We start from the raw sequence: 56,809 nt of genomic DNA, 5'->3' as shown, positions 1-56,809 counted from the left end.
GGCCCAGGGCGTGATCCTGGAAACCGGGGATCAAGTCTCGCGTTGGGCTCCCGGCATGGTGCCTTCTTCTCCCTCTGCCTGTGTGTCTGCCTCTCTCCCTCTCTCTCTGTATCATGAATAATAAATAAAATCTTTAAAAAAAAGGCGAAAAAAAAAGAATAAATGCTTTGGGATGTGTTTTTTATTTTTCTCATTCAATGACAGGTTCCTTTTTTTTTTTTAAAGATTTTATTTATCTATTCATGAGAGACACAGAGAGAGGCAGAGACACAGGCACAGAGAGAAACAGGCTCCCTGAAGGGAGCCTGATGCAGGACTCGATCCTGGGACCCCAGATCACGACCTGAGCCAAAGGCTGACACTCAACCGCTGGGCCAACCAGGCGTCCCAATGAGAGGTTCCCTGCTCCAGGAGGGATCTGCTCAGTCTGCCCTCCTTCCAACCTTGCCCCCCATCCTGCTGCCTGTTAGGGAGGGGACCTGTACACAGATTATGTTTCCCAAGTTCTTGGGTCTGCTAGCTTCTGCCTGGGTTCCAACTGAGCAGAGACTAGTCAGCAAAGAAAAGGAATATATAGTTTATCCCCCTCCTTCCTTCCCTGCCTTAGGAGGCTTCCTCTATCAGTAATATGCTTCTCTGTAGTTTCAGTTTCAGTCGACACACTTTTCTGGAGCTTCAGCTGCATAACTTCTTCCATTTGCCCCCAGTCTAGGGGTGATGGTGGCTAATAATCTCACGGAGCCCTGCTTGGCTTCTCAGTTCTTTGTCACCCCTGGACACGATCCCCTGAAACACATTCCTTTTTGTTTTAATAACTAGCATGGATTCTGTGTTTCTGGCTAGCCTCTTCCTGATATACCTCCACAGTAATTTATAGACTGTTACCTTTTCTTTAGTTCATTCAACAATTCTAGAGCATCTAAATGTAGCAGGTACTGCTGAGTGGCTAAAAGTACAGCAGCAAACAAGGCCAACAGTATGCCTGTTCTTGTGAAGCTCCATAAGTTTCATGAAGACGGACAATAAACAAAAATATAAAATGACAGATAATAATATGTAAAATTCAGAGGAAAGAAGGCTAGGCAATGTGCGGATGAGAGACTGAGCACTACTTTAGTTTGGAGAGTTACAGGAAGCCTCACAGAGGAGGTGCCATTTGAACTGAGCTATGAAGGACAAGAAGGGACCAGCTATGTCACAAAGAAGAGATGGAGGCACTCCAGGTAGAGACAGGGAAACTTGGGCAGGAAGAAGTTTAGAATAGTGGAGGGACAGCGAGGCCAGAAAGGAAAGCTCCTCCTGAGCAGAGGTCGGGATGGAGGGTAGAAGACTGGTCATGGAGATAGGAATTGAACTTTATTTTTCTAAGTGGGATTAGAAGCCATCAGAGAGTTATAAGCAGAGGTAGGGAGCATGATTTAATTTATAATTTTAAAAATTTACTCTAACTGCTTTTGGGAGAGTGGATCGAGGGAGGCAGGAGGGGAAGCTTCCAGGTGAGTCACCTCTATTACCAGGGTACCTATGATGGTGGAGGTTTGGCTAAGGTGGTAGCAGTAGATAGAGGAGGCGATGTAACTGCTGTCAAGGGAGAGTGGATGGGATTGCTGATAAATAAAATGTCAGAGTAAGATCAGGAAAGAATAATGAAGGATAATTGAGATTTTTTTGGTTGACCAACTAGATGGATACGTAAACCAAAAATCATTTTCGATCATATTTCTGTCATCTTACTAGAGTTAACATTCTTCTCTTGAGAAGTATTCATACATAAATGTAAACCTGGTATTTGTTTCATTACCCAGCATTTTATTTTGAAAACTTTCAAGTCTTTGAAAATATTACAAGGACATTACTGTAAACACCCACAGGTTCCTTTTCCTATATTCATCAGTGTCAATATTTTGCTACATCTGCTTATATCATTTTCCCTCTATATATCACCCACACACACACACACACACACACACACAGTTTCACTAAAACACTTAAAAGGAAGTGGCAGACATGACACTTCCCCTCTTGATTATTCAGCACATATCTTCAAAGAACAGGACATTCTCCCATAAAGCTGTTCTATTTTCACTCCCAAGAATTTTTACCTTAATGTGAAATTATTATCTATCATATAAGCCCTCTTCATATTTCTGTTTCCCACAAAATTGTTTCTTACAGCCCTTATAGAACCTCCTTTCCCCTCAAAATCTGCTATCCAATAAAGAATCATTCATTTTTCATATCACTGTTGTCTCCTTAATCTAAAATAGACCAGTCTTTTTTTTTTTTTTTTTTTTTTTTTGAAGAGTCTAAGCCAGCTACGATGTTCCTCAATGGAATTTTTTCTGCTTGTTTCTTCAAGATTGAATTAAAGACAAACTTTATTTGGTGGATTACTACAGAGATGATATTGTGCCCTTCTTAGTGATCAGCCAGGAGGTGCATGCTATTACTTGGATCCAATTATGGGTCAGATAAGTTTGATCACTTGGTTAAGATGGTGGCTTTTTAGTTTTAATCAATAGAATCTTAATAGCCTTCAACCAACTCATGAAATTAGAGAAATATCTCTTTGCTATTTCAAAACATAACAACAGTCACTGCACAGAACGTTCATAAAAATGTCCACTCCCTTGAAGGTGGATAGCTCTCTCTGGAAATATAGGGAAACCGGTAACAACAATAGTGAAAGAAGACTGTATGTGTGTCACCTGTCTTAAACAAGCAGCCATAGGTAGTTTCTATTATAAATAACTCTTTGGAGAAGAGTTAGAACATAGCATGACATGAATGGAAAGTGATGTGCAGATCTAAATTTAAATGATCACAGAGGGACGCCTCGGCAGCTCAGTAGTTGAGCTTCTGCCTTTGGCTCAGAGTGTGATCCCGGAATTTTGGGGTCCCACATCCGTGGGGAGCCCGCTTCTCTCTCTCTCTGCCTGTGTCTCTGTCTCTCTGTGTGTCTCTCATGAATAAATGAATAAAATTTTTAAAAATAAATAAATAAAAATAAATGATCACAGAAAGTGGGTTCCTCCATGCATAATGCCAATCCTTTGCTTGAAATAAGTGCTACGGGCTAATTCCATAAAAGAAAAGTCATATGCAAATATTTATGCAAAACGGTACACTGGATATTCTCGCACCTGTTCTCACAATTAATCCTCAGGTTGTTTCTTCATACATGTAATTAAGATTCAGAAAGGCTCCCTAAATTTCAATAGTTCAAATTCTCAAATTCAAGTCTCAAAATTAATTCTCAATTCTCAACGTTAATATGTTCCAATTTACCATTGGAATCTATAATAAAGTTACTCTAAAATACATGTACTATCCAGAGTGGGGGTGAATGGGTGATGGGCACTGAGGGGGCCACTCGATGGGATGAGCATTGGGTGTTATTCTGTATGTTGGCAAATTGAACACCAATAAAAAAAAATAAATTTATTATTAAAAAAAAGAAAATGAGTAAAGAAAAGTGAAATAAAACAATTTTTGAATTCCTAATTGACCCAACAGACAATGGTTTGCTCAAAAACCAGCAACCAAGTACTCAGCGATCACAGCTTATGCGTAAGTGAGATGAGGGCCCTACGGCATGAGAAGGAGGAATTGAGAATACTCTGTTCTGAGGAATGTGTATTGTGTGTGAAGCCTGTGAGGGCACTCGGATTCTTTATAAATGCATCCTGCAAACTCTTTAAAAAATAAGAAAAGAAGCATAATCTAGATACTAAGGAGGGAGAGAAAATGCAATCACAAAATGTTGAATTAAAACCAAAGGAAGCAGGAAAACACTGGAAGACATAAAAAGAAACAAAGAACAAGGGCAATAACAGACAACAGTAACCAATATGGTAGATATTGATCTAACTATACTCAGGATCATGTTAAATATCAGTGGTGTAAATATGCTAATTAACAGCCATGTTAAGACACTCAACATCACCCAGCATCAAGGAAACGCAAATCAAAACCACAATGAGCTACTTACCTCATACCTGTCAAAATGGCTAAAATGAACAAATCAGGAAATGGCAGATGTTGGTGAGGATGTGGAGAAAGGGGAGTCTTTTTCCACTGTAGGTGGTAACGCAGGCTTGTGCAGCCACTGTGGAAAACAATGCAGAGGGTCCTCAAGAAGTTAAAAATAGAGCTACCCTATGACCCAGAAACTGCACTACTGAGCTTTCGCCCCAAAGATACAGATGCAGTGATCAGAAAGGGCACATGCTCCCCAATGTTTGTTGCAGTATTATCAACAAAAGCCAAACTATGGACAAAGCCCGAATGTCCATCAACGGATTAATGGATAAAGAAGGTGTTGGGTGTGTGTGTGTGTGTGTGTGTATGTGTGCGTGCGCGTGCACACACACACACACACACACACACACACAGAGCGAGAAATATTACTCAGCCATGAAAAAGAATGAAATGTTGCCATCTGTCATGCTATGGACAGAGTTGGAGAATATAATGCTAAGGGAAATAAGTCAGTCTGAGAAAGACAAATACCGTATGATCTCACTTACGTGGAATTTAAGAAACAAAAGAGATGAATATATTTGAAGAGAAAATAAAAAGAGAGAAGTAAGAAAAGAGACTTTTTTTTATAGAATTCATTTATTTATTCATGAGAAACACAGAGGGAGAGAGAGGCAGAGACACAGGCAGAGGTAGAAGCAGGCTCCCCGCAGGGAGCCCGACGTGGGACTTGATCCCAGGTCTCCAGGATCACACCCCAGGCTGCAGGCGGCACCAAACCGCTGCATCACCGGGGCTGCCCAATCACAGTTATTTTAAAGTCTGCATCTGGTAGTCACTGAAGGTTGGAGTAGCTGTGCCAATTTGCTAAAATCAGACAGCAATGAAATTTGCTACATCAATTGGCTCTTCCTTTCATGAACAGTTCTCTGTAGGATATGGTGCTATTTGATAGCATCTTACCCGCTGTACAACCTCTTTCAAAATTGGAGTCAGTCTTCTCAAACCTTGCTGCTGCTTTATCAACTAAGTTTATGTAATATTCTGAATCCCTTATTGCCATTTCAACAGTCTTTACAGATTCTTTCCCAGGAGTAGGAATAGGTTGCGTCTCAAGAAATCATATTCTTTTTTCATCCATAAGAAGCAACTCACTATCGGTTGAGGTTTTTTCCCCCCCACTTTTAAAGCCATCATTTTTGGCATTAGTACTTTTAAAAATTTTTAAGTTTTTGCTTAAATTCTAGTTGGTTAGAATGTGGTGCAATATTGGTTTCAGGAGTAGAGTACAGTGATTCCTTACTAATGTATAACATCATGTGCTCATCACAAATGCACCCCTTAATGCTCATCACCCTGTTCGCCCATCTCCCCTCCAGAAACCCTTAGTTTGTTCTCTGTAGATAAGAGTCTCCTGTGGTTTGCTTCTCTTTTTTGTCTTCCCTTCCCCTATGTTCATCTATTTTATTTCTTAAATTCCACATATAAGTGAAGTGATATGGTATTGATCTTTATCTAACTGACTTATTTCATCCAAGTTCTATTATGAGATTGCAGCAGTTCAGTCACAACTTCAGGTTCTACCTCTAATTCTAGTTCTCCTGCTGTTTCCACCCCATCTGCAGTTATTTCCTCCACTGAAGTCTTGAGCCCCTCAAAGTCATCCCTGGGGTTTAGAGTCAACTTCTTCCAAATTCCTATTTCTGTTGATATTTTGAATGCTTCTTACGAATCACAAATGTTCTTAATAGCATTTAGCGTGGTCAGTCCTTTCCAGAAGGCTTTCAATGGACTTTTCCCACATCCATCAGAGAAATCAGTATCTATGGCATCTATAGCTGTATGAAATGTGTTTCTTAAATATTAAGCCTTGAAAGTTGAAAATGACCACTTGATCCATGGGCTGCAGAATGGATGTTGTATTAGAGGTAGAAAAACAGCATTAATCTCACTGTACCTCTCTGTCAAAGCCCTTGGGTGCCCAGGTGCGTTGTTAGTGAGCAGTCATATTTTGAAACGAATCTTTTTTTTTTCTGAGCAGTCAGTTCAACAGTGGACTTAAAACATTCAAGAAACCATGTCATAAATAGATGTACGGTCATCTAGGCTTTGCAGTTCCATTTATAGAGCACAGATAGAAGGGATTTAGCATAATTCTAAAGGGCCCTAGGAATTTCATAACAGTAAATGAGCATTGGCTTTGGCTTAAAGTCACCAGCTGCATTAGCCCCTAACTTAGAGAGTCAGCCTGTCCTTTGATGCTTTAAAGCCAGACATTGACTTCTCTCTAGCTATGAAAGTCCTAACATCCACTATGAGGCTGTTTAATCTACATTGAAAATCTGCGGTTCAGTGTGGCTGCCTTCATTAATTCTCTTTGCTATAACTTCTGGATACCTTGCTGCAGCTTCTGCATCAGCACTTGCTGCTTCACCTTGCACTTTTATGTCATAGAGATAGTTTCTTTCCTTAGACCTCATGAACTAACCTCTGCTAGCTCAGACTTTTCTTCTGCAGCTCAACTAATTAATTATTAGGACTTTTTTTTTCCAGAGCAGTTTTTGAGTCACAGAAAAGTTGAGGAAAAAGTAGAGATTTCCCACATACCTGTCTCACCCAAAACACACACACACACACACACACACACACACACACACACACACACACACACACACACAGAGAGACAGAGAGACAGAGAGAGAGCCTCTCTTACGTCAAGATTTTCCAGCGGGCAGGGGAGGGGGGCACTTGTCACAACTGATGAATCGACACTGATACATCATAATTACTCAAGGCCCATAGTTTATATTATGATCCACTCTTGGTGTTATACATTCTGTGGGTTTGGAAGAATGTGTGGTAAAATCTATTTGTCAATATAGTATCATACAAAGTATTTTCATGACATTATTCTTGTATCCTGGGGATAAATCCCACTGGGTCATGGTGAATAATCTTTTTAATGTATTGTTGGAGCCTATTGGTTAGTGTCTTGTTGAGAATTTTTGCATCTGTGTTCATCAGGGATATTGATCTATAATTCTCCTTTTTGTGGGGTCTTTGGTTTTGGAATTAAGGTGATGCAGGCCTCATAAAATGAGTTTGGAAGTACTCCATCTCTTTCTATCTTTCCGAACAGCTTTGGTAGGGTAGGTATGGTTTCTTCTTAAAGTTTTGATAGAATTCCCCTGGGAGGCCATCTGGCCCTGGACTTTTGTGTCTTGGGAGGGTTTTGATGACTGCTTCAGTTTCCTCCCTGGTTATTGGCCTGTTCAGGTTGTCTATTTCTTCCAGTTCTAGTTTTGGTAGTTTGTGGTTTTCCAGAAATGCGTCCATTTCTTCTAGATTGCCTAATTTATTGGCGTAAGTTTTTAACATCGTTTGTATTTCCTTGGTATTGATGGTGATCTCTCCTTTCTCATTCATTATTTTATTAATTTGAGTCTTCTCTCTTTTCTTTTTAATAAGGCTGGCTAATGGTTTATCTATCTTATTAATTCTTTCAAAGAACCAACTCCTGGTTTTGTTGATCTGCTCCACAGTTCTTCTGGTCTCTATTTCATTGAGTTCTGCTCAAATCTTTGTTGTCATCTTCTGCTGGGTGAAGGTTTCATTTGCTGTTTCTCTCCAGCTCCTTTAGGTGCAAGGTTAGCTTTTGTATTTGAGTTTTTTCCAGTTTTGAGACGGATGCTTGTATTGTGATGTATTTCCCCCTCATGACTCCTTTTGCTCTATCCCAAAGATTTTGAATGGTTGTATCTTCATTCTCACTAGTTTCCACAAATCTTTTTAATTCTTCTCTAATTTCCTGGTCATATTTATGGTCATATTCCATAAATAATATGACCCTTTCATATTTTAGTAGACGGTCCTTAACCTCCACCTTTTTGAAATCCATCCAAACTACTTCTTGTGATTTCGTTCTAATTTCAAAGTATTATGGTCTGAAAATATGCAGGGGACAATCCCAATGTTTTGGTATCGGTTAAGACTTGATTGGTGACCCAGTATGTGGCCTATTCTGGAGAAAGTTCCATGTGCATTTGGGAAGAATGTGTATTCAGTTGTGTTTGGATGTAGGATTCTATAAATATCTGTGAAATCCATCTGGTCCAGTGTATCATTTAACACTCGTTTCTTTGGAGATGTTGTGCTTCGAAGACCTGTTGATTATAGAAAGCGCTGTGTTCAACTCACCAAGTATAAGTGTATTATTATCTAAGTATGTCTTAACATTGGTTACTACCTGATTGATATACTTGGCAGCACCCACATTAGGTGCATATATATTTATGATTGTTAGGTCCTTTCTAGTATAGATCCTTTAAGTATGATATAGTGTCACTGTTCATCTCTTACTACAGTCTTTGGGATAAACTAATTCATCTCATATAAGGATGGCTATCCCTGCTGTCGTTTGAGGACCATTTGAATGGCAAATTGTTCCACAACCTTTTATTTTCAGGTTGTAGGTGACCTTACGTCTAAAATGAGTCTCTTGTAGACAGCAAGTAGATGGGGCCTGCTTTTTTATCCAGTCAGAAACCCTGCACCTTTTGATGGGGTCATTAAGCCCATTCACGTTCAGAATTACTATTGAAAGATATGAATTTAGTGTCATCATGATACCTATTCAGTTCCTGTTTTTGTGGATTGTTTCCTTGGACTACCTCTTTCTTTTACTGAGTCCCCCTTAATATTTCTTGCAGAGCTGGTTTGGTGCTCATCATATTCTTTCAGTTTCTGCCTATCTTGGAAGCTCTTTATCTCTCCTATTCTGAATGAGCTCCTGCTCGATAGAGTATTCTTGGCTGCAGGTTCTTCTCATTTAGGACCCTGACTATATCCTGCCAGCACTTTCTGGCCTGCCAGGCCTCTGTGGCGAGCTCTGCTGTTATTCTAATACTTCTGCTCATAAGCGTTAGGGATTTCTTGTCTCTTGCTGCTTTAAGGATCTTCTCTTTATCTTTGGAATTTGTAAGTTTTACTATTAAAGGTCGAGGTGTTGAGTGGTTTTTATTCATTTCCCCAGGGCAGGGGTGGGGGTGGGGGAATCTATCTCCTGTATCCGAATGCCTGTTTCCCTTCCCAAGTAAGGGAAGTTCTCAGCTATGATTTGTCCAAATACACCTTCTGGTCCTCTGTCTCTGTCGGTGCCCTCTGGAACCCCAATTAAACGTAGATTTTTTCCTGCTGAGGCTGTCATTTATTTCCCTTAACCTTTCCTCGTGATCTTTTTTTTTTTTTTTCTTTTTTCCTCAGCTTCCTTCCTTGCCATCAACTTGTCTTGTATGTCACTCACTGGTTCTTCTACCTCGTTAACCCTCATTGTTAGGACCTCCAGTTTGGATTGCATCTCATTTAATTGATTTTTAATTTCAGGCTGATGAGATCTCAATTCTGCAGTCATGAAGTATCTTAAATCCCTTATCCTTATTTCTAGAGCCACCAGTAGGTTTAGAATTGTGTTTCTGAATTGGCTTTCTGAATTTGAATTGTATTCCAAACTTTGTAACTCTATGGGAGAGAGGATGTTTCTGATTCTTTCCTTTGTGGTGAATTTTTCCTTCTAGTCATTTTTCTCAGTGCAGAGTGGCCAGAAACAAGTTGTACTGGAAAAAGGAGAAAGATAGAGAGAGAAAAAAAAGGGGGGGGGGGGAGGCGGAAACAGAAAACAAAAAACAAGAGGGAGTATCCTCTGATTCTATATATTGTAAATCCCTCGACTTCCCCTGTTAGTTTCCAGCACTGCTTTGGTCAAGAACTTGCTTTCCCTGTCCTTCCAGCTGGTCTTCTGGGGCATGGGCCTGCTTCTACAAGCAATGCTGATTCTCAGAGGTGTGTGCACCTGGGGGAGCTGCCCAGCCCCCTGCCAGGTGCAGGGCTCAGTGGGAGCTGTTTATCCTATGAGGCCCCTGCTGAGTCCCTGGTAAAAAGTGACAGTAGGAGGAACAACAGTGGCGGCGGCCAGGTCTCCAGCCCTGGAGTCAGCTCCCGCAGTAATTACCACAGCTCCCAGTCCGAAGGGGCCTGGGTGCTCCACAGGCGGGCTGCACCCAGAGCAGGAGCCTCCTTACTGCCGTGTGTTCTCTCGGCTTCCGCCTGTCCCGGGGGGAGTGCCAGATCCTGGGCTGCTTCCCCTGGTGCCCTGGGATCTGGGGCCTGTGCCGCTGGAATCACGCTCCTGGGCCATGCAGCCCCCTCGAAGCGGAGCCGCCGCCTGAGCCGCTCCTGGCCCCTCCGGGCGCATGCTGCAGCCCTTTAGGGAGCTCGGCCCATAGTATGTGGCGCCCTCTCCCTTGGGGCGCAGTTCCTCTGTTAGTGCCCCTGGGAGCCTGAGGGCATCCCTGCCCATCCTGGGATCCTGCCCGAACTCCCTGCAAGTGCCTTTCCTTCCGGGAAGATTGGTAAACCTGCATCTCTGGGACTGGCCTTTCCTGTACTGGGGTCACTTGCCGCCAGGTCTGAGCCAGGCTCTTTGCGGGGCCTCCTCCCCCTTGGATGCTTTTTATTTTTTCCGTCTTCCTACTTTGATAGAAGTGAAAACTCTTCACTGTAGCATTCCAGCTGTTTTCTCTTTAAATCTCAGGCCGAATTCCTTGTGCTCTCTTAAGTAAAATCCTTTTTATTTTAAAAGTGGCTTAAAAAAATCCATGGATGCTACATTTGTGGTGAGCATAGTATAATGCATACAGAAACCGAATGCCTATGCTGTACACCTGAAACTACTGTAACGGGTTAACTATACTCAAGTAGAAAAAACTTTTAACTCCATAAAATAAAATAAAATAAAATAAAATAAAATAAAATAAAATAAAATAAAATAAAATAAAATAAAATAAAATAAAATAATAAAATAAAATAGGAGATAAAAGAACTGATGCCACAGATATACAAGTATCACAAGAGATTATTGTGAACCATATTGCAAGCACCCATATTGTGAAGTCTATATGGCCAAGAACAAGGAACAGCCTTGCTCTACACTGAATATTTCTATACCCACTCCTCCAAACTCAGGTTTTAAGTCTTAGTGTTCAATGTGATGATATTTGGAGGTGATGCCTTTGGTAAGTGATTAAGTCATGAAGGTGTAGTCCTCCTGATTTGAGATTAGTGCCCTTCTAAAGGAGGCTGGAGTGAGCTCCCTTGACCCTGTCCCTTATGAAGACATAGGAGGAAGACAGGCACTCATGAACCAGGAAGCAGACCCTCACTGGACACTAATCTGTCAGTGCCTTGATTTTGGACTTCCTAGACTCCAGAACTATGAGAAATAGTAAGATAGTTTATCAAGATAGCTGATCCTGGGGATCCCTGGGTGGCTCAGCGGTTTGGCACCAGCCTTTGTCCCAGGGCATGATCCTGGAGTCCCAGCATCTTGCAAGCCCAAGTCTTGCATTGGGCTCCCGGCATGGAGCCTGCTTCTCCCTCCTCTTGTGTCTCTGCCTCTCTCTTTCTCTCTCTCTCTACATCTATCATAAATAAATAAATCTTAAAAAAAGATAGCTGAGCTGATAGAAGCTCAATATGCAAAGTATTTTTATTTCTATAAGCTATAAACAGGAAATGAAGTTGATTTTTAAAAATAATTTAAAATAGGATCAAAAGTATCAAATAACTGAAAATAAATCTAAAATATATCTTGCAGGATCTTTATAAGAAATTTTTTTAAACACTGAGAGTAGAGCAATTAAAATATTGTTTGGAAAACTCAGTATTATAAATGTCTCTTCCCTTCAAAATATTTATAGATTCAATGCAATCCCAATCCAAATCTTTGCATTGTAAAGCTTCATAAGTTGATTATAAAAGACCTATGGAGCCCTTTCCCCCTTTATCCTTTCCGTTCCCAAAGATTTCAGTCCAAAAGCACAGGAACAGAAACAAGGAGCGGTGGTGTCCCAGAGGGAGGTATTGGAGCCTGGCACAGAATTGGGAAGGCATAAATGTAGGAGTGCCACCTGAACAGTCTTAGAGCTCAAGACATAGCATCTCTGAAAGGTGAGTAACTTAGGATGAGGTATCACAGACTTCAAAGGTTCAGGAGGCATCCACACAGGGAAAGAACAGCCCAGCATGGGTTTTCAGAGCCTGTAAGTGAGGCACATCATCTGCAGAAGTGGCCTGGTACAGGGTATTTCAGAAAGGAGGTTTTTATATATCTCAAAGTACTTCTCCATAAAATACTAATTGTAAAGTGCAAAGTTAACATTCTGGGGAAGAAAACTGAAGATACTACTCCAGCGATCAACGTCACCAACCATGGGACAAATCAAAACTGTAGGTCACGTGATATGATGCAATGAGAAGAGTAGAGGACCAGTTCAGTTGTGCTCTTGCTAAAATACATATATGTATATGTATATAAATATAATCTTAATTTTATCATAAGGAAACATAAGATACGTAAGAAAAACCCACACTGAAAAGACATTCTACGTTACTGGAATGAACTCTTCAAAGGATTAAAAGTCACAAAAATCAATGGAAAGACTAAGGAACTGTTCTAAACTGAAAGAGACTAAGAAACACAACATCTTAGTTCAGTACATGGTTTTGAATAGGACCTTCCTTGCTATAAAGGATACTACAGACAAATGTCAGAGCTTTAAAAGAATATGAGGTTTATTTTATTTTTTTAGAAGATTTTATTTATTCATGAGACACACACACACAGAGAGAGAGAGAGAGAGAGAGAGAGAGATGCAGAGACACAGACAGAGGGAGAAGCAGGCTCCATGCTATGAAAGGAGCCTGATGTGGGACTCGATCCCCGGTCTCCAGGATCACACCTTGAGCTGCAGGCGGTGCTAAACCACTGCGCCACCGGGGCTGCCCAGAATATGAGGTTTAGATGATAGAGGGGATAGTTGACGTAGCAATTGCACAACTGGGTATTTACCCCATAGATACAAATGTAGTGAAATGAAGGGGCACCTGCACCTCAATGTTTATGGTAGCAATATCCACAATACCCAAACTGTGGAAGGAGCCAAGATGTCCTTCAACAGAGGAATGGATAAAGAAGATGTGGTATGGGACCCCTGGGTGGCTCAGCGGTTGAGTGTCTGCCTTTGGCTCAGGGCATGATCCTGGGATCCGGGAAGAGTCCCATGTCCGGCTCCCTGCATGGAGTTTGCTTCTCCCCCTGCCTGTGTCTCTGCCTCTCTCTCTCTCTCATGAGTAAATAGATGAATTCTTTTAAAAAAAAAGATGTGATATACATACAAAATGGAATATTACTCAGACGTCAGAAAGGATGAAAACCTACCACTTACATCAATGGGCATGGAACTAGAGGGTATCAGGCTGAGTGAAACAAGTCAACTGGAGAAAGACAATGATCATATGGTCTCCCTCATAGGTGGAATATAAGAAATAGTGCAAGGAGGGGAAACTGAATGGGGAAAAATCAGAGAGGAAGACAAACCATGAGAGACTCAACTCCAGAAAACATACTGAAGGTTGCTGAAAGGGAAGTGAATGGGGGGATGGGGTAAATCAGTGATGGTCATGAAGGAGGGCATGTGACGTGATGAGCACTTGGTGTTACATGCAACTGATGAATTATCGAAAACTTTATCTGAAAACGATGACCCTTCTAAATGTTGGGAAATTGAATTTAAATTTAAAAACATAATGTATACCTAACATAGTTTGAATGGGTGTACTTATATGCCAATTTTTAAAAAACACAGTACTGTAAATGTATTTTCTCTTCCTTCTGATCTTTTTTTAAAAGATTTTATTTATTCATAAGAGGCAGAGAGAGAGAGAGAGAGAGAGAGAGAGAGGCAGAGACACAGGCAGAGGGAGAAGCAGGCTCCATGCAGGGAGCCTGATGTGGGACTTGATCCCGGGTCTCCAGGATCACACCCGGGCTGAAGGCGGCGCTAAACCGCTGAGCCACCCGGGCTACCCTCTTCTGATTTTTCTTAATAACATTTTTCTCTAGCTTACTTTATAAGGAGAATATAGAATGGAATACATATAACACGCAAAAAATAGGTTAATTGACTGTTTTGGTACAATATTCTGGTCAACAGTAGATTAGTAGTAGTTAAGTGCCTGGGGAGTCAAAAGTTCACAGATTTTTACACAGAGGATCAGTGCCCCCCTAAGCTCCATATTATTCAAGGGACAATTGTATTAGTGTTGATTTTCTGATTGGCAGGGTTGTACGGTAGCTATGTGGAATGTACTGACTTGCAGGATATAGGGGCCACAGGAATTGGGCATAAATTAACAATTTACTTTCAAACCATTCTGGAGGGAAAAGGTCGTTTTCTCTATTTTTTCTTTTCTCTAATTTTAAGACTCTTCTCAAAAAGTAAATTAAAAAAAAAAAGAAAAGATAAAAAGCCTTAGGCAAATCTTTTTCACCATGAGGAAAGAACTATGAATAATAAGTATTTAAAATTGAAATTATACACAGGGTTTATGGCACTATAAAAATTGAAATACATACAAACATTGGTGATAGCTTTAGCAGCAGTATATCAAAATGATGTGTGTCTAAATCCATATGTCTAGTAATAAAACATAGAAAATACAAAAAAAAAAAAAAAAAAAACAACTACCAATTACCAGCCCCAAAACATTATCAACAACTTGGTCCGATCTACTTGGGCAGATTGGAGCCTGTAAAACTCAATAATGCTGGTTTCCATGTAGAAAATATGCTTAAATTTAATCAGATGCCAAGAAACATAGCTTAAAATAATATATAAACTTTCATTACACACGATATAACAACATTTCCTTTAATAAAGATTTTTTGTACATCAGATATTTACTGGGAAACAATTAAAATGTTATATTAAACATCTAGGTAATAAACTTTTACTATATAGCTTTCAGATCATATACTTTCTATTCAAAATCTCTACATATTCTCGTGATGCTTGCAGTACTAGATCTTGATTTACATTTGATTCGTCAGTAGGTCCTAAAGGAGAAGATCTACAGAATCCTGATTCTCAATCATGAGCAACTGAAAAAGAGAAAGAATAATATTCTTTATCTGAAATACTTTGTAGTTAACTAGAAGTTAGTAAAAAAAAAAGTTGGAATCTTCTGAGTGTTAAAAGGATGAAAAATATCTACATATAACTACAATATAAAATACAAGATTACTATTAAATCAAGTTTGCTCACGATTGCCCATTGAATTAATTACTACTGTGGATAAACACTAGAGCTTCTGGTTTTCTCATTACAAGATGAGATTGCAAGCTGATGGCACAGTCCACCCCTGAACAATCATATACTATCAACTGAAAAATCAAACAGGCAATATCTAGAGTCAAATATATCATGGCAGGTTTAAAACAAGACATTATAAGAACACACAGAAGGGACATCCTGGTTTTCTATCAATATTGTCTGCTTTTCTGTGGAGGGAATAGGAAGGCTGATACCTGAAAGATTACTCTCTGCAAAGCAGCAGAGTAGGGTAATGGCGACAGAGAAGGCTCACCAATGTGGCAAGAACCAAATTGATTTGGGTGCTTATATTCCATGCTAAGAAACCTGGAATTTTACCCAATGGCAAAACCAGTGGCTGGAGATTGAAATGTCACCTGTCAAGGGACAGCTATATGAACTATATAATTGCTTAACTAAGTATTACTGAGACAAGTCTGGTCTGTTTGGTCTTCTACCACTAGCAGAAACAAGAATTTGAGAACGCCCACATTTTCAGATTGACAGTTCCATAGCGATGGCACAAGTGAAGGAAGATTACAGCCAAAAGTGCTAACAGGCATACAGGCTGCAGGTTTTTTAAAAAGGTATGAGGGATCCCTGGGTGGCACAGCGGTTTGGCGCCTGTCTTTGGCCCAGGGCACGATCCTGGAGACCCGGGATCGAATCCCACGTCGGGCTCCCTGCATGGAGCCTGCTTCTCCCTCTGCCTGTGTCTCTGCCTCTCTGTCTCTCTCTGTGTGGCTATCATGAATAAATAAATAAAATCTTGAAAAATAAAAATAAAAAAGGTATGAAACACGATGACCAAATGAGGAATAAGTCTCTTATTCACTATGTTTATGTTTTACATTTTTTATTAGATATATCTAGACAAAATTTTAACAAGGGGAAGGGATGCCAGTTACTATTTGTGGTTTATTTCAGAAATTAATGACCATCTAAATTTGTGAATTTGGCAACATACCTTCTTTTAGTTCTCTGATTATACTGTCTTCCAACATCTGCTGCATCTGAAATAAGTTAAACGTTACTTACAATGTTCAAGTTAAACAAGAGACATTATTGTAGGAATTTTATTTTGCTTATGAAACGTGGTCTGGATATGATACTTTTAGAAAGTAAAAGCTACAATTTGCTTAAATAGAAAGCTAATCACATAAATAAAATAAATCCCTACTTATTTTAATCTGGATAACTGAGAAGAAACCTATAATGCTGTTTAGAGGATTCTAATAAAAAGTACAATTAATATTGATCAATCGAATATACAGAATTTCTGGAAGAAGAGGACGATGGTGGAGGAGTAGGAGACCCTAGTTTTGTCTGGTGTCTGGGATTCAGCTACATAGGTATCAAATCATTCTGAACACCTGTGGACTCAGACAGAGATCCAAGAAAAGAATTGTTGCAATTCTACAAATAGAACAGCGACCGCTTTCTGCAAGGTAGGAGGTGTGGAGAAATGAATCAGAGGCATATATCAGAAGATTAAACCAGGGCGGCAGGGAACCTCTGGAAGCCAGAAGGCAAGTCCTGGAAAGTGATATAGCAGCAGAGTGCACAACCAGAACTTTTAAGAGGTCTGTTCCAGTGAGGACATCCCTGTCTGAAAGATGCTCAGGTGGCAACGGGGGCAGCATCCTAAGTGGGACGGACAGTGTGGTCTCAGGATCCCTGGGGGGGCGGGGTCACAGAAGGAATGGGGGCGGCACCTGAGTATGGCAGTTGCCAAGGCGTTTGAGCGGGGAAGCCAGTTGCAATCAGTGAGCCCAGGAGTGGGCATTCAGCTCAGTGTTGCCATAAACCCCAAACCGAGGAACAGTCAGGTGACCACTTTCCAAGCAGGAAAAACTGGGCAAGACCTCCTCCTTCCCCCCAGAGGCACAGTGTGAATGGGAGCTACAGGGGTCTGCAAAGTTTGGAAAATCGAAAGGGGGTCTGTGCTTGAGATAAAAATGCTTGGTCACAGGCTGGGTGAATACAGAGTGCAGACAGAAACCAGGGAGACACAGTAGGGAGTGAGATCTTTCAATTCCAGGGCTGGAAATTAGGAGGCCACCATTTTCATTCTCATCCTCTAAAGCTGCCCAGAAAGCCTTCAGGGAACAAAAGCCACAGAGAGCAATCTGGAGCTGCTTACCTGGCCTGGCCCCCTGGCAAGGGTGGTGCAATCCCACCCTAAGCAAAGACACCTAAGAATCAGTGCAACAGGCCTCTCCCTCAGGAGGTCAGCAACAACTTCCTGCTAAGACCAACTTTACTCATCATACAGAGCTGCAGAACTCCAGTGCTAGGGGCAAACAGTATACAGAACTCATGGCTATTTCTCATGACTCCTTAGTCTTTCTATTTTAATTTTCTTTTTGCTTTCAACCATTTTCTTCATTTATCAACTCTTACAATTTACCTTTTTACACTTGCATTCAATCCTTTCACTGCTCTTAATATTATTCCTGTATATATTGAAGTTTTTCTTTCTGTACCATTTCGGGAAGTAGTTCCTTCTAAGAAATAGACTAAAATACAACCAGAATCTACTATACTGCTCTATTCTCTTCATCTGTCTGATTATAATATTTTTAAAATCTATCTTAATTTTCATATTTACAGTTACATTCTATCCTTTCATTGCATTTAATTTTATTTTTGCATATAATGAAGTTTTTCATTCTTTACAATTTTGGGATGTAGTTTCTTCTAACAAACAGACCAAAATAAACTTATGATATAGTATATTGCTCTGTTCTGTTCACCTGGCTGATAATATCCTTTTTATTTTGACTTTTAATTTCCATTTTTACACTTACATTCTAGACTTTCCTTGTATTTAATTTTATTTTTGTATATATACAAGGTTTCCTCTTAACCATTTGGGGATGCAATTTCCTAACAAAAAGACCAAAATTCACATAGTATCGGTGTACTGCTCTGCTCTCTTGATCTCTCTAATTCCTATTATCTCCTTTGTTAACCTTTAAATTGGCTTCGGGTCTCTTCTGATTTGTTTAGCATGTATTTATCTGGGGTCATTCTTGATATTTTTCTATTCTGTTCTCTCACTCATCTCTTCTTCTCTGGACAGAATGACAAGATGGAAAAACTCACCGCCACAAAGAGAACAAGAGGTAGTACTGACTGCCTGGAACCTAATCAGCATGGATAGAAGGAAGAGGCTGGAGCGAGAGTTCAGAATAATGACCATCAAGATAATAGCTGGGCTTAAAAGAAACACAGAGGACATTAGAGAATGCCTTTCTGGAGAAATAAAACAACTGATATCTAATCAAGTTGAGATAAAAAAGGCTAATCTTAGTGAGATGCAATCAAAAATGAAGGTTCTAACTGCTAGGATAAATGAGGCTTCACAGAGAAGTAGTGATATAGAAGACAAAACAATGGAGAATAAAGAAGCTGAGGAAAAGCGAGAGAAACAACCACTGGACTATGACAGGAGAATTTGAGAGATGATTCGTACCACACAGCAAAACAATGTTAGAATAATGGGGATCCCAGAAAAAGAGGGGAAGGAGGGGGCAGAAGGCATATTTGAGCAAATTATAGCAGAGATCTTCCCTCATCTGGGGAAAGAAACAGGCACTCAAGTGCCAGGAGGCACAGAGAACCTTCCTCAAAATCAATAAAAATCAGGTCAATATCTCCAATATAATAACAAAGCTTGCAAATTTCAGACCCAAAGAGAAAATCCTGAAAGCAGCTTGGAACACGAGGCCCTGAACCAAGAAGGAGAGAAATATTCAACTGGCAGCGGATCTATCCAAAGAGACCTAGCAGGCCAGAGAGAGCTGGCATGATATACTCAGGGTGCTCAAGGAGAAGAGTCTACAGCCAAGAATCTTATCCAGCAAGGCTCTCATTCAAAATACAAGGGGAGATAAAAAGCTTCCAGCACAAACTGAAACTAAAAGAATTTGTGATCCCTAAAACAGCTTTGCAAGAAGTGGTAAAGGGGAAACTTTAAGCAAACAGAGAGCCCAAAAGTAACACAGACCAGAACACGGACTTTACACATAATACAATGGCACTACATTCATATCTTTCAATCCTTTCTCTGAATGTAAACAAGTCAAATGCCCCAACCAAAACACACAGGGTATCACAGTAGATAAAAAAAAAGCAAGACCCATTGATATGCTATCTGAAAGAGACTCATTTTAGACACAAAGACAACTTCACATTGAAGGTGAGGGAGTGGAAAACCATTTATCATATTAAAGGACATGAAAAAAAACTGGAGCGGCAATATTTATATCAAACAAATTGAATTTTTTTAAGATTTTATTTATTTATTCATGAGAGACACACAGAGAGCGAAAGGCAGAGGCACAGGCAGCGGGAGAAGCAGGCTCCGTGCGGGGAGCCTGATGTGGGACTAGATCATGACCTGAGCCGAAGGCAGATGCTCAACCACTGAGCCACCTGGTCATCCCACAAATTGGATTTTAAACCAAAGACTGCATTAAGAGAAGAAACAACAACAAAAGATGAAGAAACTCACTATGCCATAATTAAAAGGTCTATCCAAAACTAAAATTGGATAATTATAAGTTTTAATGTGTCTAAAGTGGGAGCAGCCAACTATATAAATCAACTTTCTGTTAAGATTTCATTTATTTATTTATTTGACACACACACACACACAGAGAGAACACAGGCAGTGGCAGCAAGAAAGAGAGAAGCAGGCTCCCCACTGAGCAGGCAGCCTGATCAGGGCTTGATCCCAGGACCTTGAGAACATGACCTAAGCCAAAGGCAGAGCCTTAACCGACTGAGCCACCCAGGCCACCTTATAAAGCAATTAATAACAAAAATAAAGGAACACATGGATAGTCATATAATAATAGTAGGTACTTTAACACAACACTACTGTAATGGCCAGATCATCTAAGCAGATGATCCACTAGGACGCAAGGGCTCTGAATGACACATTGCACAAAATGGACTTCACAGATAACTTCAGAGCACTCCATCCTATGACAACAGAATACACATTCTTCTCGGGTGCACATGGAACAAACATTCTGCACAACAGATCACATACTCAGTCACAAATCAGCTCTCAACTGGTACCAAAAGACTGGGATCATTCCCTGCATACTTTCAGACCACAATGCTTTGAAACTGGAACTCAATCTTGACAGGAAATTTGGAAAGAATTCAAATACACAGAGGTTAAAGAATCCAACTGGGGCAGTAAGGCACATTTTAAAACCTCATAGAAACAAATGAAAATGGAAACACAACTGCTCAAAACATTTGGGATGCAGCAAAGGTCATCGAAAGAGGATAGTATATAGCAATGCAAGCCTTTCTCAAGAAATGAGAAAGGTCCTAAATACACAACCTAACCCTACACCTAAACGAGCTGGAAAAGAACAGAATATTAAAGCCTAAAACCAGCAGGAGAAGAAAATTCATAAAGATCAGAGCAGAAATCAATGAAATAGAAACCAAAGGAACAGTAGAACACATCAATGAAGTCAGGAGCTGGTTCTTTGACAGAAATAATAAGATCGATAAACCCCTGGCCAGACATATCAAAAAGAGAACGGAGCCAAAAAATTAGGCAATCTAGAAGAAATGGACGCATTCCTGGAAAGCCACAAACTACCAAAACTGGAACAGGAAGAAACAGAAAACCTGAACAGGCCAATAACCAGGGAGGAAATTGAAGCAGTCATCAAAAACCTCCCAAGACACAAAGGTCCAGGGCCAGATGGCTTCCCAGGGGAATCCTATCAAACATTTAAAGAAGAAACAATGCCTATTCTACTAAAGCTGTTTGGAAAGATAGAAAGGGATGGAGTACTTGCAAATTCGTTCTATGAGGCCAGCATCACCTTAATTCCAAAACCAGACAAAGACCCCACCAAAAAGAAGAATTACAGACCAATATCCCTGATGAACATGGATGCAAAAATTCTCAACAAGATACTAGCCAATCGGATCCAACAGTACATTAAGAAAATTATTCACCATGACCGAGTAGGATTTATCCCCGGGACACAAGGCTGGTTCAACACTCGTAAAACAATCAATGTGATTTATCATATCAGCAAGTGAAAAACCAAGAACCATATGATCCTCTCTTTAGATGCAGAGAAAGGATTTGACAAAATACAGCATCCATTCCTGATCAAAACTCTTCAGAGTGTAGGGATAGAGGGAACATTCCTCAACATCTTAAAAGCCATCTACGAAAAGACCACAGCAAATATCATTCTCAATGGGGAATCACTGGGAGCCTTTCCCCTAAGATCAGGAACAAGACAGGGATGTCTACTCTCACCACTGCTATTCAACATAGTCCTGGAAGTCCTAGCCTCAGCAATCAGACAACAAAAAGACATTAAAGGCATTCAAATTGGCAAAGAAGTCAAACTCTCCCTCTTTGCCGATGACATGATACTCTACATAGAAAACCTAAAAGCCTCCACCCCAAGATTGATAGAACTCATACAGCAATTTGGCAGCGTGGCAGGATACAAAATCAATGCCCAGAAATCAATGGCATTTCTATACACTAACAATGAGACTGAAGAAAGAGAAATTAAGGAGTCAATCCCATTTACAATTGCACCCAAAAGCATAAGATACCTAGGAATAAACCTAACCAGAGACGTAAAGGACCTATACCCTAAAAAGTATAGAACACTTCTGAAAGAAATTGAGGAAGACACAAAGAGATGGAAAAATATTCCGTGCTCATGGATTGGCAGAATTAATATTGTGAAAATGTCAATATTACCCAGGGCAATTTACACATTTAATGCAATCCCTATGAAAATACCATGGACTTTCTTCAGAGAGCTACAACAAATTATTTTAAGATTTGTGTGGAATCAGAAGACCCCGAATAGCCAGGGGAATTTTAAAAAAGAAAACCACATCTGGGGAAATAAGATCATGAATGAAAGAAGACAGATCACGACCAGCACCAGAGAAATACAGACAACTATAAGAACACATTCTGAGCAACTATATGCCAACAAAGTAAGCAATCTGGAAGAAATGGATCCCTTCCTACCAAAACTGAAACAGGAAGACACAGGAAACCTGAACAGACCCATAACCAGCAAGGAAATGGGAGCAGTCATCAAATATCTGCCAACAACCAAGAGTCCAGGACCAGGTGGCTTCCCAGGAGAATTCTACCACACATTCCAGGAAGAATTAATCTATTCTTCGGAGCTGTTTATAAAAATTAGAAATGGAAGGGAAACCTTCCAGCGTTCTCTGTGAGGCCAGCATTACTCTGATCGAAAAACCAGAGCAAGACCCCACCCAAAAGGAGAATTACACTCCAATATCCCTGATGAACATGGATGCCAAAATTTTCACCAAGACACTGGCTGGGAGGATTCAACAGTACATTAAAGGATGATTCACCATGTCCAAGTGGGTTTTATGCCTGGGCTGCAAGGGTGATTCGACATCTGCAGATGAATCAATGTGATACACTACAGAAATAAAAGAAAGGATAAGAACCATAGGATCCTCTCAAGAGATGCAGAAAAAGCAGTTGACAAAGTGCAGCACCCTTTCCGGATCAATACTCTTCGCAGTGCAGGGAGGGGGGGGAGCATATCTCAATATCATAAAAGCCATCTACGAAAAGCCCACACCTGATGCCATTCTTAAGGGGAAAAACTGAGAGCTTTGCCACTAAGGTCAGGAACACGACAGGGAAGTCCACTCTCTGGACAACCAGTGTTGTTCGACATAGCCTCAGCATTTAGACAACAAAAAGAAATAAAAAGGCGTCTGAATCAGAAAAGAACTCAAACTCTCACTTTTCTCAGAGGACATGATATCCTATGTGGAAAACCCAAAAGACTCCACCCCAACGTTGCTAGGACCCTTTCCTGAATTCAGCAAAGCAGCAGGATAGGAAATCCATGCACAGAAATCAGTTGCATTTCTATACACTAACAATGAGATGGAAGAAAGAGAAACTGAGGAGTCGATTCCATTGACCATTGCAGCAAACACCATAAGATGCCTAGGAATAAACCTACCCAGAGAGACAAAGGATCTATACTCTGAAGATGACAGGACATTCTGGAAAGAAATTGAGAAAGGTGTAAAGAACTGGAAATACATTCCATGCTCATGGATTGAAAGAATTAAATATTGTTAAAATGTTTATGCTAGCTCCATCAATCTATATATTCAATGCAATCTCTATCAAAATACTACCAACTCCTTTTATACAGCTGGAGTAAATAACGGTAAGATTTGTTTGGAACCTTAGAAGACCCCGAATAGCCAAACATATGTTGATAGAGGTAGCCATAGCTGGTGGCATTACAAGCCGGACTTCAAGCTCTATTTTAAAGCTGTGATCAACAAGACAGTATGGTACTGGCACAAAAGCAGACATGTCGATCAATGGCCCAGAAGAGAAAACCCAGAAGTGGACCCTCAACTCTATGGTCCACTCCTCTTCAACAATACTGGAAAGAAAATCCAATGGAGACAAAGCAGTCTCTTCAACAAATGGTGTGGGAAATCAGACCACCACATGTAGAAGAATAAAACTGGACCATTTTCTTATGCTATACACAAAAATAGAGTCAAAATGGATGAAACACCCAAATGTGAGATAGGAATCCATCAAAATCCTAGAGGAGAACACAGCCAGCAACCTCTGTGACCTCGGCTGCCGCAACTTCTTGCTAGAACATGTCACCAGATGCCAAAATGACCTACTGGGAATTCATCAAGATAAAAAGCTTTTGCACAGCAAGGAAATAGTTGACAAAACCAAAAGACAACTGACAGAATGGGAGAAGGTGTTTGCAAATGCCTTATCAGATAAAAGGCTGGTATGCAAAGTCTATAAAGAGCTGATCAAAGTCAACACCCAAAGAAAGATAACCCAATGAAGAAATGGGCAGAAGAAATGAAAGGACATGTCTCCAAAGAAGACATACATATGGCCAACAGACACATGAAAACATGCTCAACATCAGCTGGCACTAGAGAAATACAAATCAAAACCACGGTGAGTTTCCCCCTCACACCTTTCATAATGGCCAAAATTAGCAAGTCTGGAAATGACAGATGTTGGCGGGAATGCAGAGAAAGGGGGATCCTCTTATGATGTTGGTGAGAATACAACCTGGTGCAGCTCCTCTGGAAATCAGTACCGGAGGTTCCTCAAAGAGTTGAAAAAGGAGCTACCTATGTAAAACCCAGCAATTGCGCTAGAAGGTATGAATCCCGAAGATCACTTTGGTCGGGATCCAAAGGGGCACCTGCACCCATATGTTTATACCAGTAATATCCTCAATAGCCAACCTGAGAGATATGGATGTTCTTTGAAAGAGGTATGCATAAAGAAGATGTGATGTAGATATAAATAAATAAGTATCATATTTATTTATTAGACAGAGAGAGAGAGGGAGGGAGAGAGAGAACAGAATATTACTCAGCCAATAAATAATTAAATCTTTGGACCTTTGGGTGGCTCAGTGGCTGAGAGTAGGCCTTTGGCTCCGGGCATGATATATATATCATAACATTATAAGCTAGTTAATTGAATTTAAATAAAAAATAGTAAAGAAACCAATGGAGCTAGGAATGTGAAATAAAAGAATATACATAACTTCTGAAGGATCTTTGTAACTTCTGTTACAAAATTGTAAACAAGAGTCATTTTACACTTTAATAGTTTGTGATTTTCAGAAAAAGTGCCCTTTATGAGAGATTAATCATTTGTTTAATAAATTATTCCTCCGAATGAACTTTCCACTTTTGCACTTTTGCACTTTTGATTTTGCACTCAACAAAATCTTGAGGTATGTTGTATGCTCTATTTTTCAGCACAGACTCTTAAATACATAAAACAATTGAAGTGGGACTACATAAAGTCATGTGGAATTTCTCCCGGTAATATTGAGTAAAACTATTTTGTTATCTATATGATGACTGATGTACTTCTTTTCATGTGAACACAGAGATTTCAGAAAATCTGCTTCAGGAAAGGAAAAAATATAAGCTAGCACTAGTTTTCCAACTTAGTTTCGCATTGATACGTTTCTAGAATTAGAAACAAGGAAAAGAAATTTTAACTGTAACTTTGTTTCCTTTCTATGAATTAGGACCAATTTTTGAAGCACCTGACTTACTATAGTTATCATTATCTACTTAATTATGAAATATTTAGGAATATTTCAGACTACAGTTGACCTTTGAGCAACACAGTGGTTAGGTGCACTTACCCCCGTGCAGTCAAAACTCTGTATAATTTCTGATTCTCCCAAAATTTAATTACTAATAGCCTACTGGTGATGGGAAGCCTTACCAATAACACAGTCCATTAATACATGGTTTGTACATTACATGTGTTATATAATATATTCTTAAAATAAAGTAAGCTAGAGAAAAAAAGGTTATTGAGAAAAACATAAGAGAAAATACAGTACAACACAACAGCCAAGAAAGTCCATGTGTAGGCTAACTAGACCTGCAGCTTCAATTCCATGTTGGTCAAGGATCAAATGTGCATTACAAATATTCCCATCTAGAATGCTCTTATTTCTTATAAAAGGCATCCTCTCATTGAATTCCCAAAATAGGGTCTAAATACGGTACTAAGTGGTGCCTAGGTGGCCCAGTCACTTAAGTGCCTGCCTTCATTTCCTTAAGGAACGATCAAAGGAATATAATGATCTTTTCGCCAAAAGTCTTTTCCTAAATACTTGCTTCTGTGACCCTGGTTTATTTCCAGGTGAGAATTGAGTTAGATGGTAGAAATAGCTTGCAATCCATTAATAAAGAGAACATATTTGCAATTTTATTTATACTTTTCCATTTATCAAAAACATAAGAGGGTAAGAAAATTATACACATAAAAACAACGTATCAGCAAATTTTAATTCGAAGACTCATTAATTAGAAGGATTTTCTCATAACAGTTTGTTTCCAAACTACCAATCATAGAAATCTAAGGTTCCATTGGGGATACTGTAGGATTGAGGGACAAAAGTCTCCAGCTGTAGTCTCATCTCTCTTTTAGCTACACAGCTCCACTGGTCTCGGTTTTGTATAATACAGTTTAATGCAAAAACAGAAACAAACAAAAAAACAAAACAAAACAAAAACAAATTAAGTTCCATTCTCTGAAAAAAATATTGTTTTCCAAAAGGTAGTCACTAATTTAGTCAAAGTCCCTAATTTTTTTATTTTAATTTTTATTTATTTATGATAGTCACAGAGAGAGAGAGACAGAGACACAGGCAGAGGGAGAAGCAGGCTCCATGCACTGGGAGCCTGATGTGGGATTCGATCCCGGGTCTCCAGGATCACGCCATGGGTCAAAGGCAGACGCCAAACTGCTGCGCCACCCAGGGATCCCAAAGTCCCTAATTTTACATAAGAGACAAGAAGGCCTCAGAAAGATTGCAGTTTGCCTCAGGTCAAAAGACCAAAGAGTTGCAGGCCAGGAATGTGCTTTAGGTCCTCCTGAGCTGAGAGTTTTTATGCCAGTTACTTCATCATCTTCAGGAAAAATACCTACATTTTTAACTATAACTGACTGAAAATGAACACATAAAAGTTTGTCATGTGGCTCAATAACGACTAGGCATGAGGCACAAAACAGCTTTCTAATTAAATTATAAATTTTAAAGTCTAAAGTGTAATTTAAATTATAAATTTTAATGTTTTATGAATAAAAATACAGCAATGGAAATGATCTTTACTCCTATTGGGAACAGTTAATAGACTGCATTTATAAGCACAAATTTTTTAAACCACAAGACACGGAACTTGAAGGAGAAAATCTTTAGTTGAACCAAAGAGGCTGAAATGGAGGAAACTCTTCCTGGAAAGAATTATTCTTTTCCTCCAGATAAAACTTGGTTTACCAAAACCAATCAACAAATGAGTTATCTATGTTGTGGATTATTAAACACAAAACAGACTTCTCTTTACCACCTAGTATGCTCTGTCCAACCTCTCATCATTATGAGAGTTGGTATGTACAAAAGACAGGACTAACTTTAATTTAAATCCAGTCAGAAATTAGAGGTAAACCATCATTACCCACAAGTGGATTTATCTCTACCTCCCTCACAGCAGGAAGGGAGATTTGCCTAATGAGTGAATTGGGGAGAAGGCACTAGGCAGTGCTTAGGAGATTCCAAATCTCTTTTTTGAAAAGATGTGCTCACCCATGGTAACATGAATTCAGGTCTGCTCTCATCTTCGTGGGATGGGCATCAAACATTTGTTTCCTCCATTTACAACTGTGTGGGGAAGTGCCTAATTTGGGATAAAGAATTGGGAAGCCCACTGTGGCTACATACCCACCCAAACCACATCCTCCAATCTGTTAGCATGTATTAGTAACAAAGGCTACTAAGTTTAACTCCATCTGCCTGACTCCTGTGCTCTGAACTCAGAAAAAGAAGAGCACTGTCCTCTGCCACCTACCCCACCACAGCTCCAATGAGAGAAATGACCAGACAATACTTTGAAAAATGTTTCTTCTTGCTTGACTTTATAACTAACATTCATTGTTCAAAGCAACATATTTTGAAGAGGGAAAAGTTGGAAAGAACAATTTTAGAAACAAGCAGAGAAAGTCAGACAAAACGAGGAGACAGAGGAGTATGTTCTAAATGAAAGAACAAGGCCACGAGATAGAACCTCAGAAAAATAACGAAATGAAACAGAGATAAGGAGTCAGCCTGATAAAGAGTTCAAAGTAATGGTCACAGAGATGCTCAGCAAACTTGGAAGAATGGACGGATTCAGTGAGAACTTCAACAAAGAGAAAATATACAAAAGAACCAATTAGGGCTGAAGAATACAATAACTGAAATGAAAAATACACCAGACACAATCGACAGCAGATTAAAAGATGTGAAGAACAGATCAGCAATCTGCAAGAAAGGGTAGTAAAAATCATCCAAGCTGAAAAGCAAAAAGAAGAAATAATTTGAAAAATTAAGATACAGGGACCTCTGGAATAGCATCAAGTATAATAAAACTCACATTAGAGAGGTCCCAGAAAAAGAAGAGAGAAAAGGGTGAAGAACTTATTTGAAGAAAGAATACCTAAAAACTTCCCTAACCTGGGGAAGAAAACAGGCCTCCAGGCCCAGGAAGCATTGCCAGTCCCAAATAAAAGGAACCCAAAGAGTTTCACACCAAGACACATAATAACAAGTCAAAAATGAAAGAGAAAAGGAGAATCTTAAAAGCAGAAAAAAAGAAAAGAAAAGAAAAGAAAGGAAAGGAAAAGCAATTAGTTATATCAAAGCGAACCACTACAGGGATATCAGTGGATTTTTCAGCCAAAACTGTGGCATGCACTCTGGAAAACTGTGTGGAGGTTCCTCAAAGAGTTAAAAATAGACCTGCCCTACGACCCAGCAATTGCACTGCTGGGGATTTACCTCAAAGATACAGATGCAGTGAAACGGCAGGACACCTGCACCCCGATGTTTCTAGCGGCAATGTCCCCAATAGCCAAACTGTGGAAGGAGCCTCGGTGCCCATCGAAAGATGAATGGATAAAGAAGATGTGGTCTACGTATACAATGGAATATTACTCAGCCATTAGAAACGACAAATACCCACCGTTTGCTTCAACGTGGAGGGACCTCAAGGGTATTGTGCTGAGTGAAATAAGTCCATCGGAGAAGGACAGACATTATAATGGTCTCATTCATTTGGGGAATATAAAATTTAGTGAAAGGGAATAAAGGGAGAGAAAATGAGTGAAAATATCGCTGAGGGTGACAAAACATGAGAGACACCTAACTCTGGCAAATGAACAAGGTGTAGTGTAAGGGGAGGTGGGCGGGGGGTTGGGGTGACTGGGTGATAGGCACTGAGCGGGGCACTTGGGATGAGCACTGGGTGTTATGCTAAATGTTGGCAAATTGAACTCCAATAAAAATCGGAGAAGGACAAACATTATATGGTCTCATTCATTTGGGGAATATAAATAATAGTGAAAGGGAATGGAAGGGAAGGGAGAAGAAATGGGTAGGAAATATCAGAAAGGGAGACAGAACGTGAAGACTCCTAACTCTGGGAAATGAACTAGGGGTGGTGGAAGGGGAGGAGGGCAGGGGATGGGGGTGAATGGGTGATGGACACTGAGGGGGGCACTTGACGGGATGAGCACTGGGTGTTATTCTGTATGTTGGTAAATTGAACACCAATAAAAAATAAATTTATCATATAAAAAGAAAGTTAAAAAACAAGAAAAGAAATTGTCGCATGATATTTTCCAAGTGCTAAGAGGAAAAAACCTAGGATATTTTTGGCAGGTTTATAATTCAGAACTGAAAGAAAGATAAAGAGTTTCCCACACAAAACTTAAAGAAGTTCATCACCACTAAATAGGTCTTATAAGAGATGTTAAAAGGACTTCTTTAATCAGAAAAGGCCAGGGTACCTGGACGGCTGTCAGTGAAGAGTCTTCCAGGACCCTGGGATCAAGCTCTGCAAGGGACTCCCTGTTCCCTGCTCAGAGAGGAGCCTGCTTCTCCCTCTCCCTCTGCCCCTCCCTCCCCTTCACTTGTGTTCTCACTCACTCTGCTCTCAAAGAAAGAAAGAAAGAAAGAAAGACCATAACTAGAAATAAGAAAATAATGAGACAGTTTTATCATAAAAACAAACATACAGTAAAGGTAATAGACCAATCATTTTTATAAAGCCAGTATGAGGGTTACAAGACAAAAGGAATAATATCAATTATATCTACAGTAACTAGTTAAGGGATACACAAAATACAAAGGTGTAAACTATGACATCAAATTTATAAAACAAGGCAGAGTGTAAAAATGCAGTGTTTTTAAAATCTGTTTGAACTGAAGTAACCATCAACTTAAAAGAGATTGCTATACATACACAGGATGTTATATATGAACTACATGGTAATCACAAACCAAATATTTATAACGGATACACAAAAGGAAGAAAAGCATCCAAACATAATACTAAAAGTCATTGAATCAGAAGAGAATAGAGCAAGAAAACAAGGAAGTCGAATGAAAGAACAAGACTAAGGCTTCATTTAACATGAGTCTATGCTACATTTTTCTACATTAATAAAACCACGAATATACTATCAAAATCATAAGCCTATGTGCATTGATTGAAATGGGTATTTTAACAACAATGATACATAATGGAAATGGGTTGTTATTAAAGGCTCCCTATCACTGCCATCTTAGTCATCAATCATTCAAGTGATGGCATCAAGGTAAATATATGTGAATTTCATTTGAAATATCCAATTATTTGTGGGGTGCCTGGGTGGCACAGTCAGTTAAGTGTCAGAATCTTGATTTTGGCCCAGGTCATGATCTTAGGGTCATGAGATCCGGCTCCACTCTGAGCATGGAGCCTGCCTAAGAGTCTCTCTTCTCTCTTTCCCATTGCCCTTTACCACCTGCTTGCTTTCCTTCATTTTCTCTCTCTCTCTCTCTCTCTCTCAAAACAAAAAAAAAAAGAAAAGAAAGAATCAAATATTTCTTTGACTTACTTATTTAGAAAATCTCTACAGTTGCTCAGCAAGCCATTTTATAAAAATTGAAATAGAAGTAATATAAGTTAAAAAAAAGGTGTTATAAGAAAGCAATTAGGGATGTGCTCTCATGTAAGAAAATGCCAAAACTTACAACATTTTTTAAACTGTTTTATTTATTTATTCATAAAAAGTACAGAGAGAGAAGCACAGACATAGGCAGAGGGAGAAGCAGGCTCCCTATGGGGATCCTGTTGCGTGACTCAATCCCAGGACCCCTGGATCATGACCTGAGCCAAAGGCAGATACATGCTAAACCACTCAGTCATACGGGTGCCCCCAAAACATAGAACTATCAATTTAGTGTTACAAGTTTATTTAATTCATAAAAAGGACTTACCGTGGAATCGTTAAAATCATAAATATCCCTACATGGTTAAGCGTTTGGATTCTAATCATTCACTTATGCATAGGGGTGGAAAATTGGGTTACAGCAAACTTTAAACATATTATAAACTATTGCTAATCAGAGAATAAGTCAAAGCATCTAAGTGTACTTTGGGTTAGTAGGTAATAATATTTACTTTCCAAAATCCAATTTAACATAGCTTTTCAAGGAAATGGGTCTGTTTGGGGGTGCCTTGGGAACTCAGTTGGTTAAGCATCCAACTCTTGATTCCAGCTCAGATCATCATCTCGGAGTCATGGGATCAAGCCCTGAGTCAGGCTCCACACTCAGTGGGGAGCCTGCTTGAGATTCTCCCCCTCCCTCTACCTCTCTCCCCACTCATGGGCACACTCTCTTCTCTCTCAGATACATAAAATCTTTAAAAAATAAGAAGATAAAAGGTGTCAGTTTAGTGGTATTTATTGAATAAAGTTAATAATAGGTATCTCTTGACAATAAGAGCTCCAGGAGCTTAAAAAAATACCATAAAATTTCTGTCCCATTTCCTTATTAGCACAAACCAGTATAACTTTTACTTAATGAGTATTATTCAGTTAACTCAGAATTTCACCAAATTAAAAACAAAAATTTTATTGGAAATCTGAAACTCAAGAAAAGAAAGATAATATAACTAACCTTGAACAAGTGAGTTTCAATGCTGCTAACTGAAGTCTGCGGCCTTGAGGTAGGAATCATTACATTTTCTCTTGGAGTAACATTTCTATCCAGCAGTAAACTACTAGTCAAATTTCCAACAGAAGGCCCTTCCAAGACTGGTCCCATAGTAAGAGTGCTGTGGAAAGGTCTGTTCTGCTGTCTCTCCACCAGATATTTGGTAGTGATATCTGCCAGCCTCTCATTAGTCCTGTGAAGATTACACAACACAAGTGCTTAGTATTTTATTTCTACCCAAATCATTCCTGCATGACCTGCATTTTTTTAAGTTTCCATAATAGCAAACAGAATGTGCCAGTAAACAGTGTTTTAACACTGAAAATGTGACAGAGCAGAGCTACTATATATATTTATAGGTTTAAAATTATTCCAAAGGAGTATATATGATTCCAGGGATAACTAACTAACAAGAAATTCAAATTAGGGGAGGGAAAGAAATGGCTGACAGTGATGCACATGGATTGACAGGTAATACTTGCTACCTTCTGGAATGGCTGTAATTACAAGATTCTGGAGAATGCCGTTACACATATTTGTATTTAGTAAACCAGTTTGAACATAAAAATAAACCATCCCTCAAAGACATTTTCAAGGATGTGCTTTCACCACTCTTGTACATTTTACTCATTGCCTCAGAGAAATTGAGGGTTTCGCACCGAGGAATACCTCAGACCAACAACCTCTAGGGGCCAGGTAGATGGCAGAGCAGTGATCAGAAGGACCGAAACAGCTCCAGAGGCAATTAGCTGATAACACACTTACCAAGGCCCTGGAAGTAGAATCTGCCCTTTTTGTCTTCCACACACCCCCTCATGCCCACCATGATGCTATTTTTAGCCACGTTGGGATTTATACTGCCTTTCACCCCAGTGTGAATCTTTCTCTGTTTCACATGTATACTTTTATATAAAGTAGAAAACATACAAAGGTTTCCCCCACCCTCAGGCTCTCTAGTAATAATACCAAAGACACAATCAAGAAAGTTAATTTACCAACCTGTATAGTATTGGCACTTGATCTTTTGGGTTAAAGGTGTAATCTTCCAAAAATGAACTCATTAATATTTCTATTTAGGGTAATTCTGACAAAAAATTTTATAGTAATATGCTGTCTATATACCCACTATTTGCTTCGATGTGGATGGAACTGGAGGGGAGGGTATTATGCTGAGTGAAATAAATCAATCGGAAAAGGACAAATATTATATGGTCTCATTCATTTAGGGAATATAAAAATTAGTGAAAGGGAATAAAGGGAAAGGAGAGAAAATGAGTGAAAATATCAGTGACGGTGACAAAACACGAGACACACCTAACTCTGGGAAACAAACAAGGGATGGTGGAAAGGGAGGTGAGCAGGGGGTTGGGGTGACTGGGTGATGGGTACTGAGGGGGACACTTGGGCGGGATGAGCACTGGTTGTTATGTCATATGTTGGCAAATTGTTATGCAACATGTTGGCAAATTGAACTCCAAAAAAAACAAAACAAAACAAAACAAAAAACCTTTTAAGTAGGGTTGTAAAGATGCAGGTATGTGAATCTGCTCTTTCCACTATAAATTTTATGAAGTTTAAATATAGACACGTATTCCCAATGAAAATTTAGTGTTCTAATTGAAATATACCATAATTGTAAAATACATGCTGGATTTTTAAGACTTCGAATGAAAAAAATATGAAATATCTCAGTAATAATTTTATATTGATCACAAGTTGAAAGGATATTTTTTGACGTATTGTGTTAAATAAAATATATCAACTTTAAAAAAATAATATGCTGTCTAAATTATAAAGTTTTAAACAATTAGTTTGTAAAGACAACAAGATAGAGTAACTGAAAATATTAACGGGAAAAAGTAAAATCATATACCCCCCCCCACACACACACACAAAAAGAGGAGAGAGGCAAACTATCCTGGATGAACATAAAATGGTAAGTTTACTTACAAACGTTATTTTCCAAAATTATACTATCCAGTTGGCTTTCACTTCCTACTAATCTCATGAACCCATCCCCATAAAAATTATGCTTTAGAGGCAAATCAATAAGCTAAATCTATTTTCATTGATTCTGTTTTAACTTACTTGCTCAGTTTTTTTGTCAATGACATTCGCATTTCTGATTCTTCTAGGTAGAGTTGCCTGTACTTTTCCAATTCTATTTTAAGTTCCTGAGAATTTCTTATTTGGGATTGAAGTTCAGATTCCAGCTCTTTAATTCTGAGTGCCACTTGACTTCTTATTGAAGCATCATGACTTGCTCTTAACTGCTCTAAGTTTTCTTGAGATGCTGCTTGTCTCTAAAGCAAATTAAAAGCACAGTTTTAAAACAGCTAAAACTTGAGTAATTATAGTATATTTCTTTCCTTCAGTTGGGACTCAATGATTCAGAGAGCAATTTTAAATGTGTAAAAAAAAGCTGAAGTGTAAAATATTTATCACCAATGTCACCTGAATTGAATCTGAATGATAAAAATAAAGTTTAATCATTCTTATATTAGTACTCATGCAATCTGATACTTCAAAGAACAAGAGAATCAATTAAAAATTTTAAAAAGTGCATAATACAACTTGAGAATAACCTGTTTCTTGATTTCTGCTCAGAGCATGTTCTCAGTCAGAGGTCCTGAGGCCAAGCCCTGTGTCGCACCCAGTATGGAGTCTACCCAGGATTCATTCTGTCTCTCTGTCTCTCTGTCTCTCCCCCTCTGCCAATCCCCCTGCTCATGTTCAATAAATAAATAAGGAAATAAATAAATAAATGAAATCTTCAAAAAGGAAGAATAACCTAGGAATGGAACATGGAGCCCAATGCAGGGCTTGATTTCACAAACCTGAGACCAAGACCTGAGCTGAGATCAAGAGTCTGCTGCTTAACCAACTGAGCCACCTAGATACTCCATGGTAAAAGTTTTATTTTTTTAAATTTATTTATTTTTAAAGATTTTATTTTATTTATTCATGAAAGCCAGAGAGAGAGAGGGGCAGAGACACGGGCTGAGAAGGAGGCTCCACCCTGGGAGCCCGATGTGGGACTCGATCCTGGGACTCTAGGATCACGCCCTGGGTCAAATGCAGGTGCTAAAACCACTGGGCCACCCAGGAATCTCCATGGTAAAAGTTTTATTTTATTTTATTTTTTTCCCCATGGTAAAAGTTTTAAATCACAATTTTTTCTTTTCCTCTTAATAGTCTTGTTTCAGGGGATCCCTGGGTGGCTCAGCGGTTTACCACCTGCCTGCGGCCCAGGGTGTGATCCTGGCATGGAACCTGCTTCTTCCTCTGCCTGTGTCTCTGCTTCTCTCTTCCTCTCTCTGTGTATCTCCTGAATACATAAATAAAATCTCAAAAAAATAGTCTTGTTTCATACATACTGGTCATAAATCATTCTGAAAGATCAATTTAGTGAGAATAATGATGAAAACTGAAATCTTTACAGGGAGGAACGAATGCCTCCAGAAATATACCAAACAGATTGCTGTAAAGGAAGCAGAGGAAACCTACACAATGCATATAACCAAAGTGTAATTTGTAATGAAATAAATGAAAGCATATCACAGATCAATAAACTAACCTGTAAAAATAGATTGACTTCTTTTAATCTTTCTTCTACAATCAATCTTACTCTCTGGTCAATCTCCCATTTATAATACTTTTCTACTTGAATGCCTTGTACCACATTGACTTCTGCATGACTTCTGAGGTTTACTACTTTTTCTTCCAAGTTCTTTTTAATCTGTTTTAGTTTTTCACATTCCCTCTCTGTTGCTTTCATAGATAATAACTCCTGTTGAAGAACTTGATTTTTTGCATCCAGGTCTATACATCTTGAAGATTCAGTTTCCAATCTTGCTCTAAGATCACCAATCTGCATGAATAGAACAATACAGTTCGGAAATGGAATGAAATTAGTTTAACTCAAAACTATAACCAACATTTTAAAAAACATTTTATATTTAAGTCTCTGTACTGAACCGTAGGCTCGAATTCATAACGTCAAGATCAAGAGTCATATGCTCTACTGACTGAGTCAGCCAGGTGCTCCCATTTTAAAATAAATTCATTTGCAATAAAATATAATCTATATTGTAGTAGTCTTAGAATGTGGAACCCTGAAGCACTTAGAAAATTAAGAACAGTGTTAAAACCACTAGGAGTTATTAAAAAAGATCTCTGCTATCATTGTCTTTGCCACACAACATTTGTACTTCATTTTATGTATTTTTCTATGACTGCTTCAGATCTTTCCTCCATAAAATAACTGTAAGTCACCTCTTAGTATAAAGTCTCTTATATAGGCAAATTGAATTCAAATAAAATTTTAAAAAAGAAAAGAAAGTCTCTGGCCCCTTCCCCTATCCTAACACACCATAATTTTTAAAAATTATTTATTCATGAGACACATAGAGAGAGGCAGAGATATAGGCAGAGGGACAAGCTCCACAGGGAGCCCGATGAAGGACTCGATCCCAAGGCCCTAGGATCATGCCCTGAACCAAAGACAGATACACAAACCACTGAGCCACTCGAGTGTCCCAATGAATACTCCCATTAATTTTTAAAAAGTTCTAGTAATATCATATTGACTTATGTAGGTCTGAACCAATAAATGCTTCCTAAGAGAAGACCTTGAAAATAAGACTCTAATTATTGAATCTATAAATACTGATTCTAAGCCACAAGCCTTTTTCTGAATTACAAATGATTTACATTAATTTGAATTGCATTCCCAGGAGAAATGATTCTCAGGATTAAGAAACCACACCTCTCAGTATAAAAATTTAGTGAGATGAAACTTATACTTTCGGACAAAAAAAAAAAAAACCCGCCTAATTTAATAGTATTATCTTATAATCCTCTGTTACTCCCACAAAACAAGGGAACATACTAAGCACCAAAAACCACCACTGAAAAACCTGACAGGGTTTCAGTGATTCTGAGTTGGGAAGAACTTCTTTCTTCTGGATATGATTGATAAGACAGGGTAAGTGGATGTGGTGGTTTTATAAATTTTTTGACACTTCTCCCATGATAATCCCACCCCTTAAAATGTGCTGACCTTAGTAATTGGTTTCCAGTGAATAGAATTCGGCAGAACTGCTGTGTGATTTTTTTAAGGCTAGGTTAAAAAATGTGATATAGCTTCCATTGACATTCTTCTTCTAGGGAAACTAACCCTTAGAATCTAGCTGCTGTGGGAAGCCCAGACCACCTGGTGTGTCTTCATGTAGACATTTCAGCTGAGACTGACCCAGCTAACGTCCTTGCCAAAAGCCAGCCTCAACAGCTAAACATTTGCATGAACATGATTTTAGATGATTCTAGTCCCCAGCTTCCAGTCATCTCAGCTGACACCAAATGAAGAAGAAATGAGTTGGCCTTACTCGGCTTTGCCTAAACTAAATACTTGTGAACCAAATAAATGCTGCTTTGAGCAACTAGGTTTTCAGGTGGTTTATGATGCCGCAATAAATAACTGGCACAGAAACTGATATTAAACATGGGGTGCTGACATTAAAATATTTAAACCTGAACCTCCTTTGAACCGAGAGGTAGGTAGAAACTGAAAGGATGTAGGGAAGAGTAAGAATGAAAACCAAAAGGGCTTCCAACAGACTGTTAATGGAAACCTGATGGCCCTTGAAGAGGCTGACAGTAAAGGTTCCAGGCAAGTGAAGAAAATGACACTAGAGGAAAAGGAACTTGCGCCACAAACCACTTGAAAGTAAAACGGGACACAAAAGATAAACTAAACAAGGTCTATGCAGTATGAAAGACCCAGACAAACTGGGTGCAAATATTTTGTCCACATTTATAGCCTTTCCATATGCTGAAATGTCAAATAATGCTAAAATAAAGAATTGCATCCTGGGTCAAGAGCAAATCCAGGAAAACATGGCCTATGGATGAAGCCAAGATTATAAAAACTTTTGTTAAGACCTCAGAAGGATTTCAGGTATGCCTCAAATTTCTTTAAGGATCTTAAGAGTATGAGCTTCACAGGAGAGCCCAGTTGAAAAGTTTATCTCAAAAAGATCTGCGAGACTGGCTTTTCTACTGACATAAAATCAATCCATTGATTCTCACAGAAAAACTCAAGAAGTTAAGAAAATTATAGCATCAAAACCACTGTTTGCGAGCTTGGACTAAAAGAGACCTAGATAGCACGGACTGAAAATAGGCCTTTGGGTCTTAGAAGTCCCCACAGGGAGGCAGCAGGCTGAAAACACAACTGCAAACACAGGTCATTGGACAGAACCAAGAGCTCAGAGAGGATAGACAGCAAAGAGCCATGGAGAAAAATTTCCATGGTTTCAGACTAAGTCTGACTGAAAAATGGACAGCATGCATCAGGCTGCATTTCAAACCTGCTATGGTCTAGTGTGACTTCCATCTTCTTTCTGAATGGAAGAGTCTTTAGCAAGTAACCAGAATGTTGTGTTTTCAATAGTAGAGAACTGTTCTCTTTAATTCTCAAGTCTTCATTCCTATTGAGAGAACCTGCACTCCAGGGACTAAAATTTAGACAACATAACCCTGGCACCTTATCCCCGCTGCATCTGATTAAGATGGCAAGATCTTGGACTCCATCCTGAACCCGATGCCATGATAACTGAGATTTGTCGGAGGTACTGGGAGGAGGTGAGTGCATTTTTCATGTGAAAGGAATATAGAACACTGTGGCCAGTGGGTAAATTACACTAAAAATTGCGTTCTTCATGTGTTCATAGGTGTTCCAGTATTCCATTAAAACTAAACAAAACAAAAAGACCGTGGGCTAACCTTAGTGACTTGCTACTAACGAACAGAATATGGTCAATGTGATGTTGTGTGTATTCCAAGGCTAGGCTACGAAAGGCAACACAGCTTCTGCCCTGTTCTGTATCTCAGCCTGCTTACTCGGAATTTAGCCCCTCCTCTTGTGAGGAGGCTCAGGCCACAAAGAGAGTCCAGGTGTGCCAGTGTAAGCATTTTGGCTGCCTGCCCTAACTATAAATCTAGGCAACAGCCACCATCAACAACACCAGACATGAACTTTTTCTCTTGGTTTTTCCCCATTTAGGAGGACATTATCTGTGCATTTTTTCATATATTCCCTTTATTATGTTGAGGTATGTTCCCTCTTAAACCTACTTTGTGGAGGGTTTTTATCATGCATGGATATTGTACTTCATCAAACGCTTTTCCTACATCTATGGAAATGATGACTGATTCTTCTTTCTTTTATTAATATGGTGCATCACACTGATTGATTTGCAGATACTGAATCACCCGTGTAACCCAGGAATAAATCCCATTTGATCATGGCGGTGATTTTCTTAATGTATTGTTAGATTCAGTTTGCTACTATTTTGTTAAGGATTTTTGCACTAGAAAATTGGCCTGTAATTCTCTTTGTGGTGTCTTTATCTGGTCTTGGTGTCAGGGTAATGCTGGCCTCATCAAATGAATTTGGAAGTTTTCCTTCCTCTTCTGTTTTATGGGACGGTTTGAGAAGAACGCATACTAACTCTTTCTTTAAATGCTTGGTAGAATTGGACTCTGAAGCCATCTGGTCCTGGACTTGTGTTTGTTCCAAGTTTTTGGATGAAGTGATTCAATTTCTTGGCTGGTTAGCATTCTGTTCTACTTTCTTCCTGCTTCAGTTTTGGCAATTTATATGTTTCTCGGAACTTATCCATTTCTTCTAGGTTGTCCAATTTGTTGACATATATTTTTCATAATATTCTCTTATAATTGTTTGGATTTCTGCAGTGTTGGTTATTCTCCTCTGTCATGTGTGATTTTATTTGGGTCCTTTCCCTTTTCTTTTTGAGAACTATGGCTAGAGCCTTATCAATTTTATTAAATTTTTCAAAGAACCAGCTACTGTTGATCTGTTCTATTTTTATTTGTGTTTAGTTTCTTTATCATTTATTTCCACTCTAATGTTTTTTTAAAGATTTATTTATTGGGGCGGGGGGGAGGGGCAAAGGAAAAGGGAGAGAGAGAATCCACCAGTAGACTGAGGTTGGAGGCTGAAGCAGGCTTCAATCCCAGGACCCTGAGAACGTGACCTTAGCCAAAATCAAAGAGTTGGTCAGTTAACCAACTCAGCCACCCAGGACCCCCATTTTTCCTCTAATTTTTATTATCTCCATCCTTCTGCTGGCTTTAGGTTTCATTTGTTGTTCTTTTTCTAGCTTCTTTAGGTGTAAGGTTAGTTTGTGTTGAGATTTTTTTTTTTTTTTTTTTGCTTCTTGAGGTAGGCCTGTATTGCTATATATACTTCCCTCTTAGAATCAGTTTGGCTGCATCTGAAAGGTTTTGGGGGGATCCCTGGGTGGCGCAGCGATTTGGTGCCTGCCTTTGGCCCAGGGCGTGATCCTGGAGACCCGGGATCGAGTCCCGCATCGGGCTCCCGGCATGGAGCCTGCTTCTCCCTCCTCCTCTGTCTCTCTCTCTATCATAAATGAATAAATAAATATTAAAAAAAACATTAAAAAAAGGTTTTGGACAATTGTGTTTTCATTTTCATTTGTTTCCATGTCTTTTGAAATTTCTTCATTTATTTCCCGGTTGGCCCACACATTGATAGTACGATGTTATTTCACCTCCATGTATTTGTGGTCTTTTCAGACGGTTTTTTGTAGTCCACTTCTAGTTTCATAGTATTGTGGTCAGGAAAGGTGCATAGTAGGACTTCAATCTTTTTGTACTTCCTAAGGCCTGTTTTGTGGCCTAATGTATGATCTAGTCTAGAGAATATTCCAGATCTGTATTCTAATTTCATTTATTGCACTCTTCATCTCAGATTCTTTTTAAACTCTTCTATCTCTGTTGTAAGGGTCTCACTGATGTCTTCCATTCTTTACTCAAGTCCACTGAACATCCTTATGGTCACTGCTTTAAATCCTCCATCAGGCACGTTATTTCTCTCTCTCTCACTTAGATCTCTGGCCCTGTGGCATTATCCTGTTCTTTCATTTGAGATAAATTCCTCTGTCTTCTCATTTTGTCTAGGTCTCTGACAGTTTCTCTGGGTTAGAAAAGCCAGTTATGTCACTTGTTCCTGAAAGTAATGGACCACTGAAAATGGTCCCGTAGTGCCCAGGGCCTGGTGCTTGAGGGAGGGATCTCCAGGGTGTGCGGCATGCACTCTGCTACTGGGTTCTGGCTCCTCTATCCCTCAGGCCAGTCATCTGAGAGATAGGCTTCTCAGTATCTGCTGTGGGCAGTGTTTGGTACTTGGCCTGAATCTAGCGGGTTTGAACTAGCTTGCGAAATGAGACCTGTCACAGTCCACTGGAACTGAGACCCTGCAAAACTCTGGTCGGGACACATGGTGTCCGCAGGGGTTTGTACTGGTCTTCTGGGGGAAGGGCTTGCTGTGCTGGAACTGAGGCAAGCATGATTCAAAAGGGCAGTTCCCCTGGAGTGCAAACGGGTGGTGGCTGGTGTAAGCAAGTTAGGCAGCTGGTGTCAGAGTGGCACTGATTCCCACAGGTGGCTCTGTGTTTGTGCTCAGGGCCAGGGGAGGGAAATGGCACCAGCCAGCTGCTTCCGTTCTGTGTGCCTCTCTCCAAGTATAGTGCCCTACACCTTCTACCGTAGCCAAGCCCAATAACCTTTAAAATTCCAGGCTTTAATCCCTCCATAGTTGCAAGAACTCAGGAAATTCAGCCACTCTCCTTTTCCAAGCCAGTGGCTACGTGCATTCCCAGGTGTTCTCTCCTGCCCTTCGCTGGGACCACTACTCCCTCCCATCTGCTGCAGATAGGATCTCTTTCTCTTCTAAACTATATCTCTGTACTTCCGACTTTCTTTAAAGTGGCCTCTTCTCTCTCTTTAGTTGTGACCTTTGTTCTGTCAGTATTCAGGTAGATTTCTGGGGTATGTAGGATGAGTTGATAGGTATCTAGTTGTATTAGTGGGATGAGGTGAGTCTAGGCTCCTCCTACCCTGCCACCATCTTCCTTTCTCTAAGACATTTTTTCTAAAGAATCCCTTCAATTACAAATTATTAAAACTAGACAAGAACTCCTCTTTTAAATTTCCCCTCATGTTAGGGGAGAAAAACGACTGGCAAGCAGAGAGACATGTGATTTGAAGTATAACGGCTGAACAACTAGTAAAAGTTTAATAAGCAAAACGGAACCTTTTATCTGAATTCAAGTAACTGCAATTCTAAAAGAAAGAGGCAGCATTGAGTGCTTTTAAATCAATAATCTTCATTCTCCCTTCATCAGTGATGACATAAGGAGAACGTTATGGAATAATTTCTAATCTTTTCATTAGCGAAACAAATGTATTGTCCTTTGGCACACTTAAATTAAATATAATTTCTCCTTATCTTACTGCAAGCTTATTTTTCAGGGGAGGTAGTAAGACTATCTCATCTTTATATCGTACTAGAATGCTTCTCCATATCATATAGGTTCACTTTGAAATTTTTTTGTGATTCAAATTGCTCGCCTACTATTTGTCTCTGATAATTTAATTGTTTTTAAAAATATTTAATTTATTTATTCATGAGAGACACACACAGAGAGACAGAGGCAGAGACACAGGCAGCAAGAGAAGTAGGCTCCATGAAAGGAGCCTGATGTGGGACTCAATCCTGGGTCTCCAGGATCACGCCCTGGGCTGAAGGCAGTGCTAAACCACTGAGGACCCGGGCTTCCCTGATAATTCAATTAAATGCAACAAGATATTTTTACAGGTGTATTCTTGACATAATGTAATGAAATGTTTATTCTATTAATTATGTATTGACCCTATCAAAGTACAGCTATGCATATCTTTCTATTTCAGTAAAAGAAGATGGATACAGGCAACTCTGTTTTCCAAGAATGTAGGATCTGTGCCAAGAACGGGATCGGCGCCAGTCTTGTATGCACAAGAACCAGGTCAAAAGAGTATCTAATTGTGAACTTTAAGATGATGGATTAGCAAGACTTCCGAACAGGAAGGCTGATAACCCAGAGTTAATCCTTTATATCCTAGATGGTGAAATCTATGGGTGAGTCTATGCATTATAACAAGTTAATAAAACACAACGAAATACATAGTAGACAGTGGATCCTGCAACCAAGACGATGGAAATGGATGCGGGAGGCACTGAGTGAGAAACTACAGGTATTACTGGAGAAGAGAAACGGGACTCTATCTTTTTGAGCCTGGCTTCTCATTGGGTCAGGTAGTCAGCAAGACATAAGCTGGCAAAAGGCTCCTTCAAAAAGTATAAGTCTCTACAGGAGTAAAGTTAGGTTCTACTACATTGACTTATTACATAATTGTAATATAAATGAGTGGTAATTTGCAAGAGGACTAGGAAAGAATTCTCATAAAATTTGATTTGGTAGTGGCCTAAGGATAGACATATAGGTCAATGTATTAGAATTGAGAATCTAAAAATAAACTCTCAAATTATGGTGGATTGATTTTCAACAAGGGTGTCGAGACACTAAAATGGAATAAGAATAGTCTTTTTAACAAATGGTACTGAGACAAATGGATATCCACACACAAAGTAATAAAATTAGACCTCTACCTCACAACATATGTACAAACTTAACATGAAATATTAAGAGCTAAAATTATAAAACTCATAGAAAAAAACAGATGTGTATGTTCGTGATTGCATTTGGCAACAGTTTCTTAAATATGGCATCAAAAGACAGAAACAGATTAAGGATTTCATCAAAATCTAAAAAATAAAAGCTTCTATGCTTCAAATGTAACCATCAAGCAAAAGTGAAAAGGCAAGGTGATGAATAAAATATTTGAAAATCATATCCCTGATAAGGGGTCTGTAGTTAGGATATAGATAGAACTCTTACAATAATGAAAAGACAGTCCAATATAAAAATGGGCAAAATAAATGATTAGTTCTTTAAGCAAGATATAGAAATGAATAATGACCACATATAAAGGTGAGATGCTCAACCTCACTAGTTCTAAGAAATATGCAAATTAAAACCACAAGACAGATGGAACTCAACAAGTGTATTATGCTAAGTGAAATAAGTCAGAGAAAGACAAATACCATATGATTTCCACTCCTATGTGGAATTAAGAAAAAAAAAAAAAACCAAACAACAGATGAACATTAGGGGAAGGTGGAAAAAAGGAGAGAAAGAGAGGCAAACCATAAGAGACTCTCAACCATAGAGAATAAACTAAATGTTGCTGTCGAGGTGGGCAGGGGGGGCTAGATGAGTGATGGGTATTAAGGAAGGCACTTGTACTGATGAGCACTGGGTATTTAAGTGAGGAATCACTAAATTCTACTCCTGACACCAAGATTACATGATATGTCAACTAACGAGAATTCAAATAAAAATTTGAAACAAATGAAAATACCCCTACAACGTGTCATTTTACACCCAATAGGATAGCTATAACAAAAACAACAGATAATGACAAACATTGACAAGAATCAGGGAAAATGAGAATCCTCGAACACTGGTGACATAAATGTAAAATGGTGCAGCCAGTTTGGAAAATAGTCTGGCAGTTCCTCAAAAGGTTTTAAACAAAAATGTTAAAGGTCCTTTAACATATGAACTAACATTCCATTTATAAGTATATACCCAAGAGAAGTGAAATGTTCATGCAAAAGCTTGTACATGCGTATTCACAACAGCATTATTAACAACAGCCAAAAAGTGTAACAGCTCAAACGTCCACCAAATGATAAATACATAAATAAAATGTGGGCTGTCCATATGGTGGGAGAGTATTCAGAAATAAAAAAATAATAAAGTTCTGACACATGGCCACAAAATAAATCTAAAAACATGCTAAACCAAAGAAGGCAGTCACAAAGGATCAAATATTTGGTGATTCCATTGAGATGACCTGTCCAAAATCAGCAGGCAAATCGATAGACAGAGACTAGAACGGTGACTACCTATGGCTAAGAAGAATAGGGAGGGGGGAAACTAGCATGAGGTGCCAGTTAAAGGGCAATAGGGTTTATTTTTACGGTGACAAAATGTTCTAAATGGATTGTGGTAGTCTTTGAATATGCATCTTATGTTCATTATATCTCAATAAAGTTATTACCAAAAATATATATCAAGTATGTAAGATTACTAGGAAAATCTGTATTTTACTGCTCAAAGCACAGAGGGATTTATTTCCCAATGATTTTAGAGTCCCAAAACTAATTAAAAATTACCTTCTGTCTTAGCATATTAATCTGAATTTCCATTTCCGTTTGACTGGTTTTTAAATCTCCATAGAAAGGAAGCTCTCCATTTTCATATTTACTTAATATCCTTCTTAACATGTTATTAAGTGGTTCTTAAGCCTGCAGAAGGTATAGAATGAGTAAGTCAGGTCCTTTAAAGAAGAAATATTTAATACTTATTTAAATAGATAATAGGTTCTATCACATAAACAAATCTATACTTATGATATCTCATTTGTTCCAATCTCTCATTGTTTGAGAGAATACCAACTAAATTACATTGCTAAGTAAAAAAATATGGAAAAGATTTTTATGACACATATGGCAGTTGAAGGGTTAACAGGGTAACTATATTAAGAGTTCTTGTAAGTTATTATTAATATCTATTTTCAGTATGTGAATATAAAAATTAATCTATTATTAGGTAGTAGAGGCTAGTAATCCACGGTGAGGAAGAAAAGCATCCTCATCTATTAATGTTTTATAAAGACACAAAAATACATTTTGGTACCCACCTACCCCAGTCTAAAAGAAGGAAAGAAAATACAGACAAAAAACATCAAAGGAGGAATCATTCAAAACAGAAAGAGAAACAGGAAAAGAAAAATATTTATAAAGTTTGAATTCAGAGGAAGAAGGAAGAGGCAGAGCTTTAGAAGAAAGGAAATCAGCAGAGAGAGAATGTATGATGATGGCCTAATGAGACTGTTTTAAACAAAAATCTAATACCTTGGCTAGTACATTCTTAGGAAAGTGAAGGATGCCAAACAATGCAGAGAAACAAAGTTGAATGACAGAAAAAGTTTTGGCGGATCAGAGCAAAACTTAAATACTCAGCAAATAAGCAGAAAGGAAGCCAGGTGGGAGCTTCAGAGACATCGGAAAGACTTTTTTTAAAAATCTGAGTAGTGAAGTTGCTCATTTTTATTCTTCATGAAGTCAGACATGTATTTTTGTATGAATGACATATTTTATAACTAGAAAACGCAGGAAGAAAATGTAAGCCACTGAGTCAGAGATGGCAGAGCAAGAGGAGAACATAGTTTTGTCTGATCCCAGAAATTCAGCCAGAGAGCTTTCAAATCATTCTGAACACCTGTGAAATCAACCAGAGATCTAAGGAAAGAATTGCAGCATTTCTACAAATAGAAAAGTGACCACTTTTTGCAAGTCTTGGTTAACTTTCACCTTCAGAGTTACATTCTATTCTTTCACCGTACTTAATTTTATTTCTATATACATGTAAGTCCTGCTTGTTTTTCCTTGGGATATATTTCTCTAACAAAAAGACATAGGATATGGTATATTGCTCAGTTCTGTTCAACTGGGTGATAATATCCTTTTTTAAAATTTATTCATGATAGTCACAGAGAGAGAGAGAGAGAGAGAAAAGAGAGAGAGAAAAAAGACAGAGAGAGAGAGGCAGAGGACATAGGCAGAGGGAGAAGCAGGCTCCATGCCACAGGAGCCCGACGTGGGATTCGATCCCGGGTCTCCAGGATCACGCCCTGGGCCAAAGGCAGGCGCAAAACCACTGCGCCACCCAGGGATCTCTGATAATATCCTTTTTATTTTGACTTTTAATTTCCATTTTTACACTTACATTCTAGACTTCCTTGTATTTAATTTTATTTTTGTATATATACAAGGTTTCCTCTTAACCATTTGGGGATGCAATTTCCTAACAAAAAGACCAAAATTCACATAGTATCGGTGTTTGTACTGCTCTGCTCTCTTGATCTCTCTAATTCTATATCTCTCCTTTGTTAACCTTTTAAATTGGCTTCGGGTCTCTTCTGATTTGTTTAGCATGTATTTATCTGGGGTCATTCTTGATATTTTTCTATTCTGTTCTCTCACTCATCTCTTCTTCTCTGGACAGAATGACAAGATGGAAAAACTCACCGCCACAAAGAGAACAAGAGGTAGTACTGACTGCCTGGAACCTAATCAGCATGGATAGAAGGAAGAGGCTGGAGCGAGAGTTCAGAATAATGACCATCAAGATAATAGCTGGGCTTAAAAGAAACACAGAGGACACTAGAGAATGCCTTTCTGGAGAAATAAAACAACTGATATCTAATCAAGTTGAGATAAAAAAGGCTAATCTTAGTGAGATGCAATCAAAAATGAAGGTTCTAACTGCTAGGATAAATGAGGCTTCACAGAGAAGTAGTGATATAGAAGACAAAACAATGGAGAATAAAGAAGCTGAGGAAAAACAAGAGAAACAACCACTGGACTATGACAGGAGAATTTGAGAGATGATTCGTACCACACAGCAAAACAATGTTATAATAATGGGGATCCCAAGAAAAAGAGGGGAAGGAGGGGGCAGAAGGCATAATTTTGAGCAAATTATAGGCAGAGATCTTCCCTCATCTTGGGAAAGAAACAGGCACTCAAGTGCCAGGAGGCACAGAGAACCTTCCTCAAAATCAATAAAAATAGGTCAATATCTCCAAGCAAAGCTTGCAAATTTCAGACCCAAAGAGAAAATCCTGAAAGCAGCTTGGAACATGAGGCCCGAACTAGAAGGAGAGAAATATTCAACTGGCAGCGGATCTATCCAAAGCGATAGCAGGCCAGATGAGAGCTGGCATGATATACTCAGGGTGCTCAATGAGAAGAATCTACAGCTAAGAATTTTATCCAGCAAGGCTCTCATTCAAAATACAAGGGGAGATAAAAGCTTCCAGCACAAACAGAAACTAAAAGAATTTGTGATCCTAAAACAGCCCTGCAAGGGGAACCTTTAAGAAAACGAGAGCCAAATACACACAGACCAGAAAGGAACAGACACAGTACACCAAAACACAGACTTGACACGTAATACAATGGCACTACATCCATATCTTTCAATCGTTACTCTGAATGTAAACAAGCCAAATGCCCAACCAAAACACAGAGGGTATCCCAGTGGATTAAAAAAAAAAAAAAAAAGCAAGACCCATTGATATGCTATCTGTAAGAGACTCATTTTTAGACACAAAGAAAACCCCAGATTGAAGGTGAGGGGGTGGAAAACCATTTTATCATATTAAAGGACATTAAAAAAAAACTGAGGTGGCAATCTTGATATCAGACAAGTTGTATTTTAAACCAAAGACTGCATTAAGAGATGAAGAAAGACACCTATGCCATAATTAAATGGTCTATATCCAAAGAGAAAATTGAACAATTATAAGTTTTAATGCCTCTAAAGTAGGAGCAGCCAACTATATAAACCGATTTTCTGTTAAGATTTCATTTATTTATTTATTTGACACAGAGAGAGAACAGAAGCATGGGCAGCAGGAGAGGGAGAAGCAGACTCCCCACTGAACAGGGAGCCTGATGAGGGCTTCATCCCAGGACCCTGAGAACATGACCTGACCAAAGGCAAGGGCTTAAACCGACTGAGCCACCCAGACCCCCTTATGAACCAATTAATATCAAAATTAAAGGAACACATTGATAGTCATACAATATAGTAGGCACTTTAACACACCACTCACTGTAACGGCCAGATCATCTAAGCAGAAGATCCACAAGGGCACAAGGGCTTTGAATGACACACTGCACAAAATGGACTTCACAGATAACTTCAGAGCATTCCATCCTACAGCAACAGAATACACATTCTCTCTCGGGTGCACATGGAACATGTTCCATACTAGATCACGTACTGGGTCATAAATGAGGTCTCAACTGATACCAAAAGATTGGGATCATTCCCTGCATACTTTCAGACCACAATGCTTTGAAACTGAAACTTGATCACAAGAGGAAATTTGGAAAGAATTCAAATACACGGAGGTTAAAGAATCAAGCCAGGGAATAAAAGCACAGTTTAAAAACCTCATAGAAACAAACAAAAATGGAAACGCAACTGCCTCAAAACATCTGGATGTAGCAAAGGTCATCCTAAGAAGGAAGTATATAGCAATACAAGTCCTTTCTCAAGAAATGAGAAAGGTCCCTAAGTACACAAGCTAACCCTTACACCTAAAGGAGCTGGAAAAGAACAGAAGATTAAAACCTAAAACCAGCAGGAGAAGAGAATTCATAAAGATCAGAGCAGAAATCAATGAAATAGAAACCAAAGGAACAGTAGAACACATCAATGAAATCAGGAGCTGGTTCTTTGACAGAATAAGATCAATAAACCCCTGGACAGACATATCAAAAAGAGAACGGACCCAAAGAAATAAGATCGTGAATGAAAGAAGACAGATCACGACCAGCACCAGAGAAATATAGACAACTATAAGAACACATTCTGAGCAACTAATGCCAACAAAGTAAGCAATCTGGAAGAAATGGATCCCTTCCTATCAAAACTGAAACAGGAAGACACAGGAAACCTGAACAGACCCATAACCAGCAAGGAAATGGGGAGCAGTCATCAAATATCTGCCAACAACCAAGAGTCCAGGACCAGGAGGCTTCCAGGAGAATTCTACCACACATTCCAGGAAGAATTAATCTATTCTTCGGAGCTGTTTATAAAAATTAGTAATGGAAGGGAAACCTTCCAGTGTTCTCTGTGAGGCCAACATTACTCTGATCGCAAACCAGAGCAAGACCCCACCCAAAAGGAGAATTACACTCCAATATCCCTGATGAACACGGATTGCCAAATTCTCAACAAGACACTGGCTGGGAGGATTCAACAGTACATTAAAGGATGATTCACCATGTCCAAGTGGGTTTTATGCTGGGGCTGCAAGGGTGATTCGACATCTGCAGATGAATCAATGTGATACACTACAGAAATAAAAGAAAGGATAAGAACCATAGGATCCTCTCAAGAGATGCAGAAAAAGCAGTTGACAAAGTGCAGCACCCTTTCCGGATCAATACTCTTCACAGTGCAGGGAGGAGGGGAGCATATCTCAATATCATAAAAGCCATCTACGAAAGCCCACAACCCGATGCTATTCTTAATGGGGAAAAAACTGAGAGCTTTGCCCGCTAAGGTCAGGAACACAACAGGGAGGTCCACTCTCTGGACAACCAGTGTTGTTCGACATAGCCTCAGCATTTAGACAACAAAAAAGAAATAAAAAGGCGTCTGAATCAGAAAATAACTCAAAACTCTCACTTTTCTCAGAGGACCATGATATCCTATGTGGAAAACCCAAAAGACTCTACGCCAACATTGTTTAGGACCCTTTCCTGAATTCAGCAAAGCAGCAGGATAGGTAAATCCATGCACAGAAATCAGTTGCATTTCTATCCACTAACAATGAGATGGAAGAAAGAGAAACTGGAGGAGTCAATTCCATTTACCATTGCACTAAACACCATAAGATACCTTGGAATAAACCCACCCAAAGAGACAAGGATCTGTACTCTGAAGAAGACAGGACATCTGGAAAGAATTGAGAAATCATAAAGAACTGAAATCATTCCATGTTCATGGATTGGAAGAACAAAATATGTTAAATGTCTATGCAAGCTCGAGCCATCTCTACATTCAATGCAATCTCTATCAAAATACTACCAACTTTTTTTTTAAGATTTTTTTATTATTATTCATAGACACACACACCAAGAGAGAGAGAGAGAGAGAGAGAGAGAGCAGAGACACAGGTAGAGGGAGAAGCAGGCTCCATGCAGGGAGCCCAACGTGGCACTCGATTCCTGGGTCTCCAGGATCCACCCTGGATTGAAGGCAGAGCTATACCGCTGAGCTACCTGGGCTTGCCCCCAACTCTTGCATACAGCTGGAGTAAATAATACTAAAATTTTCTTTGGAACCTTAGAAGACCCCGACTAGCCAAAGGTATGTTGAAAAACGTAGCCAAAGCTGGTGGCATTAGAAGCAGCCTTTAAGCTCCATTGCAAAGCTGTGATCAACAGGACAGTATGGGTCCTGGCACAAAGCGGGACATGTTCATCAATGGCCCAGAGAGTAAATCCAGAAGTGGACCTCTCAACTCTATGGTCCACTCCTCTTCAACAATACTGGAAAGAAAAATCCAATGGAAGACAAAGCAGTCTCTTCAACAAATGTGTGGGAAAATCAGACCACCACATGTAGAAGAATAAAACTATACCATTTTCTTACACCATACACAAAATAGAGTCAAAATGGAATGAAAACACCCAAATGTAAGATAGGAATCCATTATAAAATCCTAGAGGAGAACACAGCCAGCAACTCCTGTGCCTTGGCTGCAGCAACTTCTTGCTAGACATGTCACCAGACGCCAAAATGACCTACTGAGACTTCATCAAGATAAAAAGCTTTTACGCAAGAGGAAAACAGTTGACAAAACCAAAAGACAACTGACCAGAATGGCAGAAGGTGTTTGCAATGCCTTATCAGATAAAAGGCTGGTATGCAAAGTCTATAAAGAGCTAATCAAAGTCAACACCCAAAGAAAGATAACCCAATGAAGAAAATGGGCAAGAAATGAAAGGACATGTCTCCAAAGAAGACATACATATGGCCAACAGACACATGAAACATGCTCAACATCAGTTGGCACCAGAGAAATACAAATTCAAAACCATGGTGAGTTTCCCCCTCACACCTTTCATAATGTCCAAAATTAGCAAGTCTGGAAATGACAGATGTTGGCAGGAATGCAGAGAAAGGGGGATCCTCTTACGATGTTGGTGGGAATGCAACCTGGTGCAGCCACTCTGGAAATCAGTACCAGAGGTTCCTCAAAGAGTTGAAAAAGGAGCTACCTATGTAAAACCCAGCAATTGCACTAGAAGGTATGAATCCCAAAGATCACTTTGGTCAGGATCCAAAGGGGCACCTGCACCCATATGTTTATACCAGTAAATATCCACAATAGCCAAACTAGGAGATCCGATGTTCTTTGAAAGAGGTATGTATAAAGAAGTGTGATATAAATAAATAATCATATTTATTTATTTATTGGACAGAGAGAGAGAGAGAGGAGGGAGGGAGAGAGAGAACAGAATATTACTCAGCCAATAAATAATGAAATCTTGGGACCCCTGGGTGGCTCAGTGGCTGAGAGTAGGCCTTTGGCTCCGGGCATAGGGGAAGGGAAGGAAAAGTAAAACAAGATGAAATCAGAAAGAGACACAAACCATAAGTCACTCAATACTAGAAAACAAACTGTGGGTTGCTGGAGGGGAAGGGATTGGGGGCGATGGGGTAACTGCCTGATGGGGATTAAGGAGGGCACGTGATGGCATGAGCACTGGGTGTTACATAAGACTGATGAATCACTGAACTCTACCTCTGAAACTAATATTACACTATAAGTTAATTAATTTGAATTCAAATAAATAATATAAAATAAAAAGAAATACAAGCAAATCCAAGATAACTTTTGATGTTGTTATATGACACAGTTAAGTTTTTAGAGATTAGGATATCTGCTCTAAGAAAAGAACACTATTAAAAGGAAAGATTACCTAAGAACAAAGATATCTTGCAGAAAAAATTCACGGTGGACAATGAAAAGCGCAGTTGACAATATATGTCAAAGGCATTGTTGTTATTATTTAAGGAATCACGGAAGAGTAAATGTAGTATTTTGGCAAGAATTTCTATTTAGGTTTTTATAAACTACAATTACAGATAAATTAGTTAATTAATGGTTAAAGTGATGTGAAATATTAGTCTTACCCAGTATTCTCTTTTTCCAATTCCTCATTTTTCTTCACTTCTTGATCCAACCTGAACTGCAAAGGCTGTTTTAACTCCATACATTTCTTTAGGTTTTCCTTTTCATCACCACACTTTGGAAACAATTTTTTAAGAACATTAGTTTCAAAAATCAAGAGACTCCTTCTTCTTTTATAAAATGCTATTTCTCATGAATCCATGAGTAATATGTGTTTAGACAGGTTTATAAAATACATATAAAATGTAGGTTATGAACCAAATGTCAATGAAAAGAAATCTCAAAAATAAGGATGTTTGTTAAAACAGCTTCAACTGAGTTTATATTTTCATCATTTTTGTTTCTAGAATTTAAATTGCCAAAATTTACTTGGGAAATACAGAGGTTTTTAATCCACATTAATGAAAAAATCTTTAAGGTGGCTATACTTACATCTGAGTTTCTAGAGATGTCCTAGAAGCAGTTTCACCAATGTCTTAAGATACTCTGGGTTTTGTGAGATCACAGCTTAAGATACAGTCTCTGAAAAATTCCCATACTGTCCCCATTATAATTTTGATGATCATCTGACTTTAGGATGAGATACTCTCCTTCTCTGCAAGCATTTCAAACATTTCTCTGCAAGATTTCAATTTCTTCTTTTCTGTTGACCACTTTTCTCTCTAAATAAAATTCAAGGCTTCCCAATATTCTATAAAAACGTTTCCTTACTCTTGCAGCATTTTCGATCATCTTGCTTTTCCCCTTTCACTGGACTCGAACATTCTTTAATGTGTCATCTCAGCCACAGATTCATCTTTTCATCACGTCTTTTACACTAAAATCTGACTTTCAATCCTGGAATTCCACTAAAAAGTTTTGACAATCATCAAGGATCTGTTTTTACAAGTCCTGATCCTGCTTTACTTCTCAGCAGCAGCTGAAAACAATGCCACATCTTCCCTCTGCTCTTCTAATCCCATTTCATTTCTAAATGACAGCAAACGCTGACATTCAGTCCTTGGACCCTTGCTATTCCTCTTTTTCACATCCTCTCAGAGTTCTCCAAATCCCAAGGCTTCAAAACCAGATGCTCTATTCTATACTTTCAGCCTTGACCCATTTACTGAGGTCATGTGTATGCTTCCATCTTCCTTCTAGTTCCTCATAGACAATATTTTCAACCACACATTCAATACCTGTTACCTGATGTGCATTACCTTTCTAGTTAGCTAATCTGTTATTTTTATATATTTTTTTAATTTATATTTGAGAGAGAGAGAGCATGAATGGGGAGAGGAGCAGATACAGAGTGAGAAGCAGACTCCCTGCTGCAGAGGGAGCCTGATGTATACAGGACTCGATTCTGGGACCTTGAGGTGATGACCTGAGCCTAAGGTAGATGTTTAACCCACTGAGCCACACAGGCACCTCACACAGTTAATCTTGTACATTTTATCTTGACTCTTTTTGGGATTACTTTGAGTTATTTTTTAAAGATTTTATTTATTCATTTATTTATTCATGAGAGGTACGGAGGGAGAGGGCGGGGGGGCAGGGAGAGAGAGGCAGAGAGAGAGAGAGAGAGAGAGGCAAAGAGACAGGTAGAGAGAGAAGCAGGCTCCATGCAGGGAGCCCCATGGAGGACTCCATCCCAGGACTCCAGGATCATGCCCTGAGCTGAAGGCAGACGCTTAATGAGAGAGACACCCAGGCATCCCGAGTGTATTTTTTTTTAATTTTTTAAAATTTATTTATGATAGTCACACACACACACACACACACACACACACAGAGAGGCAGAGACACAGGCAGAGGGAGAAGCAGGCTCCATGCACCGGGAGCCCGACGTGGGATTCGATCCCGGGTCTCCAGGATCGCGCCCTGGGCCAAAGGCAGGTGCCAAACCGCTGTGCCACCCAGGGATCCCAGTGTATTATTTTTTAATCTGGGGGGGGCACCTTTACCCTCAGGATGCTGACCATTGTACTTTGTCTTGCTTTTCTTTTATAATGCAAAAGTTCTTCCCAAGGGTTGGATTATGAACGGTTTGCCTTTGTTTCCTTTTGAATACTTTCCTATTCCATAGAGACGTGAACTTACGGAAGTCTTCTTCTAAGTTCTTTTCAGACACATACTTGACTATTTTCTTCAGAGGCTTAAGTCAGCTAGAGCTAACTCTTCTTCCCAATCCATATTTCTTCACCTCAAAATGGTGTCCATGAAATATCTTAACACAGATGTAGTCTCTGTCCTGGGGATTCATGAGGTGAGAACCTTCTAGAGAAATTAGGGCTATGAACTAAGTTGCTGGAAAGCTATTTAAGTTTTTATTTTATAGGGTAAGCTTAAAGTGGCTAATCATTTTATACCATAACCCTAATTCATTTCTATAGGAATATGCAGAATTATCTATGGATATTCTTACAAACTCTGTAATATGTGGTGGCTTCCTAATAGATTCCTGTGTGATATTGTAGGGGGACAACTCATGGCACTCTCAGTCAGAGATAAGACTCCTTGTCAAGTTAACTGCATGAAAAGTACAGTAAAGCAACTTGAGCAGTTTTTATGAAGTCAGGAAAAAAAGTTTTTTTCGATGTTTCTTTGGCCACAGAAAGGACCAGTCAACAGAATGTGCTAGTTCCCCTGATAGGTATGATTGTTTAATGAAATTTGCATGTACCTAACTTATGTCACTGAAAGAAACTAGTTGTAGGTCCATCTACCTCATAGTTCCAACTTAGAAGTCCCAAAGCAATCTTCTCATCTTAAATCATTGGTAGCCACTCCTACAAAGGACGGTATGAATGGCACGATAATCCTGTACTGCTTATAAATGGTTATATAGTTTTCACTACCTATCAATAAACTGGAGTCCTGGATTGCACATTAATCTTTTCTGAGATTGGACTGTTAAATCTCTGAAAGTATGATTAACTCAAGGTAATAGAAAAACATTCGTTTCTGAACTTGCAATGAATGCTAGGAGCACTAGGTTACTCTCTAAGGCCCTGACTGAGCAGTCATTTCTACTTTTTCACTGGCATCTCTTTTCCTTTACAAAATCCAACAAGGAGAAAACTACATCCCTTTGAGAAAAATGTTTGCATAATTACCTAGTAGTCATTCTGCTTTTTTCTAAGATTCTATTTATTTATTTATGAGACACACACAAACACACTCACACACACACACACACACACACAGAGGCAGAGACACATGCAGAGGAGGAGGCTCCATGCAGGGAGCCCCATGTGGGACTCAATCCGGGGACTACAGGATCATGCCCTGGGCCCAGGGCAGGCACCAAACCACTGAGCCACCCAGGGATCCCCCTCGTAGTCATTCTTAATGAAGGCAACACACTACCAATTTGTAATTACAAATCACCACAAATTATTAGTAAAGTAATTCATTCTCAAAATCTCAGTGAAGGGTTGAGATTACAAGAGAAAGTCAGCATTCAAGATCAAATTATTACTCAAAGTTTGGGGAATTTTAAACATATTGAAAAATATTAGCAGGGACTCAGACATTAGTATACCAATATTCATAGCAGCATTACCAACAATAGCTAAGAGGTAGAAAAACCCAAATGATCACTGACAGATAAACAAAATGTGATATATATATATATAAAATACTGTTTTGCTTAGGCTATCACAATCCTTTTTATTAAAATCTTACTACAAAAATGATTAATTTATGCATTCAGTCAACTTTATCTATAAAGAGGAATTATACCAAGAGTAGTTAAATAGCAACCATATGAATATAATAAATATTTTTATGAGTGAGAATTTTCATATTATCCAAAATGTTCTTATACACTACTACTAGAGATATAAAAATTCCTTCTCCTTAGGACAGAAATTAAGAGACTGACTTACCGAACTTGAACTTAACAGGTCTTTCTGAAGCTGTTCAATTTGGCCTGCTTGCTCCTTGACTGTAACTTTTAACTCGGCATTTTCAACTTCAAGCCTAAAATGCATATTTTAAAATATTTATTCTCAGACACAAATTTTAAACATACCACATAATTTCTAAACAAACATCTAAAGGTCTTACATAAATTCTTAGAAATTTAAAAGTAGATTTGGCAATTGTGCCATTTTTCTGGTTGTGTTTTGGGGTTAATGTACAAAATTTAAAGATCGTAAGCAAAAAAGAAAAAAAAAGGATCGTAAGCAAAAATTATGCATTTCAAAATCCCACAAAGC

The 56,809-nt window shown here is 39.0% G+C and overlaps 1 protein-coding gene across 3 annotated transcripts; it reads right to left on the bottom strand.

Annotated features, from left to right (window-relative positions):
* Window positions 1-14,726: 14,726 nt before the first annotated feature.
* Window positions 14,727-56,634, bottom strand: LOC119878876 (ankyrin repeat domain-containing protein 26-like). 3 transcript variants are annotated; one of them, XM_038589427.1, is made up of 8 exons: window positions 56,477-56,634; window positions 52,607-52,719; window positions 44,992-45,123; window positions 35,401-35,694; window positions 33,912-34,126; window positions 31,788-32,016; window positions 16,157-16,202; window positions 14,727-14,977 (listed from the first exon to the last, which is right to left on the bottom strand). In XM_038589427.1, the coding sequence occupies exons 3-8, from the start codon at window positions 45,100-45,102 to the stop codon at window positions 14,964-14,966; spliced, it is 909 nt and encodes a 302-aa protein (XP_038445355.1). In that variant the 5' UTR covers window positions 45,103-45,123; window positions 52,607-52,719; window positions 56,477-56,634; the 3' UTR covers window positions 14,727-14,963. The 3 variants fall into 3 exon arrangements, with proteins under 3 accessions (XP_038445355.1, XP_038445356.1, XP_038445357.1); XM_038589428.1 differs by lacking the exon at window positions 16,157-16,202; XM_038589429.1 differs by lacking the exon at window positions 44,992-45,123.
* Window positions 56,635-56,809: the final 175 nt, after the last annotated feature.

The sequence above is a fragment of the Canis lupus genome, unplaced genomic scaffold (assembly GCF_011100685.1).
Source record: "Canis lupus familiaris isolate Mischka breed German Shepherd unplaced genomic scaffold, alternate assembly UU_Cfam_GSD_1.0 chrUn_S2027H2226, whole genome shotgun sequence".
Lineage (NCBI taxonomy): Eukaryota > Metazoa > Chordata > Mammalia > Carnivora > Canidae > Canis > Canis lupus.
Note: the sequence above shows the minus strand (reverse complement) of the source record. Positions and strands in the feature narration are given on the sequence as shown.

What these genes read in the sequence shown, in the direction of transcription:
- LOC119878876 (XM_038589427.1), bottom strand. Translation starts at nt 45,102, where the DNA reads ATGTTAAGAAGGATATTAAGTAAATATGAAAATGGAGAGCTTCCTTTC. An exon ending in TTAATATGCTAAGACAGAAG is followed by an intron (nt 35,695 to 44,991) that starts GTAATTTTTAAT and finishes CTATTCATGCAG; the next exon opens with ATTGGTGATCTTAGAGCAAG. An exon ending in TTGACAAAAAAACTGAGCAA is followed by an intron (nt 32,017 to 33,911) that starts GTAAGTTAAAAC and finishes TAATCTTCACAG; the next exon opens with GACTAATGAGAGGCTGGCAG.